Raw genomic sequence first — 70881 nt, forward strand, 5'->3', positions numbered from 1 at the left:
GAACTTATACTCATCGCAATTTATAATGGACGGAAAGTTCATGTGTTGCGAGCCGGCGAGCCCGCCATCTTCCACTCCTTTTGAAGTCGTCTGGGAGAGCAGCTTCTAGACGGGGAATTAAGCGGAACAGCGTTGGAGTTAGTCCATAGGCCCCATTTGATGAGGAGTTTCATCCCGTCTTCTGGTTCGTTGATTGCATATGTTTTTCCTTGTCGCCAAATCAAAACTTTTGTGGGGTAACCCCATCTGTAAGAGACTTTGTTGTTGCGTAGTGTCTTTGTGACGGTTAGGAATTCCTTCCTTCGTGCCATGGTAGTGGCCGATAAATCAGCATACAAGGATATTTGTTGGTAGGGGTCCGGGAGCTGATCAGCTTTCCTGGCCGCATTCAGCAGAGCGTCTTTGTGTGTGAAATAATGAAATTTCACTATGACGTCCTTCGGTACATCACTAGACATGCGGGCCGGTCGTGGTAGCCTGTGCATGTGGTCAAAGGTCCATGCAGAGTCTGGCAGTTCCGGGACCAAGGATTTACATACAGCTGGTATGAATGCTGGTAAAGCGTCGTGGGACACATCGTCCGGTATGCCCCTGAACCGAACATTTTGTCTTCTCGACCTATCTTCTAGGTCAGCTAATTTAAATTTGAGCGTGGTATTTTCTTCCGAGATTTTCTGTAACTTATCAGCCATTTCGTTGTGGGCTGAGCAAATCTCATCGGATCTATGTTCAAGTTGGCTCGTTCTGTCACCCAGGGCCGAAATTTCTTTCCTTAGCTCCCGGTCAATCTTCAGGAAGTCTTGACGTATAGTCGATCGGAGTTCCTGGAGCATTTTGTGCAGGCTACGGTCCGTGACCGCGATATCAGAGTGTTTTGAGGAGGTCGATTCGCAGTCAGAGTTGGCTTCCGATAAGGTAGCTCTGTCGCCGCCATCTTGGATTTCTCGTCTGCGATCTTTTTTCTTTTTATTTCTTGCCATATCGGGCAGTTTCAGTTGCTTGGGAGGAGACATTAGTGAGGGATGCTCCTTGGGGATATAATTAGTTGAAATTTAGCAGTTAATGCTGATATTGTCGCTCGTTAGGTTTGCAGGTCGACGGAGCTCTCAGTCCATGCGACTGCACTCGCCGGAAGTCGGACACGCCCCTCTATCACTACTTCTAACTCCTCTTTAGTTGTGGGAGAGTCAAGTCTTTGTTGTACGTTGGGTGGGATTGTCTTGGCGATCCTTTGTTTGAGGAAGGCTCTTATGTCAGTAACATCTGGGGGGAGAGTCCCTCAAGTTGTAAAGTTTGTGGTAAAACTCCTGGAAGGCTAGCATGATGTCCGCCATCAGATTTGACTTGGTCCCTTGTGGAGTCTGTATGGATGAGATAAATGTGGTTTGTCTTTGTGTTTTTAGAGCTTGCGCTGATAGTCGTCCCCCTTTGCCCCCTTGGGTATAGTACCGGTGTCTGGTAAGAAGAAGACTTTTCTTGATTTGTGTTCCATTAAGGGTGGCTAGCTCTGAGCGTTTATCCAAAAGTGTTTTATATGTGGTGAGGTCTAGGTTGGTTTTGTCTGTGGATTCAAGTGTTTCAACAAACAACCGGGCACCTATTTTAACTAGCAAATTGTCCGGCAGAGCTGCAGAGGCATATCGAGCAGTATCAGAATCGGAAATGCATCTATACGAGAAGGTCAAGGAGAAATGAATGGTTCAATACAATTTAACCCCGGAAACCTACCGGAAAAACAAACAAACAAGAGGATTACGTTAAGGGCACAAAGACTACTATACCAAATGGGCATTTTGAAGCTCAGCCATGATATTCCCCTTGCAGGGCAATTAGGCATTTGGAAAGCGAATCATCGGATCGTACAGGGATATAGCCAAACCTTTGATATGTGTCAGCGAGTAGAGAAAAAAGGTGAATACCCGAAAGCTAAATAAAAATCCGTACCCAGGGGGCGGAGCCTGACCGACAAGCAGTACAGACGTGGGCACCACGAGCTCTCGCCTGACGGGCCAAATTTGGGTCAAACTCAACGGCTACACTGACCGCAGACTCACCGGGTTGTGCTACCCATGCTGGGAATGCACTGCGGAACCGAAGGACACCCCTCTGAAAACCGTTGAGGCAGGGAAACCGAAACGCCGAGTGCGGCCTACTAAAGTTGGAGCCGGGGAGAGACGGCCGCTCACCCCGACGCCAGACACACCAAGTGTCTCTACAGGTCTCCTACCCCCCCCCCTCTGGACCGGTGGGGGTTATCCCGGTCCCCACTGGGGGAACAGACTGTGGCATCAATCACCACCCCAGCTATCTGAACGCAGCAGGCGACACGACGCACTCCAACCTCACGGTGGTAGAGGTTGAACGGTGGTAGAGTGCCTGAGGGAGAGACGGGGTGACACAGTAAGGGAGCGGGTTGCACAGTGGTGTGAAAGTGAGGGAGGGGATTGCAACTGGTGGCCCCTGGTGTCTTTGATCCCTGGTGCTCCAGTAAGCTCTCTCTACAATTTGCCCTGAGAGACTGCACAGTCTGCAACTCCACCAGGTGTGAGCTGCAGATTGTGCAGTGCCTCACAATATCCAGAAGTCAGAGCATTGAAGTGGTATCCCGCGGCGACGGTCTGATTGGCCAGAGATCGCGAGACACTGCATAGTCAGCGGAGCTGCAGACTGTGCTGGCTTTCTGCTTCTCAGGACAGAGTGGAGGGACCTCGCAACCAGCAGCATACCGGGCAAGGTGTGGGGTCCTTGTACCTGACACAGTATGCCTGCCCGATGGCGAGTTAGGCCTTAGGCAGCCGCCTAAATCGCTGCTCAGTGCCGACTGCGGTCTCTCTCCCTCCAGTGCAGCATTTTCTATTTGAAGCTGGGAGGTAATGATAGTCAGTCACTTCCCAGCATCTCATGCTACAGGGATTCCGTTGGGCAATTAAACAGTGCTTACCGAGTCCCTCTGCAGCAATGCCCATCAGGTTTCTTTAAGTGTATGGGCTACCCAATGGGCAAATCACTACAGAACTCCAGTTTTGTTCTCGCTGGACCATAGGTTCCTGCAGAAAACCAATTGGAAAACGCTGTTTGAGTGTATACAGGCACATCTGGTGAGAAAGTGTATAATGTGTTGGCGCAATAAACAGGACAAAAAGGCAAGTTACAAAAAAAAAAAAAAATGCTTATGTCTTTAAGATCAAAACAGGCTTATCAGATTGTCTTTAATAAGCTCAACATGTCTGCAGACACTGAAATCATCATGCTGATATTTAGATGAAGCCTCAATGGTCTAAATTGTTCTTTACTGGCAAACACCAAATCAAAAAAAAAAAAAAAAAAAAGGAGGATTTCCATGTATCCAAAAAGTAATGAACAATCGTATGTGGACTAATGTAGATACTTTCTAAGGACAGGTATCTAATTCAGTCGGGGGTTGGCTGAACAAATGGATACAACTAAACCTTTAATAAGAATAAAGCTAAAGGGGTGGGATACCCCAAAAGAAGTCACCAATATCAAGACTTACACAAAATAAAGACAATTACAAAAATAAATCCGTACATATCCAATGTGCAATAAAGGGAAAAGCCTGCTAAATGTTCCAAAGTAAGCCTGCGCACATTCCCCATAACTAGTGGAAATGATAGAAAATAGGGTAGGTAGGCTAGATATTGCACACTAGCTGTTTTGAGGTATATATGTCAAAAAGACCTTTTAAAGTCTAGTAAAATACTAGCGTGAGCAAAAAGACGCTAGAACCACATACTAGGCTTCCATGAGTTGCAACATAGTAATAGACAGTATCAGGATGAAGTGAAACATTGTTTCAATAGGCTATAACAAAAGAGAGAAAGAAACGGATACACTTATCGAGTGAAATCCCTGGCCATGTAGCCATTTGGTAAAGGATTAGGTATAAGATCTCCTACAGTAGCAGCTTTTATAATATCCCTAATGTGACTTCAAGCGCTACCCTGAATAAGAAGCCTGTCCCTAATCTACAGTTACTAGATATACAGCCGCCCAACGAATATCTGCTAAGATCAAGTCCGGTATCTAGGTAGACTTGAAAGTAATAGAGCGGAGCAAACTGAGCATTAGGTGGCTAAATCAGCATGTGAGTGATACAAGTGTCTAAAATGTGCAAACACGAGCAGCTCGAGATCTTCAGAGTTACAGGACAGCATGGAAAGGGTTAAGTGAAAGGAAAGCTACACGTTTGCGTGAGCTTGTGGTGGGCAGCAAGTAAGCTGTAGAGTTGATGCATGGGTGTGATGCCAGCTCTGAGAGAGACAGTGTGGGTGGCTCTTAAAAGAGCCTTTGTGTTAGCGGGTGGTCAGGGAGGCGGACATTTACTTGGCGCTGGTGTACTTTGTGACAGCCTTGGTGCCCTCAGACACGGCGTGCTTTGCCAGCTCTCCGGGTAGTAGCAGGCGCACGGCAGTCTGGATCTCCCGGGAGGTGATGGTTGAGCGCTTGTTGTAGTGAGCCAGGCGAGAAGCTTCTCCTGCGATGCGCTCAAAGATATCATTGACAAAGGAGTTCATGATCCCCATTGCCTTGGAGGAGATGCCGGTGTCGGGATGGACCTGCTTCAGCACCTTGTACACGTAGATGGCATAGCTCTCCTTCCTGCTCTTTCTACGCTTCTTGCCATCTTTCTTCTGAGTCTTGGTGACGGCTTTTTTGGAGCCTTTCTTGGGGGCTGGTGCGGACTTTGCTGGATCAGGCATGATTAACGCTGTTAGCTCGCGAGCGAATAGCAAGCTGCTTGCTCCGGCGGTTCTATTTATAGGCGGACAATGTAAATGAGGCCCTTCCGCTTCCCTTCCTGCGATTGGTTGCTAAAGTCAGATGACGTAAGGAAGCGGCTGTTTAACACTAGCTCCAGCAATAGATTGGTTCCCTGTATAACGTGTCTCTAATTGGTGCTTGTAAAGTCATCCAATCACAGAGCAGAGTGTGTTTATAAATAGCCTGTGGTAGGGGAGGAGTTTTCATCTTCTTGCATTCAATCAAGAACAAACATGTCTGGCCGCGGAAAGCAAGGTGGAAAGACCCGTGCAAAGGCGAAGACTCGCTCATCCCGAGCGGGACTTCAGTTCCCAGTCGGCAGAGTCCACCGTTTGCTGAGGAAGGGCAATTATGCAGAGCGTGTGGGAGCCGGTGCCCCCGTCTATCTGGCTGCAGTGCTGGAGTACCTGACCGCTGAGATTCTGGAGCTGGCAGGGAATGCCGCTAGAGACAACAAAAAGACCCGCATCATTCCCCGCCATCTCCAGCTCGCTGTCCGTAACGATGAAGAGCTCAACAAACTGCTGGGAGGAGTGACTATCGCCCAGGGAGGTGTCCTGCCTAACATCCAGGCTGTGCTGCTGCCCAAGAAGACCGAGAGCCACAAGCCCAAGAGCAAGTAAAGCGGACAGCTGCTGCACCTGCCTCCCTCACCTACCAAACACAAAGGCTCTTTTAAGAGCCACCCACGTTCTCCACAAAGAGCCGATTAATTGTTCTGCTGCGCGCAAACCGTTCCCTGTATCTACACACACACACACACACCACGCTGGCAGCTCATAAGCAAGCTAAAATATTAGGGCGCTTCTGTCACAGCACTGACTGAGTCCCATTTGCAGTCCATATCCTGTCCAACATTCCAGCTATAGAACTAGTTAAAATCAATGGCTGCCATGCATGTCTATGATAAACGCAGCAGCAAATTAATACCAATTGGGGCAAGTGTATATAGTGTACAGGTCCTCTTTTGTTAAGCGGGGCATCTCTACATGTCGCTCACTCTCAGGATTCCCCCCTCTCCCGCTGTCTGGAGGACATGCCGGGTGAAACCTACTATGAGCGTTCAAATCCTAGCGGCGCTACAGCTCTGTTGTCTGTGCTGCTGGATGAGTTAACGCAGCCTTAATAGCCTGGCCTCTCGGCTGAAAACATTGTTTCAATAAGTGGATGCTTTGTAACATTTCCTGCTGCTCTGTCTCCTGGAGCTCATTTGTATGGCTACTGAGCGTCCTGTGAGTGAAAGTCCTTTATCAGACGTGGCTTCTATCCCATCGAAAGAAGCGGCCTTTCTGCATGTGTAAGAGGTCAATGTCCCATGCACCCCTCCCCCTCGATAAAGCCTATACAGCTATTAATAAGTATGTTGGGAGGAATACGTCCATTACTGCCCACTGCCATTCCTTTCAACTAGTAGCGTCTATAATAAATGCTGTCAGGACAGGAAGGGTCACTAAAGGCTTAGATCCCTTCTTTGGGCGCGTGTGCTCAATAGATGGAGGAGGGGGGAGGGGATGAAGCAGTTGATTTGAGCGGGCATTTTGAATGTGGGGGAGGGGATGAGAAGCAGTTGATTTGAGCGGGTATTTTGAAATGGTTTACTATTTGTTTTCAGCCAATCAGAACATACCACCCACTTGATGAACCAATGAAAACGCCGTATCGGCTATAAAGCCCAGGCTACAGCGAGCAGCGTTCATTCCCTTTCGTTTTGCTACAATGGCCAGAACTAAGCAGACAGCCCGTAAGTCGACCGGAGGCAAGGCTCCCCGCAAGCAGCTAGCCACCAAAGCTGCTAGAAAGAGCGCCCCAGCTACCGGGGGAGTGAAAAAGCCTCACCGTTACCGTCCAGGAACTGTGGCTCTCAGGGAGATCCGCCGTTATCAGAAGTCCACCGAGCTGCTCATCCGCAAGCTGCCCTTCCAGCGCCTTGTCCGTGAGATCGCTCAGGATTTCAAGACTGATCTGCGCTTCCAGAGCTCTGCTGTCATGGCTCTGCAAGAGGCTAGCGAGGCTTACCTGGTTGGTCTTTTTGAGGATACCAACTTGTGCGCCATCCACGCTAAGAGGGTCACAATCATGCCCAAAGACATCCAGCTGGCTCGTAGGATCCGAGGAGAACGTGCTTAAGTTGAAACCTGCTAACAAACACAAAGGCTCTTTTAAGAGCCACCAAATCTGCACTCGAACGAGCTCCAACACATTCATAAAAACGTGTCTTTTAGCCTGTGACTTTGAGCGGGCTAGCTAAGGAGCCCTCACACTACAATGCTCAAATGTCCCCACATATCCCATTTTCACGTCAGGCAACGATGTAGCCATCATCTCTGCTGGTCTATTTCACTGGCAATTTTACAATAACTTCACTATTTAGAATCCATCGTGTGGAGAGGCAGCAGGAAAAAGACTACTTTTTCGCTTAGAGGAGAATACATAGTTAACACAGGAGTGCATATGCAAAGCTAGTAACAATGTTTCTATTTAAGTGGCTGCAAGCATGTATTAAATGTAGGCAACAGTAACAATACACCAAAACCAGACCTTTCTTGACAGTGTGTGTACGTACTTGCTCATAATCTAAATGCACCTCACTATATCATAATTGTTTACATCCCCTACCATTAACAGAAGGCGGCTCCAAACCCTCCGATGGTTCAAACATGCGGTCTACAAATACAGTGTTTAGCAACCTTTCCCGTCTAGATGTTTGGGAGCAGCCTCTACTACTATCTCCTTCTCGGTGTATCTATGTAGATAGCAGGCAATTTATCAGGTGTGGAAGGGGTTAAAGTGATTAGGTTCAGTCTTTTAGTGAAAAAGTGGGTGGCCCTGAAAAGGGCCTTTGGGTTAATGGGGTGTGCGGTAAAGTCAAGCCCGAGTTTTAACCTCCGAAGCCATAGAGAGTGCGGCCCTGGCGCTTAAGAGCATAAACTACGTCCATGGCGGTGACAGTCTTCCTCTTGGCATGCTCGGTGTAAGTGACGGCGTCCCGGATGACGTTCTCCAGGAATACCTTCAGCACCCCGCGAGTCTCCTCATAGATGAGGCCGGAAATACGCTTCACGCCTCCCCTGCGAGCAAGGCGACGAATTGCAGGCTTGGTAATGCCCTGGATGTTGTCACGAAGAACCTTCCTGTGACGCTTAGCGCCACCTTTTCCGAGACCCTTTCCTCCTTTGCCTCTGCCAGACATGGTTCTGCTCTTCTTTCTGCACGAACGATATGAGATGCTGTGCAAAGCTCTTCCTTATATACTCCTCGGACAGACCGTATGGGGACCTGCAGCAAAGGAGGCGGGCGTTTTAAACACGCCCCTTCACTTTTTTTTTTCCTCTCAATAATATGCTTAACCCTCTCCTTCCATGCTCGAAATGGTTCTGGCTTTTAAAACCAAAGCTGTTTATGCTTCAAAAGATTTCACAATCGTGAAGTCTTTTGAAGTATAATCATTTTATCATGTCTTTAGTGTTTCTTTGATAGTCGGCTTAGCTACTGCACAAGGTATCATTTCTTGGGCTTTATCACTCTTTGAATATCGAAATAAGCGCCCGTTTCACACGTGGAGAGAGGACGAGGACAGTCCCTTTTATTATCACCATGTACAAAATCGCAATCCCTAAAATATGTTCTGCTTTATTATCTTACTGAAAAAGGCAATAACATTAAATCTAGTCTGGAAGGACACTGTGATATTCTATATATTATATGCGTTTCTCACTAAAACTGGCCTTTCGCAATTTAATGAAGAAACACCCTCAGTATCTTAGAACGGAGGGAATTTCTAAGCCAAAAAAAATAAAAAATCAACGCTCAAGTGTAGCACTGGTATACGGGGACTTAGCCACACCGACAAGATACATTCCTGTGTAATCTTTTCGAGCACTAGATGCTGGGATTACAGGATTCATTAGGTTATTCCTGACTTTAGAATGAGGGATGGAGGGGGAACGGTATGTGTGACATGACACCAAAACAAACATGTTGCCATCACTGATATATAGCTCTGAAATGAGAATGTGGTGGCTCTTACAAGAGCCTTTGGGGTTTGGAAAATAAAATTAAATGCGAGCAAGGCTTATTTCTTTTTGGGAGCTGCCTTTTTAGCCTTTGCAGGACTCTTTGCGGCTTTGGGTTTGGCTGCCTTTTTGGCAGGGCTCTTCACGGTCTTCTTAGCCGGGCTTTTCACTACCTTCTTGGGCTTGGCGGCTTTGACTTTCTTCGGGCTTTTGGTGGCCTTTTTAGCGGAGGCGGCCGGCTTTTTGGCCTTTTTCGGGCTCTTTGCAGCTACCTTCTTAGGTTTGGCTGGAGACTTGGTGGCTTTCTTCGGGGCAGGCTTCTTGACTTTAGCCGGTGCCTTTTTCTTGGTAGCCTTGTCCTTGCTCTCCGATTGCTTTTTGTTGAGCTTGAAGGAGCCGGAAGCTCCGCTTCCTTTGACCTGGACGAGAGTGCTTTTAGTCACCAAGCCCTTGAGAGCCAGCTTGAGGCGGCTGTTATTCTTTTCCACATCATAACCAGAAGCAGCCAAAGCCTTCTTCAGAGCTGCCAGGGACACCCCGCTGCGCTCTTTAGAAGCGGACACAGCTTTGACAATGAGCTCGGACACGCTAGGACCGGAGGGCTTAGCGGCTTTCTTGACACCGGCTGCTTTCTTGGGCTGCTTCTTCTTGGAGGCGCTTTCTACCGCAGGTGCGGCGGCGGGAGCTGGGGCGGCTTCAGACATGGTCACTATTCTCTATGAAGATCAAGCAATAATACGCGCCCGCAGCAGCCTCCAAATTATACATCTCCAGCTAGCATCTTATTGGCTGATCTAACCACGCTCTGATTGGATACAGTCTTATGACACACCCTCCACTGTCCCTACTCCATCTTTTCACACTCTGCTCTCACACTGTGTTTCCGAATGGATAAAACGAATACATTTAGGTAAAATAAGAGGACGGAGGTCGATGCCATCTATCGTGGAATGTACTAAACTATCTAACCAAGAATTCATTAGCAGCTCCATGGGTCCCGAGGGTTGTCACGATCTAGCAGAGCCGGTGAAAGCTGACACATCTCCTTTGGGATGAGCCTGATGTTCTCCACAAACATTACTGTGATAACTATTAAAAGAATATATTCCAAGGTTTTCTTTCTCACTCTTATGCAAGAAAGGGAAGGGGCCCGTGTTATCAAGGTGGGTTGAAGCTCGTGTCGTAAAGAAACAGAGAAAAGGGATTTTGATCCTCGTTTGTTCAGACAGGTAGCTCAGGTAGGATGTAGTAAGATCATAGCAGAAGAGCTCTTAGTCGTGGCAATTTTTAAATTACATAATTACATAATTGTATGTTATATATCTATGTTTACCCTCTAACAACAACTAAGACCAGTTATATTAAAACACACACACTGTGTTCTCCAGGAAATCCTTTATGAAGCCTGGTGTAGGTCTGGCACAGTAAACAACAGCAATGAGTTCCGCACTCTAGGGACTTTTTTCCAAAACATCAAAAACATTTCAATGCTATTTCAAATCATGATAAAAACATGACAGCAAAAATTGTCCTGATTTTAGCACCAAATTAGGAGCTAACATGTTGATCTGTGTGGCGGACCACCAGGGTATCACCTTCATGGATTCCCTTTCCCGTTGTATTAGCTAGTACAGCTTTCCACAAATACATTTGTCTAAACGTAATGCTGGGAGTCAGTGGCGTACACACGACCCATGGGGCCCCGGTGCTAAAATTGATCCGTGCCCTTCCCCCCGCACTTACTCTGCGCGGGCCGGGGTCGCAACAGATGGCGGCAGGCTCCGGGTTGCAGGGCTGCGACCCCTGTGACCGCGGTATGTACGCAAGTGTATGCAGATACACATACACTTAAAGGACCACTTTAGACACCCAGATCACTTCAGCTCAATGAAGTGGTCTGGGTTCCAGGGCCCTCTAGTTTAACCCTGCAGCTGAATACATAGCAGTTTCAGAGAAACTGCTATGTTTCACTGATGGTTAATCCAGCCTCTAGTGGCTGTGTCACTGACAGCGGCTAGAGGCGCTTCCGCGATTCTCCCTGTGAAAATCACAGTGAGAAGACGCTCGACGTCCATAGGAAAGCATTGAGTAATGCTTTTCTATGGGCGGTTTGAATGCGCGCGCGGCTCTTGCCACGCATACGCATTGGGAGCTGAGAGGCAGGTCGGGGCGGAGGGATCCCCAGCGCCAAGGGAGTCCGGCGCTGGAGAAAGGTAAGTGCTTAAGGGGTTTAAAACACACACACACTCTCACGAACAGACGCATACACACTAGCTAACAGACACACAAATTTACTGCCAAAGACACACTCAGTGACAGACAGAGACACATACACACTCACTTATAAAACACACACTCTCACTGACAAACACACACTCACTAAGACACCTAAGACTCACTAGACTCACTAACCTAAGACTCACTAGACTCACTAACAGACTCACTAACAGACACACACAAACTAGCACACTCAGTAACAGACACACACACTCACTCACACACAGACACACACACTGACACTCACTAACAGACACACACTCAATAACAGACACACACAACTAACACACAGTAACACACGCAAACAAAAACTAACACACTCACTGACACTCACTAGCAGACACAGTAACACACACACTGGCACAAAAATGTGCACTAACACACACACACACACACACTGTAGCACTAACACACATACACACGTTTTTTGTGTGTTTTTTTTTTCAGATTTAATCCCGCAGCCTCCCTTTCCAGTCCAGTCCAGGGGCTGCCCGGCGGCCGGTCCTGCTGGCTCGTGAGGGAGCACTGTCCCCTGAGCGCTCTCTGCCCAGCTCCCTCGCACATTTTTACTGATGCCGGAGCCAGAATATAACTTCATATTCCGGCTGCAGCATAAGTGCGGGGCACGCAAGGGAGCTGATCAGAGAGCGCTCAGGGGAGAGTGCTCCCTCGCGCGCGCGCCCGGTAACACCAGGGCCGGCCTCGGGGGCCCTGATGTGGCCAGCTCCTTGTCCCCCCAGTAGAAGAGTCTGCCCACACTGGCGTACATACCGAGTCGCTAGGTGGCCGGGCCCCCTGGTGGGCCGGGCCCGGTCGCAGCTGCAACCCCTGCGACCGCGGTATGTACGCCAGTGCTGGGAGTAGATCTGGTTTATTCAGGCAAGGCACACAGAATTTATACACAGACCCCCAGCATGGGGTCTCCATTCGTGGACACACAATCCTGGACACACTTTGATGGACTGCATGGTACCCTGACTGGGCACCTCTGCCAAGCTTGCTTCCTAGCTATCACTGGGACACCAGTAGTGCTATAGCCCCTACCCGCTGCAGCTTGGCTGGGGTCTATCCAAACTTTCCTAACCTGTAACAGGGTCCTAGTGATTAAGCTCTCTTGCACAGAGTATAGCTGTCTCACCCAAACATGAGCCCAGCAAGAGTGCGGCTTGGAGTGGGCAAAGATGGCCGCCAACACGTGACCAAGTGTGTCCCAGACTCCAGGGATCCCATTGCCCTGGCATTTGAACGCTTTTGGGAGCAATACTGGGAACAAGCTAAACAGAGCCAAACAAGACCCACGGCTGCAACAAGCCCTCCACAGAACGGGGACAAACCACCACAGCCAGGGCGGAAAGCTGGTGCTACACAAGCGGGGAAGCGGAGGAGGAAGCCGCACAAAGCGTCCCGACACAGAGCTGACAAGCGGGTGCACTCATCTCCGTACCCCTTACATGCCTACCAAACAGCGGGGACCGCCAACAGCCTCTAAAGCGGCTCCTACATCGGAGAAATCGGAGACGCAGCGGGCCCACCCGAAGGTAGTCACCCATCATGCACTGCCCAACACCCGATATGACCAGCACCTTGGCACAGACCTGCTGCACTCTCCCAGACGGGGAACAGGCTGAGGGTCGGACTGGCCCTGGGACAGCATGACTGTTGAGAGACGTACTCACAAACTGCTACTACACCCTGGACATTAACTGTCCCTCTTGGCGAACACGAGTACTAGCCCTTATGCATACTGCTGGCCTGTGAGGGTGACTTTATCCCAACACGAGCTTGTTATAGATAGAAGCAGCATTATCTATTTGTTTTTTTTTTTTTCGTTTTATTACTCCATGGCACAGATACATCTATGCCGGCTAATTGCATGTCATTACTTAACTTAGCCTGATTACAGCCAGGCTACCAACATGCTTACTAATGTAGAAAGGTACTGCTGGGGATATCTCACCTCTATTAACGTGCTTACCAGGTGGTTTTATAGCTCACCGGTTTAACATTGTAGTCTAACCTGTTTTCAATGTTGTAAATTCTCTGATATATAGCTGATAACAATCTAACCTGGATAACCTAGTTTAACGCTGTTATTGATAATATTATTAGATATAACTCTTTGTCATGCGATAATAATCCATAAAACTGTGCTATGTTTTAATGCCTAACCAATGTAAATCTATGTATGACGCTCTGCATGCTCTAGCTGTTGTGGCATTGTGTGCTTTATGTGATTTTTCATGCACAAATAAAATAAAGAATTTAAAAAAAAACACGAGCCAAGACTTAGTAAAGGGTGAAGTAGAACTGTGTTATCCAGTGTGTGGTGGCCACTCGGGTAGGGGCAGAAGTCTCCCAGCTACTCTGTGTCCCAGATACCGCACTTCAGCCATACCAATGTGACACTTGTCTGGCTTCAGAGTTAAGCCAGCTGCTCTAATTCGGCCGATAACCTTCCCTACATGGGAAATCTTCCTCCTATGAGTCACAATTGATAGCTATGCTGTCCAGGTACGCACGTGCAAATTCCTGGAAGCCATTGAGGAACCTATCCACCATACGTTGAAAGGTGGCTGGGACATTCTTCATCTAGAACGGCATGACCTGATATTGGAATAGGCCAAGCGGGGTGACGAATGCCGACTTGGGGATAGCCTCCTCGGCCAGGTGAATCTGCTAGTAGCCCTTGCATAGGTCTGTTGTGGCGAGATACTGTCCCCATGCTATATGATGAAATAGTTCCTCCAGGGCATGGGATAAGAGTTGGTAAGAGTCCGATCGTTCAGTCGCCTGTAGTCCACGCAGAAGAGTGTTGTTCCGTCCCGCTTCGGTACTAGGACTACAAGCCAAGTCTGAAGCCTCAATCACTCCTAGTCACAGCATTTACTGTATATCCTTCCGTATCTCTTACCGGACTGCCTCGAGAATGTGGTAGGGGTGGTTGCCTCATAGGTGCTTGTCCTGGGATTTCCACGTTGTGTACAGCCAGGGTGATGTACCCAGGGTCTTGGGAGAAGGTCTTTCGTTTAGCTTTCAATAATTTGTGGGCCTGAACTATTTCTTTATCAGTCAGTTTGTCTCCTAGTTTGACTTGAGCGATAAGGTCAACTTGGGAGTCTCCCTCTAGCAAGTCAGGTAATGCGAGGCTGTCTAGATCCTCAGAAGCTGGGGCGCACACTGCAGTTACATCGTCCTTCCTTTTTTTGTACTCTTTAAGCATATTAACGTGGAAGGAGCAGTTTACTCTCTCATCTGCACAGCTGGCTACCACATAGGTGGTATTGCAGATATGCTCCACCACCTTGTAGGGACCCTGCCATGCCGCCTGTAATTAATCATGTCAGACCGGTTTAATCTTTTGTCCAACACGGAAACTACGCAGTCGGGTACCCCGGTCATACCATACTTTCTGTCACCCCTTGTCAGCTTGGAGGTTCTCTTTTACCAACTTAGCCAACTGTTCCATGTGGTCACAGAGTTTTAGCACATTCCCCCATCCCAATGCACTGTGATGAGGTCCTCGTAATCTTCTCCCATATAATAGTCCAAAGCAGTTCCTGCGGTACCTCCCAATATGCACATAAGAAGTGCGGTAGGAGTCGCTCCCAGTCTCGGCAAGCAGTGTTCTGTTGAACCGCTCGCAGATATATATATATATATATATTTTTTTTTTTTTCTGCCGGTTATAAGGAGAACTCAGAATGGATTTTACTGAGACTACCTAGAAATCCCAAAGCTGACCTAAAACGGATCAAGCAGTGTCTGTTCGGCTTTTTTTCCTTTTTCCTTTTTTTTTTTAGAAATTGTTTATTTTAAAATTCTTGCAAATGTAACAATTGATACTTCAAAAATGTGTATAACATTGCTGCTTTAGTCATAATGTCTAGTACAAAGTTCACATTCAGTAACAGAAATACTTGTAGTCGACATAGAGGGGAAGTGAAGACCAAAAATAATAAGGGCGTTGATATTCAAATAGATTCGCTGGTAGTTCAAGGTCTCATATTATCTCCAGCTGGGTGTCACTATCGGTCTGTTTGACTGGTGTTCATGAAGTTACACTAGGGTTCCCAGGAGGTCATGTATATGTGGTATTTGCCGGTTAGTGAGAAGCTAATTTCCTCCATTGTTCTAATGCTTTCTACTCTCCGTACCCAGTCCCTAATGGTAGGTGGGGCTGTTTTTTTTTTTTTCCAGTGGAGGGTGATAAGCAGATTTGCTGCTTTGAGCAGATGTATGTCTAGGGTCCTAGTGTCCCTTGGTATGGAGGGAGGCAATATAAGATATAGGAGTGTTTAAGGTGGGTAGGGTATGGTGGTTCCCGTTATGAGGTGTATGAGACTGGAGATCCGTGACCAGAACTTTTGGTTCACCGTGCATGACCACCAGATGTGAGCCCTGTCCCCAATGGCCTCTAGTCATCTACAGCAGTTATTGGACGTGCCTGGGAATGCCCGTTTGAGTTTGGATGGGGTGTAGTGCCATCTAGCTATCTTCTTATAGTTACTTTCTTGTGTCGCTAAGCTGGTGGATGATTTTTGTGTCAGGAGGAATATTTGCTTCCAGTCATTATCTGCGAAAGATAAGTGCAGTTCTTGTTCCCAGTGTTTTTTGTAGAGTAGGTTGATTGGTTGGCTAGTGTCCTGTAGTAGGCATATGTGGTTTTGACCTGTTTCTTTTTGAGTGTGCATTGGGTGCACGTAAGTTCGAATTTGGTCAGTGCTCGGTGACCTTGTTGGGGGTATTTGTTGGTCCGCAAAAAGTGAATGAGTTAATCGTAGAGAAATTTTTGAAGGGTCGTGGGAGTTCCCTGCGGGTGTAGGGACGACAGGGGCCTAACTCCCTCATTGTCAAGGAGGTCTCGTGAAGGTAGGTATGCTGTGGTATGATATTCTCTGTATGCCGCTCCCGATTCACCAGGCTTGAAGAGCGGATTGTGAGTCAGTTTATATAGCGGTGATGGGTATGGTGATATGTCCGCCGCCAATGACTCATGTGTGACCACATTCTCAGTGTCGGAGTAATGGTCGGGTGTTGTTTGTGCATAAGGAAGGATTGGCCAGAGTTGTGCCATGGTATTGTGTGTATGGGGACACGGAAGATGTTATTCTCTACATCTACCCATTGTTTGGTCGTGTTCTTGCCTGTCCAGTCATAAATCCTGGCCAATAGTACTGCACTGTGGTATCGTTCCACATCTGGCAGCCCCAGACCCCCCTCCGTCTTTGATCTTGTGAGCAGCTGATAGGCTAGCCTGGGGCGTTTGTGGGACCAAATAAATGTCGTAAATAGTTTTTGTATGGCAGCAAAGAAGGTTGTGGGTAGAGTGATCGGGAGAACTTGCAGCAAGTATAATATTCTTGGGAGAATACTAATTTTCAGGATATTTATCCTGCAAAACCAGCTGAACTGCGAAGTGTGCCATTTAGTAAGATCTTTGGTTCTAGCTTGGATTAGCAGGGGGGTGGGGGGTGGTTTCATATAGTCGTGAGATAACGGATGGTAGTGCTACCCCCAGATATGTTATATGCTCTGTTCCCCAGGAGAATGGGAAGTTTGATTGTAGATGTGTTTTGGTCGAGTTTAGTACTTTCAGTGGGAGGAGTTCACATTTACCTAGAGTGGCATGAAAGGTGAACACTTTGCTATAGAGAGACATCTCCTCCAGTATATGAGGGAGTGAGGAGCTGGGTTCGGAGACCGTGAATAGCATGTCATCTGCAAATGCTGATATTTTGTGTTCTGCCCCTCCAAATTTGAAACCCTTGATGTTAGGATTTTCTCTAACTCCCTGGAGGAATGGCTCCAGGACCAGGACGAAACAAAGAGGGGTGCTATTGGAGATGGGTACTGGGAGTGAGAGTTGGCCGTTCACGAGTAGCCTAGCCGTTGGTCTGGAGTATATAGCTCCCATCCACCTTAGCCAGTTTGGGCCAAAGCCCATCTGTTCCAGGGTGGCAAGCATCAGGGACCAGTCCACCCTGTTGAAAGCCTTTCCGGCATCTCTGGAGAGTAACAGTGTCTGGGTGTTTGTGTGTTCAGAGTGATGCATGAGATTAATGAGTTTGGTGATATTATTTTTTAGCTTCTCGGCCTTGTATAAATCCAGCCTGGTCTGGGTGAATTAGCTCTGGGAGCTTGAGGCGTAGGCGGTTAGCTAGTGTTTTAGTGAACATTTTTTAAATCAATATTTTTAAGTGAGATAGGCGAATAACTCCCACATTGGGTCAAATCTTTACCTGGTTTGGGTAGAGTGCAATAGTGGCTTCCGATGCCTGTGGGGGTATGGAATTGTCTTTAAGTAGGGAGTTGAGTGCGTCTAGGAGTGGGGGTATGAGATGGATGGAAAAGCTCTTGTAGTATTTGGCCGTGAAGACATCTGGGCCCGGGCTCTTTCCTAGTGGGAGGGAGTGTATCACTACTTCTAACTCCTCTTTAGTTGTGGGAGAGTCAAGTCTTTGTTGTACGTTGGGTGGGATTGTCTTGGCGATCCTTTGTTTGAGGAAGGCTCTTATGTCAGTAACATCTGGGGGGAGAGTCCCTCAAGTTGTAAAGTTTGTGGTAAAACTCCTGGAAGGCTAGCATGATGTCCGCCATCAGATTTGACTTGGTCCCTTGTGGAGTCTGTATGGATGAGATAAATGTGGTTTGTCTTTGTGTTTTTAGAGCTTGCGCTGATAGTCGTCCCCCTTTGCCCCCTTGGGTATAGTACCGGTGTCTGGTAAGAAGAAGACTTTTCTTGATTTGTGTTCCATTAAGGGTGGCTAGCTCTGAGCGTTTATCCAAAAGTGTTTTATATGTGGTGAGGTCTAGGTTGGTTTTGTCTGTGGATTCAAGTGTTTCAACAAACAACCGGGCACCTATTTTAACTAGCAAATTGTCCGGCAGAGGCATATCGAGCAGTATCAGAATCGGAAATGCATCTATACGAGAAGGTCAAGGAGAAATGAATGGTTCAATACAATATAACCCCGGAAACCTACCGGACAAACAAACAAACTAGAGGATTACGTTAAGGGCACAAAGACTACTATACCAAATGGGCATTTTGAAGCTCAGCCATGATATTCCCCTTGCAGGGCAATTAGGCATTTGGAAAGCAAATCATCGGATCATACAGGGATATAGCCAAACCTTTGATATGTGTCAGCGAGTAGAGAAAAAAGGTGAATACCCGAAAGCTAAATAAAAATCCGTACCCAGGGGGCGGAGCCTGACCGCCAAGCAGTACAGACGTGGGCACCACGAGCTCTCGCCTGACGGGCCAAATTTGGGTCAAACTCAACGGCTACACTGACCGCAGACTCACCGGGTTGTGCTACCCATGCTGGGAATGCACTGCGGAACCGAAGGACACCCCTCTGAAACCCGTCGAGGCAGGGAAACCGAAACGCCGAGTGCGGCCTACTAAAGTTGGAGCCGGGGAGAGACGGCCGCTCACCCCGACGCCAGACACACCAAGCGTCTCTACAGGTCTCCTACCCCCCCCCCTCTGGACCGGTGGGGGTTATCCCGGTCCCCACTGGGGGAACAGACTGTGGCATCAATCACCACCCCAGCTATCTGAACGCAGCAGGCGACACGAGGCACTCCAACCTCACAAAATGGCGGAGGCCATACCGCAGTCACGGCACACTCCCGCACAGGCATGTGAGCTGTTCCCAGACACTCTTGAAGCCAGGCTGGACACCCTATTCCAGGCATTTTGGGACAAACTGCAGACCCGAGTCACTGCTGACCAACCCAGCCGGTGTACAGAGCGGGAAGCGGGTGATTCCCCTCCGGGCTTCACACTCCGCATAACGCCTCATCGCACCAGTGACCGCCCGCCCGGGCTGATAGCCAACAGAGGCCTGGCCTCGAGACATCGACCACACAGGGAGAAGAACGCTCGCCGCAGGCGGCGGATGTCACCGCGATTCTCCACCTGCCCCTTAAGGGGCCTGGACCGGGCCGCATTCAGGTATCGAGTCCGTGGACAGAAGGTGTCGGCTACCACAACAGCCTGGGGCTGGAGCACAGTCCCCCGCACCCGTTGCCGGTGTACCCGATGACCGCTATCTGCAGCTCACGACCCGCCAAACTGCCCACTCTCCCAAGCTGATAACGACCCGAAGCACAGTCTCTCTGCAACAGCCAAGCAAGCGGAATGCCGCCCGCCATGACCGCGGTCCCCTACAACCCCTCATGTACACCAGGGACGAAAGAGCAACGACATTTCCTCATCTGCAGATCCGGAGCTGGAAGGGAGCCATTAAACGGCACACTGCGGTAGATAATCGATGGGACTCACCTACACTTGTACCGCCCCTGCCGCTATTGGGGATCGGATGACCGGGCACCTGAGACCTCACCCGGAGCTCCTGGTGCCTCACTGAAGACACCGAGAGAAGGGACATGCCAGATAAGAGACTCCCCATTTTTTTTTTTTTTTTGAGGACTTACTAGCTTAGCTCTGTTCAGTTTGTAACCTATAATTTTTAACCCTACAGGTCCCGCAATTTGCTGTGCCTGGGCCTATACCCAATGGCATATTGTTTCCACTGCCTATGTGACTTCATGTTTAGCTAGCCTGCCTACACACAGCCACAAATGTCTAGCACCTCTCAGCCTGATGTCAATAGCCCACATAGCCTCCCGAAAAGTCTTCGGATTATACCCAGTGGCTTTAATACGTGAATCTAGCATATTTTGGATAAGCAACCTGTTTACATCACACGTATACTATCACTAGTTCATGCAACCGCACTAGCCTGTTTTTGTTTATAGCATGTTATGACTCAATTTTGCACGCAGCTAATCGCGTACTGTGGTAGCGTGTTACTACTATTTGAATTTGTTTTACTCGCCCATGTGTCACCAGACGCCTGACTAACAGGACTTAGCGAGTTACCAATCCGGATCCTTTGATCCTTAGCTTGTATTTTCAAACTGAAGTTTCACTACAATACATAAAAAACAAAAAATGAGGCATAGAAGATCTGGAAATGTAATCTACTTTTGCATATTGATGTACCAACCCTATACTGTAAATCACTTAAACGTTTCCTCCAATTTCTCTTCTGTATCCCATACTATATGCCTTTAATAAAAGAAAGATTGACAATACAAAAAAAAAAAAAATCCCTACCCATAGTAGATGAACCCTTTCACCGAGTAGCAGTGGATCTCATATGGCCCCTAAGTAAGTCTAGCCCATCGGGGAAGAAATTTGTCATAGCGGTGGTAGATTACGCAAGCATATACGCGGAAGCTATTGCCCTCCCAATATAAAAGCTGAACTGGTTGCAGACGTCTTGGTTAGTATATTAACCACGGTTGGGTTTCCCAGAGAAATACAATCTGACCAAGAAACCCAGTTTACAGCAACTCTGACTCAACAGATGTGGCAAAGTTGCAGAGCAGAGCCTAATATCACATCCCCATATCACCCCCAAACCAATGGATTATGTGAGTGCTTTAACGGTACCCTTAAGCAGATGCTTAAGAATTTTACCGCCACCCACATGGACTGGGAAAGGTTCTTACCCAACTTACTGCTCGCATAAAGAGAATTCCCATAAGATTCCACTGGGTTCTAACCTTCTAACCCTTGGAATTGTTGTATGGTAGAAGAGTAAAGGGATTGTTAGACCTAGTAAGAGAGCACTGTGGAGGTGTGGGGGGGGGGGGGGGGGAGACATGGGAGAAGAGGGAACCTCCACATTGTGCCATATGATCTGGAACTCTGGGACCAGCTGCAGGCTCTTACTGAATCAGTTCGGGAGAGCTTGAAAATGGCCCAGGAGAGACAGAAGAAACAGAAACAAAAGGTTCTGGTGCTTAAATCTACAAAACAGGATCAACTAAGGGAGGGGTTAGGTGGCAGAGAGATGTAGGGAGGAGGTGGAAGATTGAGGGAGGTGGTGAACGGTGGTAGAGTGCCTGAGGGAGAGACGGGGTGACACAGTAAGGGAGCGGGTTGCACAGTGGTGTGAAAGTGAGGGAGGGGATTGCAACTGGTGGCCCCTGGTGTCTTTGATCCCTGGTGCTCCAGTAAGCTCTCTCTACAATTTGCCCTGAGAGACTGCACAGTCTGCAACTCCACCAGGTGTGAGCTGCAGATTGTGCAGTGCCTCACAATATCCAGAAGTCAGAGCATTGAAGTGGTATCCCGCGGCGACGGTCTGATTGGCCAGAGATCGCGAGACACTGCATAGTCAGCGGAGCTGTAGACTGTGCTGGCTTTCTGCTTCTCAGGACAGAGTGGAGGGACCTCGCAACCAGCAGCATACCGGGCAAGGTGTGGGGTCCTTGTACCTGACACAGTATGCCTGCCCGATGGCGAGTTAGGCCTTAGGCAGCCGCCTAAATCGCTGCTCAGTGCCGACTGCGGTCTCTCTCCCTCCAGTGCAGCATTTTCTATTTGAAGCTGGGAGGTAATGATAGTCACTTCCCAGCATCTCATGCTACAGGGATCCCGTTGGGCAATTAAACAGTGCTTACCGAGTCCCTCTGCAGCAATGCCCATCAGGTATCTTTAAGTGTATGGGCTACCCAATGGGCAAATCACTACAGAACTCCAGTTTTGTTCTCGCTGGACCATAGGTTCCTGCAGAAAACCAATTGGAAAACGCTGTTTGAGTGTATACAGGCACATCTGGTGAGAAAGTGTATAATGTGTTGGCGCAATAAACAGGAAAAAAAGGCAAGTTACAAAAAAAATAAAATGCTTATGTCTTTAAGATCAAAACAGGCTTATCAGATTGTCTTTAATAAGCTCAACATGTCTGCAGACACTGAAATCATCATGCTGATATTTAGATGAAGCCTCAATGGTCTAAATTGTTCTTTACTGGCAAACACCAAATCAAAAAAAAAAAAAAAAAAAAGGAGGATTTCCATGTATCCAAAAAGTAATGAACAATCGTATGTGGACTAATGTAGATACTTTCTAAGGACAGGTATCTAATTCAGTCGGGGGTTGGCTGAACAAATGGATACAACTAAACCTTTAATAAGAATAAAGCTAAAGGGGTGGGATACCCCAAAATAAGTCACCAATATCAAGACTTACACAAAATAAAGACAATTACAAAAATAAATCCGTACATATCCAATGTGCAATAAAGGGAAAAGACTGCTAAATGTTCCAAAGTAAGCCTGCGCACATTCCCCATAACTAGTGGAAATGATAGAAAATAGGGTAGGTAGGCTAGATATTGCACACTAGCTGTTTTGAGGTATATATGTCAAAAAGACCTTTTAAAGTCTAGTAAAATACTAGCGTGAGCAAAAAGACGCTAGAACCACATACTAGGCTTCCATGAGTTGCAACATAGTAATAGACAGTATCAGGATGAAGTGAAACATTGTTTCAATAGGCTATAACAAAAGAGAAAGAAACGGATACACTTATCGAGTGAAATCCCTGGCCATGTAGCCATTTGGTAAAGTATTAGGTATAAGATCTCCTACAGTAGCAGCTTTTATAATATCCCTAATGTGACTTCAAGCGCTACCCTGAATAAGAAGCCTGTCCCTAATCTACAGTTACTAGATATACAGCCGCCCAACGAATATCTTCTAAGATCAAGTCCGGTATCTAGGTAGACTTGAAAGTAATAGAGCGGAGCAAACTGAGCATTAGGTGGCTAAATCAGCATGTGCGTGACACAAGTGTCTAAAATGTGCAAACACGAGCAGCTCGAGATCTTCAGAGTTACAGGACAGCATGGAAAGGGTTAAGTGAAAGGAAAGCTACACGTTTGCGTGAGCTTGTGGTGGGCAGCAAGTAAGCTGTAGAGTTGATGCATGGGTGTGATGCCAGCTCTGAGAGAGACAGTGTGGGTGGCTCTTAAAAGAGCCTTTGTGTTAGCGGGTGGTCAGGGAGGCGGACATTTACTTGGCGCTGGTGTACTTTGTGACAGCCTTGGTGCCCTCAGACACGGCGTGCTTTGCCAGCTCTCCGGGTAGTAGCAGGCGCACGGCAGTCTGGATCTCCCGGGAGGTGATGGTGGAGCGCTTGTTGTAGTGAGCCAGGCGAGAAGCTTCTCCTGCGATGCGCTCAAAGATATCATTGACAAAGGAGTTCATGATCCCCATTGCCTTGGAGGAGATGCCGGTGTCGGGATGGACCTGCTTCAGCACCTTGTACACGTAGATGGCATAGCTCTCCTTCCTGCTCTTTCTACGCTTCTTGCCATCTTTCTTCTGAGTCTTGGTGACGGCTTTTTTGGAGCCTTTCTTGGGGGCTGGTGCGGACTTTGCTGGATCAGGCATGATTAACGCTGTTAGCTCGCGAGCGAATAGCAAGCTGCTTGCTCCGGCGGTTCTATTTATAGGCGGACCATGTAAATGAGGCCCTTCCGCTTCCCTTCCTGCGATTGGTTGCTAAAGTCAGATGACGTAAGGAAGCGGCTGTTTAACACTAGCTCCAGCAATAGATTGGTTCCCTGTATAACGTGTCTCTAATTGGCTGCTTGTAAAGTCATCCAATCACAGAGCACAGTGTGTTTATAAATAGCCTGTGGTAGGGGAGGAGTTTTCATCTTCTTGCATTCAATCAAGAACAAACATGTCTGGCCGCGGAAAGCAAGGTGGAAAGACCCGTGCAAAGGCGAAGACTCGCTCATCCCGAGCGGGACTTCAGTTCCCAGTCGGCAGAGTCCACCGTTTGCTGAGGAAGGGCAATTATGCAGAGCGTGTGGGAGCCGGTGCCCCCGTCTATCTGGCTGCAGTGCTGGAGTACCTGACCGCTGAGATTCTGGAGCTGGCAGGGAATGCCGCTAGAGACAACAAAAAGACCCGCATCATTCCCCGCCATCTCCAGCTCGCTGTCCGTAACGATGAAGAGCTCAACAAACTGCTGGGAGGAGTGACTATCGCCCAGGGAGGTGTCCTGCCTAACATCCAGGCTGTGCTGCTGCCCAAGAAGACCGAGAGCCACAAGCCCAAGAGCAAGTAAAGCGGACAGCTGCTGCACCTGCCTCCCTCACCTACCAAACACAAAGGCTCTTTTAAGAGCCACCCACGTTCTCCACAAAGAGCCGATTAATTGTTCTGCTGCGCGCAAACCGTTCCCTGTATCTACACACACACACACCACGCTGGCAGCTCATAAGCAAGCTAAAATATTAGGGCGCTTCTGTCACAGCACTGACTGAGTCCCATTTGCAGTCCATATCCTGTCCAACATTCCAGCTATAGAACTAGTTAAAATCAATGGCTGCCATGCATGTCTATGATAAACGCAGCAGCAAATTAATACCAATTGGGGCAAGTGTATATAGTGTACAGGTCCTCTTTTGTTAAGCGGGGCATCTCTACATGTCGCTCACTCTCAGGATTCCCCCCTCTCCCGCTGTCTGGAGGACATGCCGGGTGAAACCTACTATGAGCGTTCAAATCCTAGCGGCGCTACAGCTCTGTTGTCTGTGCTGCTGGATGAGTTAACGCAGCCTTAATAGCCTGGCCTCTCGGCTGAAAACATTGTTTCAATAAGTGGATGCTTTGTAACATTTCCTGCTGCTCTGTCTCCTGGAGCTCATTTGTATGGCTACTGAGCGTCCTGTGAGTGAAAGTCCTTTATCAGACGTGGCTTCTATCCCATCGAAAGAAGCGGCCTTTCTGCATGTGTAAGAGGTCAATGTCCCATGCACCCCTCCCCCTCGATAAAGCCTATACAGCTATTAATAAGTATGTTGGGAGGAATACGTCCATTACTGCCCACTGCCATTCCTTTCAACTAGTAGCGTCTATAATAAATGCTGTCAGGACAGGAAGGGTCACTAAAGGCTTAGATCCCTTCTTTGGGCGCGTGTGCTCAATAGATGGAGGAGGGGGGAGGGGATGAAGCAGTTGATTTGAGCGGGCATTTTGAATGTGGGGGAGGGGATGAGAAGCAGTTGATTTGAGCGGGTATTTTGAAATGGTTTACTATTTGTTTTCAGCCAATCAGAACATACCACCCACTTGATGAACCAATGAAAACGCCGTATCGGCTATAAAGCCCAGGCTACAGCGAGCAGCGTTCATTCCCTTTCGTTTTGCTACAATGGCCAGAACTAAGCAGACAGCCCGTAAGTCGACCGGAGGCAAGGCTCCCCGCAAGCAGCTAGCCACCAAAGCTGCTAGAAAGAGCGCCCCAGCTACCGGGGGAGTGAAAAAGCCTCACCGTTACCGTCCAGGAACTGTGGCTCTCAGGGAGATCCGCCGTTATCAGAAGTCCACCGAGCTGCTCATCCGCAAGCTGCCCTTCCAGCGCCTTGTCCGTGAGATCGCTCAGGATTTCAAGACTGATCTGCGCTTCCAGAGCTCTGCTGTCATGGCTCTGCAAGAGGCTAGCGAGGCTTACCTGGTTGGTCTTTTTGAGGATACCAACTTGTGCGCCATCCACGCTAAGAGGGTCACAATCATGCCCAAAGACATCCAGCTGGCTCGTAGGATCCGAGGAGAACGTGCTTAAGTTGAAACCTGCTAACAAACACAAAGGCTCTTTTAAGAGCCACCAAATCTGCACTCGAACGAGCTCCAACACATTCATAAAAACGTGTCTTTTAGCCTGTGACTTTGAGCGGGCTAGCTAAGGAGCCCTCACACTACAATGCTCAAATGTCCCCACATATCCCATTTTCACGTCAGGCAACGATGTAGCCATCATCTCTGCTGGTCTATTTCACTGGCAATTTTACAATAACTTCACTATTTAGAATCCATCGTGTGGAGAGGCAGCAGGAAAAAGACTACTTTTTCGCTTAGAGGAGAATACATAGTTAACACAGGAGTGCATATGCAAAGCTAGTAACAATGTTTCTATTTAAGTGGCTGCAAGCATGTATTAAATGTAGGCAACAGTAACAATACACCAAAACCAGAGCTTTCTTGACAGTGTGTGTGTACGTACTTGCTCATATTTTTTTACATCCCCTACCATTAACAGAAGGCGGCTCCAAATCCTCCGATGGTTCAAAAATGCGGTCTACAAATACAGTGTTTAGCAACCTTTCCCGTCTAGATGTTTGGGAGCAGCCTCTACTACTATCTCCTTCTCGGTGTATCTATGTAGATAGCAGGCAATTTATCAGGTGTGGAAGGGGTTAAAGTGATTAGGTTCAGTCTTTTAGTGAAAAAGTGGGTGGCCCTGAAAAGGGCCTTTGGGTTAATGGGGTGTGCGGTAAAGTCAAGCCCGAGTTTTAACCTCCGAAGCCATAGAGAGTGCGGCCCTGGCGCTTAAGAGCATAAACTACGTCCATGGCGGTGACAGTCTTCCTCTTGGCATGCTCGGTGTAAGTGACGGCGTCCCGGATGACGTTCTCCAGGAATACCTTCAGCACCCCGCGAGTCTCCTCATAGATGAGGCCGGAAATACGCTTCACGCCTCCCCTGCGAGCAAGGCGACGAATTGCAGGCTTGGTAATGCCCTGGATGTTGTCACGAAGAACCTTCCTGTGACGCTTAGCGCCACCTTTTCCGAGACCCTTTCCTCCTTTGCCTCTGCCAGACATGGTTCTGCACGAACGATATGAGATGCTGTGCAAAGCTCTTCCTTATATACTCCTCGGACGGACCGTATGGGGACCTGCAGCAAAGGAGGCGGGCGTTTTAAACACGCCCCTTCACTTTTTTTTTTCCTCTCAATAATATGCTTAACCCTCTCCTTCCGTGCTCGAAATGGTTCTGGCTTTTAAAACCAAAGCTGTTTATGCTTCAAAAGATTTCACAATCGTGAAGTCTTTTGAAGTATAATCATTTTATCATGTCTTTAGTGTTTCTTTGATAGTCGGCTTAGCTACTGCACAAGGTATCATTTCTTGGGCTTTATCACTCTTTGAATATCGAAATAAGCGCCCGTTTCACACGTGGAGAGAGGACGAGGACAGTCCCTTTTATTATCACCATGTACAAAATCGCAATCCCTAAAATATGTTCTGCTTTATTATCTTACTGAAAAAGGCAATAACATTAAATCTAGTCTGGAAGGACACTGTGTGATATTCTATATATTATATGCGTTTCTCACTAAAACTGGCCTTTCGCAATTTAATGAAGAAACACCCTCAGTATCTTAGAACGGAGGGAATTTCTAAGCCAAAAAAAATAAAAAAAATCAACGCTCAAGTGTAGCACTGGTATACGGGGACTTAGCCACACCGACAAGATACATTCCTGTGTAATCTTTTCGAGCACTAGATGCTGGGATTACAGGATTCATTAGGTTATTCCTGACTTTAGAATGAGGGATGGAGGGGGAACGATATGTGTGACATGACACCAAAACAAACACGTTGCCATCACTGATATATAGCTCTGAAATGAGAATGTGGTGGCTCTTACAAGAGCCTTTGGGGTTTGGAAAATAAAATTAAATGCGAGCAAGGCTTATTTCTTTTTGGGAGCTGCCTTTTTAGCCTTTGCAGGACTCTTTGCGGCTTTGGGTTTGGCTGCCTTTTTGGCAGGGCTCTTCACGGTCTTCTTAGCCGGGCTTTTCACTACCTTCTTGGGCTTGGCGGCTTTGACTTTCTTCGGACTTTTGGTGGCCTTTTTAGCGGAGGCGGCCGGCTTTTTGGCCTTTTTCGGGCTCTTTGCAGCTACCTTCTTAGGTTTGGCTGGAGACTTGGTGGCTTTCTTCGGGGCAGGCTTCTTGACTTTAGCCGGTGCCTTTTTCTTGGTAGCCTTGTCCTTGCTCTCCGCCTGCTTTTTGTTGAGCTTGAAGGAGCCGGAAGCTCCGCTTCCTTTGACCTGGACGAGAGTGCTTTTAGTCACCAAGCCCTTGAGAGCCAGCTTGAGGCGGCTGTTATTCTTTTCCACATCATAACCAGAAGCAGCCAAAGCCTTCTTCAGAGCTGCCAGGGACACCCCGCTGCGCTCTTTAGAAGCGGACACAGCTTTGACAATGAGCTCGGACACGCTAGGACCGGAGGGCTTAGCGGCTTTCTTGACACCGGCTGCTTTCTTGGGCTGCTTCTTCTTGGAGGCGCTTTCTACCGCAGGTGCGGCGGCGGGAGCTGGGGCGGCTTCAGACATGGTCACTATTCTCTATGAAGATCAAGCAATAATACGCGCCCGCAGCAGCCTCCAAATTATACATCTCCAGCTAGCATCTTATTGGCTGATCTAACCACGCTCTGATTGGATACAGTCTTATGACACACCCTCCACTGTCCCTACTCCATCTTTTCACACTCTGCTCTCACGCTGTGTTTCCGAATGGATAAAACGAATACATTTAGGTAAAATAAGAGGACGGAGGTCGATGCCATCTATCGTGGAATGTACTAAACTATCTAACCAAGAATTCATTAGCAGCTCCATGGGTCCCGAGGGTTGTCACGATCTAGCAGAGCCGGTGAAAGCTGACACATCTCCTTTGGGATGAGCCTGATGTTCGCCACAAACATTACTGTGATAACTATTAAAAGAATATATTCCAAGGTTTTCTTTCTCACTCTTATGCAAGAAAGGGAAGGGGCCCGTGTTATCAAGGTGGGTTGAAGCTCGTGTCGTAAAGAAACAGAGAAAAGGGATTTTGATCCTCGTTTGTTCAGACAGGTAGCTCAGGTAGGATGTAGTAAGATCATAGCAGAAGAGCTCTTAGTCGTGGCAATTTTTAAATTACATAATTACATAATTGTATGTTATATATCTATGTTTACCCTCTAACAACAACTAAGACCAGTTATATTAAAACACACACACTGTGTTCTCCAGGAAATCCTTTATGAAGCCTGGTGTAGGTCTGGCACAGTAAACAACAGCAATGAGTTCCGCACTCTAGGGACTTTTTTCCAAAACATCAAAAACATTTCAATGCTATTTCAAATCATGATAAAAACATGACAGCAAAAATTGTCCTGATTTTAGCACCAAATTAGGAGCTAACATGTTGATCTGTGTGGCGGACCACCAGGGTATCACCTTCATGGATTCCCTTTCCCGTTGTATTAGCTAGTACAGCTTTCCACAAATACATTTGTCTAAACGTAATGCTGGGAGTCAGTGGCGTACACACGACCCATGGGGCCCCGGTGCTAAAATTGATCCGTGCCCTTCCCCCCGCACTTACTCTGCGCGGGCCGGGGTCGCAACAGATGGCGGCAGGCTCCGGGTTGCAGGGCTGCGACCCCTGTGACCGCGGTATGTACGCAAGTGTATGCAGATACACATACACTTAAAGGACCACTTTAGACACCCAGATCACTTCAGCTCAATGAAGTGGTCTGGGTTCCAGGGCCCTCTAGTTTAACCCTGCAGCTGAATACATAGCAGTTTCAGAGAAACTGCTATGTTTCACTGATGGTTAATCCAGCCTCTAGTGGCTGTGTCACTGACAGCGGCTAGAGGCGCTTCCGCGATTCTCCCTGTGAAAATCACAGTGAGAAGACGCTCGACGTCCATAGGAAAGCATTGAGTAATGCTTTTCTATGGGCGGTTTGAATGCGCGCGCGGCTCTTGCCACGCATGCGCATTGGGAGCTGAGAGGCAGGTCGGGGCGGAGGGATCCCCAGCGCCAAGGGAGTCCGGCGCTGGAGAAAGGTAAGTGCTTAAGGGGTTTAAAACACACACACACTCTCACGAACAGACGCATACACACTAGCTAACAGACACACAAATTTACTGCCAAAGACACACTCAGTGACAGACAGAGACACATACACACTCACTTATAAAACACACACTCTCACTGACAAACACACACTCACTAAGACACCTAAGACTCACTAGACTCACTAACCTAAGACTCACTAGACTCACTAACAGACTCACTAACAGACACACACAAACTAGCACACTCAGTAACAGACACACACACTCACTCACACACAGACACACACACTGACACTCACTAACAGACACACACTCAATAACAGACACACACAACTAACACACAGTAACACACGCAAACAAAAACTAACACACTCACTGACACTCACTAGCAGACACAGTAACACACACACTGGCACAAAAATGTGCACTAACACACACACACACACACACTGTAGCACTAACACACATACACACGTTTTTTGTGTGTTTTTTTTTTCAGATTTAATCCCGCAGCCTCCCTTTCCAGTCCAGTCCAGGGGCTGCCCGGCGGCCGGTCCTGCTGGCTCGTGAGGGAGCACTGTCCCCTGAGCGCTCTCTGCCCAGCTCCCTCGCACATTTTTACTGATGCCGGAGCCAGAATATAACTTCATATTCCGGCTGCAGCATAAGTGCGGGGCGCGCAAGGGAGCTGATCAGAGAGCGCTCAGGGGAGAGTGCTCCCTCGCGCGCGCGCCCGGTAACACCAGGGCCGGCCTCGGGGGCCCTGATGTGGCCAGCTCCTTGTCCCCCCAGTAGAAGAGTCTGCCCACACTGGCGTACATACCGAGTCGCTAGGTGGCCGGGCCCCCTGGTGGGCCGGGCCCGGTCGCAGCTGCAACCCCTGCGACCGCGGTACAAACCACCGGTACAAACCACCACAGCCAGGGCGGAAAGCTGGCGCTACACAAGCGGGGAAGCGGAGGAGGAAGCCGCACAAAGCGTCCCGACACAGAGCTGACAAGCGGGTGCACTCATCTCCGTACCCCTTACATGCCTACCAAACAGCGGGGACCGCCAACAGCCTCTAAAGCGGCTCCTACATCGGAGAAATCGGAGACGCAGTGGGCCCACCCGAAGGTAGTCACCCATCATGCACTGCCCAACACCCGATATGACCAGCACCTTGGCACAGACCTGCTGCACTCTCCCAGACGGGGAACAGGCTGAGGGTCGGACTGGCCCTGGGACAGCATGACTGTTGAGAGACGTACTCACAAACTGCTACTACACCCTGGACATTAACTGTCCCTCTTGGCGAACACGAGTACTAGCCCTTATGCATACTGCTGGCCTGTGAGGGTGACTTTATCCCAACACGAGCTTGTTATAGATAGAAGCAGCATTATCTATTTGTTTTTTTTTTTTTCGTTTTATTACTCCATGGCACAGATACATCTATGCCGGCTAATTGCATGTCATTACTTAACTTAGCCTGATTACAGCCAGGCTACCAACATGCTTACTAATGTAGAAAGGTACTGCTGGGGATATCTCACCTCTATTAACGTGCTTACCAGGTGGTTTTATAGCTCACCGGTTTAACATTGTAGTCTAACCTGTTTTCAATGTTGTAAATTCTCTGATATATAGCTGATAACAATCTAACCTGGATAACCTAGTTTAACGCTGTTATTGATAATATTATTAGATATAACTCTTTGTCATGCGATAATAATCCATAAAACTGTGCTATGTTTTAATGCCTAACCAATGTAAATCTATGTATGACGCTCTGCATGCTCTAGCTGTTGTGGCATTGTGTGCTTTATGTGATTTTTCATGCACAAATAAAATAAAGAATTTAAAAAAAAACACGAGCCAAGACTTAGTAAAGGGTGAAGTAGAACTGTGTTATCCAGTGTGTGGTGGCCACTCGGGTAGGGGCAGAAGTCTCCCAGCTACTCTGTGTCCCAGATACCGCACTTCAGCCATACCAATGTGACACTTGTCTGGCTTCAGAGTTAAGCCAGCTGCTCTAATTCGGCCGATAACCTTCCCTACATGGGAAATCTTCCTCCTATGAGTCACAATTGATAGCTATGCTGTCCAGGTACGCACGTGCAAATTCCTGGAAGCCATTGAGGAACCTATCCACCATACGTTGAAAGGTGGCTGGGACATTCTTCATCTAGAACGGCATGACCTGATATTGGAATAGGCCAAGCGGGGTGACGAATGCCGACTTGGGGATAGCCTCCTCGGCCAGGTGAATCTGCTAGTAGCCCTTGCATAGGTCTGTTGTGGCGAGATACTGTCCCCATGCTATATGATGAAATAGTTCCTCCAGGGCATGGGATAAGAGTTGGTAAGAGTCCGATCGTTCAGTCGCCTGTAGTCCACGCAGAAGAGTGTTGTTCCGTCCCGCTTCGGTACTAGGACTACAAGCCAAGTCTGAAGCCTCAATCACTCCTAGTCACAGCATTTACTGTATATCCTTCCGTATCTCTTACCGGACTGCCTCGAGAATGTGGTAGGGGTGGTTGCCTCATAGGTGCTTGTCCTGGGATTTCCACGTTGTGTACAGCCAGGGTGATGTACCCAGGGTCTTGGGAGAAGGTCTTTCGTTTAGCTTTCAATAATTTGTGGGCCTGAACTATTTCTTTATCAGTCAGTTTGTCTCCTAGTTTGACTTGAGCGATAAGGTCAACTTGGGAGTCTCCCTCTAGCAAGTCAGGTAATGCGAGGCTGTCTAGATCCTCAGAAGCTGGGGCGCACACTGCAGTTACATCGTCCTTCCTTTTTTTGTACTCTTTAAGCATATTAACGTGGAAGGAGCAGTTTACTCTCTCATCTGCACAGCTGGCTACCACATAGGTGGTATTGCAGATATGCTCCACCACCTTGTAGGGACCCTGCCATGCCGCCTGTAATTAATCATGTCAGACCGGTTTAATCTTTTGTCCAACACGGAAACTACGCAGTCGGGTACCCCGGTCATACCATACTTTCTGTCACCCCTTGTCAGCTTGGAGGTTCTCTTTTACCAACTTAGCCAACTGTTCCATGTGGTCACAGAGTTTTAGCACATTCCCCCATCCCAATGCACTGTGATGAGGTCCTCGTAATCTTCTCCCATATAATAGTCCAAAGCAGTTCCTGCGGTACCTCCCAATATGCACATAAGAAGTGCGGTAGGAGTCGCTCCCAGTCTCGGCAAGCAGTGTTCTGTTGAACCGCTCGCAGATATATATATATATATATATATATTTTTATTTTTTTTTTTTCTGCCGGTTATAAGGAGAACTCAGAATGGATTTTACTGAGACTACCTAGAAATCCCAAAGCTGACCTAAAACGGATCAAGCAGTGTCTGTTCGGCTTTTTTTCCTTTTTCCTTTTTTTTTTTAGAAATTGTTTATTTTAAAATTCTTGCAAATGTAACAATTGATACTTCAAAAATGTGTATAACATTGCTGCTTTAGTCATAATGTCTAGTACAAAGTTCACATTCAGTAACAGAAATACTTGTAGTCGACATAGAGGGGAAGTGAAGACCAAAAATAATAAGGGCGTTGATATTCAAATAGATTCGCTGGTAGTTCAAGGTCTCATATTATCTCCAGCTGGGTGTCACTATCGGTCTGTTTGACTGGTGTTCATGAAGTTACACTAGGGTTCCCAGGAGGTCATGTATATGTGGTATTTGCCGGTTAGTGAGAAGCTAATTTCCTCCATTGTTCTAATGCTTTCTACTCTCCGTACCCAGTCCCTAATGGTAGGTGGGGCTGTTTTTTTTTTTTTTTTTTTTTTTTTCCAGTGGAGGGTGATAAGCAGATTTGCTGCTTTGAGCAGATGTATGTCTAGGGTCCTAGTGTCCCTTGGTATGGAGGGAGGCAATATAAGATATAGGAGTGTTTAAGGTGGGTAGGGTATGGTGGTTCCCGTTATGAGGTGTATGAGACTGGAGATCCGTGACCAGAACTTTTGGTTCACCGTGCATGACCACCAGATGTGAGCCGTGTCCCCAATGGCCTCTAGTCATCTACAGCAGTTATTGGACGTGCCTGGGAATGCCCGTTTGAGTTTGGATGGGGTGTAGTGCCATCTAGCTATCTTCTTATAGTTACTTTCTTGTGTCGCTAAGCTGGTGGATGATTTTTGTGTCAGGAGGAATATTTGCTTCCAGTCATTATCTGCGAAAGATAAGTGCAGTTCTTGTTCCCAGTGTTTTTTGTAGAGTAGGTTGATTGGTTGGCTAGTGTCCTGTAGTAGGCATATGTGGTTTTGACCTGTTTCTTTTTGAGTGTGCATTGGGTGCACGTAAGTTCGAATTTGGTCAGTGCTCGGTGACCTTGTTGGGGGTATTTGTTGGTCCGCAAAAAGTGAATGAGTTAATCGTAGAGAAATTTTTGAAGGGTCGTGGGAGTTCCCTGCGGGTGTAGGGACGACAGGGGCCTAACTCCCTCATTGTCAAGGAGGTCTCGTGAAGGTAGGTATGCTGTGGTATGATATTCTCTGTATGCCGCTCCCGATTCACCAGGCTTGAAGAGCGGATTGTGAGTCAGTGGATATAGCGGTGATGGGTATGGTGATATGTCCGCCGCCAATGACTCATGTGTGACCACATTCTCAGTGTCGGAGTAATGGTCGGGTGTTGTTTGTGCATAAGGAAGGATTGGCCAGAGTTGTGCCATGGTATTGTGTGTATGGGGACACGGAAGATGTTATTCTCTAAATCTACCCATTGTTTGGTCGTGTTCTTGCCTGTCCAGTCATAAATCCTGGCCAATAGTACTGCACTGTGGTATCGTTCCACATCTGGCAGCCCCAGACCCCCCTCCGTCTTTGATCTTGTGAGCAGCTGATAGGCTAGCCTGGGGCGTTTGTGGGACCAAATAAATGTCGTAAATAGTTTTTGTATGGCAGCAAAGAAGGTTGTGGGTAGAGTGATCGGGAGAACTTGCAGCAAGTATAATATTCTTGGGAGAATACTAATTTTCAGGATATTTATCCTGCAAAACCAGCTGAACTGCGAAGTGTGCCATTTAGTAAGATCTTTGGTTCTAGCTTGGATTAGCAGGGGGGTGGGGGGTGGTTTCATATAGTCGTGAGATAACGGATGGTAGTGCTACCCCCAGATATGTTATATGCTCTGTTCCCCAGGAGAATGGGAAGTTTGATTGTAGATGTGTTTTGGTCGAGTTTAGTACTTTCAGTGGGAGGAGTTCACATTTACCTAGAGTGGCATGAAAGGTGAACACTTTGCTATAGAGAGACATCTCCTCCAGTATATGAGGGAGTGAGGAGCTGGGTTCGGAGACCGTGAATAGCATGTCATCTGCAAATGCTGATATTTTGTGTTCTGCCCCTCCAAATTTGAAACCCTTGATGTTAGGATTTTCTCTAACTCCCTGGAGGAATGGCTCCAGGACCAGGACGAAACAAAGAGGGGTGCTATTGGAGATGGGTACTGGGAGTGAGAGTTGGCCGTTCACGAGTAGCCTAGCCGTTGGTCTGGAGTATATAGCTCCCATCCACCTTAGCCAGTTTGGGCCAAAGCCCATCTGTTCCAGGGTGGCAAGCATCAGGGACCAGTCCACCCTGTTGAAAGCCTTTCCGGCATCTCTGGAGAGTAACAGTGTCTGGGTGTTTGTGTGTTCAGAGTGATGCATGAGATTAATGAGTTTGGTGATATTATTTTTTAGCTTCTCGGCCTTGTATAAATCCAGCCTGGTCTGGGTGAATTAGCTCTGGGAGCTTGAGGCGTAGGCGGTTAGCTAGTGTTTTAGTGAACATTTTTTAAATCAATATTTTTAAGTGAGATAGGCCAATAACTCCCACATTGGGTCAAATCTTTACCTGGTTTGGGTAGAGTGCAATAGTGGCTTCCGATGCCTGTGTGGGTATGGAATTGTCTTTAAGTAGGGAGTTGAGTGCGTCTAGGAGTGGGGGTATGAGATGGATGGAAAAGCTCTTGTAGTATTTGGCCGTGAAGACATCTGGGCCCGGGCTCTTTCCTAGTGGGAGGGAGTGTATCACTACTTCTTTTTTTTTTTTCAATGTTTGATTTTTATTAACATTTTCTTTGAAATAACATACAATGGGGTACAGAAAGGAAAAAGGGGAAGGGGTAAAGGTACGTTATGATATAATTGATGAGATCGGACACAGTCATATTACGCTTTTACAGGTTAGTTACAGGTGGGTATAAAAACATAGAGATTCTGTTACAACAGTGTGCATAGCATATAAACCGTCGCTTAATTATATTTGCAGATATAGGATTAAGCATCATTTACCGTCAGATAAGATTTCAACTATGCCATATAGGAGGTAATGGCAAACTGTACCACAGTGTGTTGGTTGCAAGGGCCATGTACCCAAAATTATGGTCATGCAAATGCATATAAACTTATACATATAAACAGAAACATATGTAATCATAAACACAGTCAAGATGTAATGTGTAGAAGCACAGCAAGATATAATATTGGTGTGTACATTTACGTCTTTGCCGAGACAAATAGTAGGGATAAATAGCAGGTAGAGGTAGAGGGTGCAATAACCTATTACATAGGGCCATTTAGTGTATCTCGTTTACAAAGAACTTCAATTAAATGCAAGTTTGCACACAGCTGCAAGGTTGCGTACGTCTTCACTTGTGAGAGGGATAGGAGGTAGGGGGTGTCAGTTGTGTAAAATAACAAGGCGTTATTGGGTGAAAAGAGGAGTAGGCTAGAGAGCCACACTAGTGTGATGCATAATTATGGAGTGTAGTTGGTGTAGTGAAGAGCATCAGATCAATTTGGTAAATTGGTTATAGATGGATTCCCAGTTCTCCCAGTGTTCGTTGAAATTGGTCAAGTCAACTCTCTTGGCCCATTCTCTCTCATGACAGTAAATAGTATTAACTTTGTTAAGTAATTCTTGCAGAGAGGGGGAGATGTTGCTTTTCCAATGAGTAGCAATACATGATTTAGCAGCTATTAAGATATTGATAATCGCTACTTTCATAGGGGTACATAGCAACTCAGGTAGCAAGTGGAGTAAGCAACCTGCTGGGTTTAAAGTTAATTGCATGCCATACAAAGAGTGTATAATTTTTTTTACAAAATACCAAAAGGTTTGAAGTTTCGGGCAGTCCCAAAAAATGTGTAGGAATGAGCCTGTACCTTTGTTGCATCTCCAGCACGTGGGTGTGGAGGTAGGGTAAATCTTGGTAAGTCTGTTAGGAACTAGGTACCATCTCATTAGCACTTTGAAGTACGCCTCCCATAGAGTTACGCATTTAGTGGATCTTTTAGTGGATGAAATAGCTGTGAGCCAATCTTGTGTGTGAAATTCTACGCCCAGCTCTCGTTCCCATTTGATCATATAGGGGAGTTTAACAGGGTTACGGGCCTCTGCTTGTGCTAGGTAGCATAGTTTAAGGAATTTCTGAGGGAAACGAGATTTGTCAGACATGTAGCAAGTGTGGCCTATCAGGCTTAATGATGATAAATCGAGGCGTGTGATATTAGCCGTGTGTATTATGTGTTTTATTCTTAAGTAAAGGAATATATCTCGATGTGGTAAGTTATGAGTGGACTGTAGGTCAGGAAAGGATCGAAGGCCTGTTGAGTCAAATAAGGAGTAAACATTGGTCAGACCGTGTGTTGGCCAGTGGTGTATGGGAAGATCTGGTGATAACGCAGTAAGAGCTCTTAGAGGAGCTAAGTAAAGTAGTTCTTCTTTGGGACATAACATTGTGCTCCATGAGTTCCAGGAGCATAGAAGAAATTTTGTGCTTGGCAATAAAGACGTGGAAGAATGGTTGCACTTGGACCACAGTACATTGGGTAGGGATGGGATGTTGCCACATGCTTGTTCCAATTTAAGCCAGACCGGGTTAGCTTTCTTGGTCATGATGTCCAAGCTCTGTGCTAAAGAAGAGGCCCTATAATATTTACTGACGTTGGGGATGCCTAACCCTCCTCGGTGGATGGGGCGCCATAATGAGTGGAGTGCGATTCTTGGGGGTTTTCTCCTCCAAATATGTGCATTTAGAACAGTTTGAAACTTGGTAAGGATAGAGTTCGGGACAGTGATGGGTAGTGTGCGGAATAGGTAGAGTATGTGAGGAAGTGCCATCATTTTGATCGAATTTATCCTGCCTTTCCAAGAGGTATTTAGTTTGTCCCATTGTTTCAATTGAGTTGAGATTTTGTGCAGAACCGCTTCGTGGTTCTCTTTTATAGTTTGTGATTTGGATTGGGTTAATTTAATGCCCAGGTAGGTGATGGAAGTCTTGCGCCAATCAAAGGGGAATTGTGATTTTAGAGTATCGATTGTTTGAGGATTTAAGTTCAATGGAAGTATCTGGGTTTTAGCGATGTTGTTTTTGTAGTACGAAACCGTACCATACATATTCAGAGTTTGTAGGAGGTAGGGAATAGAAGAAGTCGGGTGTTGCAAAAAAATAATAATATCATCCGCAAATGCAGCTAGCTTTTTTTCTCCTGCAGGGGTTTGAAGGCCTGGGAGTAAGGGATCGTTTTTAATTGTGCGAAGAAGAGGCTCTAAGCAGAGAATGAATATTAGAGGGGACAAAGGGCATCCCTGTCTGGTACCATTAGAGATATTAAAATTGATGGATGAGAAGCCCGTATTGAAAACTCTTGCTGAGGGCATGGAGTAAAGGGCCATGATGCTAGTGAGAAAGGAGTCAGAGAAACCATAGGCTTTAAGGGTGGCCGACATATAAGACCAGTTCAGGCGGTCGAAGGCCTTTTCTGCATCGAGGGCCATAAGAACCCCGGATTGGCGATGACGAGTGGCCCAATCTATCAAGTCTGTACAGAATCTGGTGTTATCTCCCACCTGTTTGCCTGGCACGAAACCCGCTTGTTCTTCAGAGACTAAGTTCGGTAATATCTGTTTTAATCTATTAGCTATCAGTTTAGCATATAGTTTCACGTCTGCGTTTAGCAGAGAAATCGGGCGTAAGTTACTACATGATGTGGGCGGTTTGTTGGGTTTGGGCAGGGTAATGATATATGCTTCCAACATTTCCTTCGGGAAGCTACCAATTTTTTGTATTGTGTTGAAGAGTTTCGTGATGTGTGGGGTGAGTTGAGGTTCCATTTTAATATAATAATAGTTGGGGAGTCCATCTGGACCAGGGGCTTTATGCTTTGGTAGGGACCTTATGGCTGTGGCTACCTCGTGCTCCGTAAATGGAGTGGTCAATTGATCATTTTGTTGTGGTGTAACCTGTGGAAGTGAAATACGTTGTAGAAACGTCGATATGTTCTGGGCGCTCGGGATGTAGGTATTCTTGTCTAAGTTATAAAGATCGTTGTAGAATGATGATAATTCATTGACTATGTCTATGGGGTTAAATAATTTTGTGTGCGATTTGGAAAGAATATAAGGGATTTTTGTCTGGAGGTATCTAGATTTAAGCTGATTAGCTAGAAGTTTGCCGGCTTTATTGCCTAAGGTGTAATATCTCTGCTGGAGTTTAGTCGCCTTATTGGTAAAATCCTCAATTCTCAGATTTAGTATTTGTTCACGAATTATTGCGATTTGTTTCGTGGTAGAATGAGAGGGTGAGATTTTGTTGGAGTTTTCCAATGTTTCAAGCTTTCTTTGAAGTGAAGTATTTAGGTTACTAGCTGTTCTTTTTTTGATTGATCCTAGTTTGATGAACGTTCCTCTTATTACACTTTTGTGCGCTAGCCATTGGGTTTCTGTAGATGTGTCTGTAGTGACATTGTTATTAAAGTAGTCCTGTATTTCCAAGGCAACTGTTTGTAAATTGTCAGGCGAGTCTAGGATGGATTCGTTTAAGCGCCAAGTGCCGCGGCCTTTTGTGGGATAGGGTACTGCTATGGTGACTATAATAGGTGCATGATCGGACCACGTCCGTTGTCCTATGGTTTGATCTAAGAGGTGGGGCAGGGTCGATTTATCGAGTAAACATAAGTCTATCCTTGTATAAGTCAAATGAACTGGAGAGAAAAAGGTATAATCTTTGGCTGTGGGGAATAGATTTCTCCAGGTGTCAAAGAGATCGTGTGTGAAAATAAGGTTCAAAAACAGTTTACTGTTATGCACAGTGAGTTTGTTAGGTTTTAGGTTGTTGACCCGTTGGACGTCTAGTAAGGGATCAAGTGTGCAGTTACAGTCACCACATATTATGACATGACCTTGTTTTAGGGTAGATATCTTTTTAATAGCCTTGTTGAGAAAGGAGAATTGAGCGTCATTGGGCGCATAGAGGGAAGAGATTGTAACTTGAATACCATTAAGTTCACCAACCAAAATAAGCAGTCTGCCCGTGGGGTCAGCGTATTGTCTAATGGGAGTGAATACCCAGTCCTTGTGAAATATAATTGCCACTCCTTTAGATTTATTTGGTGCGTATGCATGGTATTCTGTAGGGTATTTGGATGATCTTATGTGGGGTGGATTGTTTTTGCAGAAGTGAGTTTCTTGGAGGCAGACTATGGCAGCCTCAGAGTTATGCATATCTCTTAACACTTGACTTCTTTTGTAGGGGCTGTTTAGGCCTTTTGCATTGAGGGAAAGGATTTTTAATGTATTAGTCGTCATTTTAGGTAAGTATGGTGCACGAGTGGAAAGAATGGATACTCTAGAATGAATAGGAATGTCCTAAGCTTCCGTTGGATATTGCACGCAGTAAAGGGCCTCAGTAATGGGGCTTGAAGATAGGTAACGAAGGGTGCGTCGTGATCCCTAGGGGGTAAATTCTGGTACCTTGGAGGAGTGCAAGGGGGAAGTAGGGGAGGGGTAGTGGCAGTAACGGGATAACTATATACACAGACATTTCCTTGAAGTGGAAAACGTAGAGTGGCCATTTTTAGACACTAGGAGTGCCTCAAGTGATGGCCGGGGGAGGGAGGGAGGTGTGAGAGGTCCTGCAACCAGGTTATATTGATCATAAAATAAATAACTGCGGGAAAGCATTTATCTTATATTCTATATAGAGTAGAAAATTGCCAACAGTGGTGTGGCTAGGGCTTTGAATGACAGGAGTTTCGTGCAAGGATTTCCGAGTCGAAACAAGTGGAATGTAGGTATAGATTGGGGAGTATTTGCACGTTAGCAAATAGTTGCAGTGAGTGCAAATCAACTGAGTGATTGATATTAACTCTAAGTGTAGGGTGGTGCGATGAAGCCAATTATCGTGAGTTGAGGGTAGCAAATATCATGTATAATTGTCTAAACATATACGTAACATATTTCCCATGAACAATTACAAAGTTTTTTGCATATTAAAACATAATCAATAAAAATAGACAATATTAGAGATAACTGAAAAAAAATTTTCTGCTATATGTGCCCTCAGCAATTGAGCTTGAAGCAGGGACTGGATGTATAAATGGTCAGAGTTAGGGCCTCATGTGTGATTGGAGAGGGCTTGCAAAAAAATTGTTTAGAGCGTTGTGAACATTTACTTAGGTTTGGGGATGGTAAATATCGTACTTATCATCATTGTAGGACCCGTACACCTTAGTTATGAGCAAGCCTAGTTCTCGAAGTATTAAAACATAAATTATAAACATGAAAAAAAGGCAATAATAGAAACAGACCAATAAATGTTTGCTATACGTATGCTTATCCTTTGCACTTGAATTGCTGGCTGGAGGTGTGCATAGTCGTATATAGTCGAGATCGGGACGCTATATGTGAATTAGGGAGGACCTACAAAATAGGATAGCCATGCGGGTAGTGGGTGGCCCGGGGTAAGAACCTGTCGTCAGATGATTAAGGCCCGTGAAGCGTGCCTCCGGGATGCGGATATGAAACGCTTGGATCGGTGGTGTATTGTGACCATATACTGGACTGTAAGGAAAACAGTCAACGGATGTAATAGCCATGTGGCCTACATGGTGCGTTACCCTTAAGCATAGCATAGATCTCAAAATAATAAGTAAAAGCAACGATTTGGGATATAACAGTAAAACGTTACAACAAATACGATTCCGTATGCAGCAAGGAAAAGTGTTGTACATAAACAACAACTGGGCATATGTGTAATGATAGGAGGGAATTTATGATCGTGAAAGTGGTTCACGTCGGGTGTTGATTACATATCGCCGTGTAGGTACTGTATATGCGAAGTGTACTTATTGTGTAGGGAACCCACAAATCCAATTGTGTATATGTTGTAGTGTTAAAATCGAATGTGGCAGGATGGTTGTCGACCTGCAGGACAGAGATTGAGAAGCACGTGGACGTGCTCTAATAGTAGATTGTCGACCTGCCGCTATAAACCAAGTAATTAAGTTATACAGATTAGTGCCGAAGATGGTATAAATGATCGGTGTTAATTACTAAGAATGGATTGGGTTGTCAGTTATAAAATAAGATACACTTAAGTAGCACCACAATAAGAACTTATACTCATCGCAATTTATAATGGACGGAAAGTTCATGTGTTGCGAGCCGGCGAGCCCGCCATCTTCCACTCCTTTTGAAGTCGTCTGGGAGAGCAGCTTCTAGACGGGGAATTAAGCGGAACAGCGTTGGAGTTAGTCCATAGGCCCCATTTGATGAGGAGTTTCATCCCGTCTTCTGGTTCGTTGATTGCATATGTTTTTCCTTGTCGCCAAATCAAAACTTTTGTGGGGTAACCCCATCTGTAAGAGACTTTGTTGTTGCGTAGTGTCTTTGTGACGGTTAGGAATTCCTTCCTTCGTGCCATGGTAGTGGCCGATAAATCAGCATACAAGGATATTTGTTGGTAGGGGTCCGGGAGCTGATCAGCTTTCCTGGCCGCATTCAGCAGAGCGTCTTTGTGTGTGAAATAATGAAATTTCACTATGACGTCCTTCGGTACATCACTAGACATGCGGGCCGGTCGTGGTAGCCTGTGCATGTGGTCAAAGGTCCATGCAGAGTCTGGCAGTTCCGGGACCAAGGATTTACATACAGCTGGTATGAATGCTGGTAAAGCGTCGTGGGACACATCGTCCGGTATGCCCCTGAACCGAACATTTTGTCTTCTCGACCTATCTTCTAGGTCAGCTAATTTAAATTTGAGCGTGGTATTTTCTTCCGAGATTTTCTGTAACTTATCAGCCATTTCGTTGTGGGCTGAGCAAATCTCATCGGATCTATGTTCAAGTTGGCTCGTTCTGTCACCCAGGGCCGAAATTTCTTTCCTTAGCTCCCGGTCAATCTTCAGGAAGTCTTGACGTATAGTCGATCGGAGTTCCTGGAGCATTTTGTGCAGGCTACGGTCCGTGACCGCGATATCAGAGTGTTTTGAGGAGGTCGATTCGCAGTCAGAGTTGGCTTCCGATAAGGTAGCTCTGTCGCCGCCATCTTGGATTTCTCGTCTGCGATCTTTTTTCTTTTTATTTCTTGCCATATCGGGCAGTTTCAGTTGCTTGGGAGGAGACATTAGTGAGGGATGCTCCTTGGGGATATAATTAGTTGAAATTTAGCAGTTAATGCTGATATTGTCGCTCGTTAGGTTTGCAGGTCGACGGAGCTCTCAGTCCATGCGACTGCACTCGCCGGAAGTCGGACACGCCCCTCTATCACTACTTCTAACTCCTCTTTAGTTGTGGGAGAGTCAAGTCTTTGTTGTACGTTGGGTGGGATTGTCTTGGCGATCCTTTGTTTGAGGAAGGCTCTTATGTCAGTAACATCTGGGGGGAGAGTCCCTCAAGTTGTAAAGTTTGTGGTAAAACTCCTGGAAGGCTAGCATGATGTCCGCCATCAGATTTGACTTGGTCCCTTGTGGAGTCTGTATGGATGAGATAAATGTGGTTTGTCTTTGTGTTTTTAGAGCTTGCGCTGATAGTCGTCCCCCTTTGCCCCCTTGGGTATAGTACCGGTGTCTGGTAAGAAGAAGACTTTTCTTGATTTGTGTTCCATTAAGGGTGGCTAGCTCTGGGCGTTTATCCAAAAGTGTTTTATATGTGGTGAGGTCTAGGTTGGTTTTGTCTGTGGATTCAAGTGTTTCAACAAACAACCGGGCACCTATTTTAACTAGCAAATTGTCCGGCAGAGCTGCAGAGGCATATCGAGCAGTATCAGAATCGGAAATGCATCTATACGAGAAGGTCAAGGAGAAATGAATGGTTCAATACAATTTAACCCCGGAAACCTACCGGAAAAACAAACAAACAAGAGGATTACGTTAAGGGCACAAAGACTACTATACCAAATGGGCATTTTGAAGCTCAGCCATGATATTCCCCTTGCAGGGAAATTAGGCATTTGGAAAGCGAATCATCGGATCGTACAGGGATATAGCCAAACCTTTGATATGTGTCAGCGAGTAGAGAAAAAAGGTGAATACCCGAAAGCTAAATAAAAATCCGTACCCAGGGGGCGGAGCCTGACCGCCAAGCAGTACAGACGTGGGCACCACGAGCTCTCGCCTGACGGGCCAAATTTGGGTCAAACTCAACGGCTACACTGACCGCAGACTCACCGGGTTGTGCTACCCATGCTGGGAATGCACTGCGGAACCGAAGGACACCCCTCTGAAAACCGTCGAGGCAGGGAAACCGAAACGCCGAGTGCGGCCTACTAAAGTTGGAACCGGGGAGAGACGGCCGCTCACCCCGACGCCAGACACACCAAGCGTCTCTACAGGTCTCCTACCCCCCCCCCCCCTCTGGACCGGTGGGGGTTATCCCGGTCCCCACTGGGGGAACAGACTGTGGCATCAATCACCACCCCAGCTATCTGAACGCAACAGGCGACACGAGGCACTCCAACCTCACGGTGGTAGAGGTTGAACGGTGGTAGAGTGCCTGAGGGAGAGACGGGGTGACACAGTAAGGGAGCGGGTTGCACAGTGGTGTGAAAGTGAGGGAGGGGATTGCAACTGGTGGCCCCTGGTGTCTTTGATCCCTGGTGCTCCAGTAAGCTCTCTCTACAATTTGCCCTGAGAGACTGCACAGTCTGCAACTCCACCAGGTGTGAGCTGCAGATTGTGCAGTGCCTCACAATATCCAGAAGTCAGAGCATTGAAGTGGTATCCCGCGGCGACGGTCTGATTGGCCAGAGATCGCGAGACACTGCATAGTCAGCGGAGCTGCAGACTGTGCTGGCTTTCTGCTTCTCAGGACAGAGTGGAGGGACCTCGCAACCAGCAGCATACCGGGCAAGGTGTGGGGTCCTTGTACCTGACACAGTATGCCTGCCCGATGGCGAGTTAGGCCTTAGGCAGCCGCCTAAATCGCTGCTCAGTGCCGACTGCGGTCTCTCTCCCTCCAGTGCAGCATTTTCTATTTGAAGCTGGGAGGTAATGATAGTCAGTCACTTCCCAGCATCTCATGCTACAGGGATTCCGTTGGGCAATTAAACAGTGCTTACCGAGTCCCTCTGCAGCAATGCCCATCAGGTTTCTTTAAGTGTATGGGCTACCCAATGGGCAAATCACTACAGAACTCTAGTTTTGTTCTCGCTGGACCATAGGTTCCTGCAGAAAACCAATTGGAAAACGCTGTTTGAGTGTATACAGGCACATCTGGTGAGAAAGTGTATAATGTGTTGGCGCAATAAACAGGAAAAAAGGCAAGTTACAAAAAAAATAAAATGCTTATGTCTTTAAGATCAAAACAGGCTTATCAGATTGTCTTTAATAAGCTCAACATGTCTGCAGACACTGAAATCATCATGCTGATATTTAGATGAAGCCTCAATGGTCTAAATGTTCTTTACTGGCAAACACCAAATCAAAAAAAAAAAAAAAAAAAAAGGAGGATTTCCATGTATCCAAAAAGTAATGAACAATCGTATGTGGACTAATGTAGATACTTTCTAAGGACAGGTATCTAATTCAGTCGGGGGTTGGCTGAACAAATGGATACAACTAAACCTTTAATAAGAATAAAGCTAAAGGGGTGGGATACCCCAAAAGAAGTCACCAATATCAAGACTTACACAAAATAAAGACAATTACAAAAATAAATCCGTACATATCCAATGTGCAATAAAGGGAAAAGCCTGCTAAATGTTCCAAAGTAAGCCTGCGCACATTCCCCATAACTAGTGGAAATGATAGAAAATAGGGTAGGTAGGCTAGATATTGCACACTAGCTGTTTTGAGGTATATATGTCAAAAAGACCTTTTAAAGTCTAGTAAAATACTAGCGTGAGCAAAAAGACGCTAGAACCACATACTAGGCTTCCATGAGTTGCAACATAGTAATAGACAGTATCAGGATGAAGTGAAACATTGTTTCAATAGGCTATAACAAAAGAGAAAGAAACGGATACACTTATCGAGTGAAATCCCTGGCCATGTAGCCATTTGGTAAAGTATTAGGTATAAGATCTCCTACAGTAGCAGCTTTTATAATATCCCTAATGTGACTTCAAGCGCTACCCTGAATAAGAAGCCTGTCCCTAATCTACAGTTACTAGATATACAGCCGCCCAACGAATATCTGCTAAGATCAAGTCCGGTATCTAGGTAGACTTGAAAGTAATAGAGCGGAGCAAACTGAGCATTAGGTGGCTAAATCAGCATGTGAGTGATACAAGTGTCTAAAATGTGCAAACACGAGCAGCTCGAGATCTTCAGAGTTACAGGACAGCATGGAAAGGGTTAAGTGAAAGGAAAGCTACACGTTTGCGTGAGCTTGTGGTGGGCAGCAAGTAAGCTGTAGAGTTGATGCATGGGTGTGATGCCAGCTCTGAGAGAGACAGTGTGGGTGGCTCTTAAAAGAGCCTTTGTGTTAGCGGGTGGTCAGGGAGGCGGACATTTACTTGGCGCTGGTGTACTTTGTGACAGCCTTGGTGCCCTCAGACACGGCGTGCTTTGCCAGCTCTCCGGGTAGTAGCAGGCGCACGGCAGTCTGGATCTCCCGGGAGGTGATGGTGGAGCGCTTGTTGTAGTGAGCCAGGCGAGAAGCTTCTCCTGCGATGCGCTCAAAGATATCATTGACAAAGGAGTTCATGATCCCCATTGCCTTGGAGGAGATGCCGGTGTCGGGATGGACCTGCTTCAGCACCTTGTACACGTAGATGGCATAGCTCTCCTTCCTGCTCTTTCTACGCTTCTTGCCATCTTTCTTCTGAGTCTTGGTGACGGCTTTTTTGGAGCCTTTCTTGGGGGCTGGTGCGGACTTTGCTGGATCAGGCATGATTAACGCTGTTAGCTCACGAGCGAATAGCAAGCTGCTTGCTCCGGCGGTTCTATTTATAGGCGGACCATGTAAATGAGGCCCTTCCGCTTCCCTTCCTGCGATTGGTTGCTAAAGTCAGATGACGTAAGGAAGCGGCTGTTTAACACTAGCTCCAGCAATAGATTGGTTCCCTGTATAACGTGTCTCTAATTGGCTGCTTGTAAAGTCATCCAATCACAGAGCAGAGTGTGTTTATAAATAGCCTGTGGTAGGGGAGGAGTTTTCATCTTCTTGCATTCAATCAAGAACAAACATGTCTGGCCGCGGAAAGCAAGGTGGAAAGACCCGTGCAAAGGCGAAGACTCGCTCATCCCGAGCGGGACTTCAGTTCCCAGTCGGCAGAGTCCACCGTTTGCTGAGGAAGGGCAATTATGCAGAGCGTGTGGGAGCCGGTGCCCCCGTCTATCTGGCTGCAGTGCTGGAGTACCTGACCGCTGAGATTCTGGAGCTGGCAGGGAATGCCGCTAGAGACAACAAAAAGACCCGCATCATTCCCCGCCATCTCCAGCTCGCTGTCCGTAACGATGAAGAGCTCAACAAACTGCTGGGAGGAGTGACTATCGCCCAGGGAGGTGTCCTGCCTAACATCCAGGCTGTGCTGCTGCCCAAGAAGACCGAGAGCCACAAGCCCAAGAGCAAGTAAAGCGGACAGCTGCTGCACCTGCCTCCCTCACCTACCAAACCCAAAGGCTCTTTTAAGAGCCACCCACGTTCTCCACAAAGAGCCGATTAATTGTTCTGCTGCGCGCAAACCGTTCCCTGTATCTACACACACACACACACCACGCTGGCAGCTCATAAGCAAGCTAAAATATTAGTCAGTGCTGTGACAGAAGCGCCCTGAGTCCCATTTGCAGTCCATATCCTGTCCAACATTCCAGCTATAGAACTAGTTAAAATCAATGGCTGCCATGCATGTCTATGATAAACGCAGCAGCAAATTAATACCAATTGGGGCAAGTGTATATAGTGTACAGGTCCTCTTTTGTTAAGCGGGGCATCTCTACATGTCGCTCACTCTCAGGATTCCCCCCTCTCCCGCTGTCTGGAGGACATGCCGGGTGAAACCTACTATGAGCGTTCAAATCCTAGCGGCGCTACAGCTCTGTTGTCTGTGCTGCTGGATGAGTTAACGCAGCCTTAATAGCCTGGCCTCTCGGCTGAAAACATTGTTTCAATAAGTGGATGCTTTGTAACATTTCCTGCTGCTCTGTCTCCTGGAGCTCATTTGTATGGCTACTGAGCGTCCTGTGAGTGAAAGTCCTTTATCAGACGTGGCTTCTATCCCATCGAAAGAAGCGGCCTTTCTGCATGTGTAAGAGGTCAATGTCCCATGCACCCCTCCCCCTCGATAAAGCCTATACAGCTATTAATAAGTATGTTGGGAGGAATACGTCCATTACTGCCCACTGCCATTCCTTTCAACTAGTAGCGTCTATAATAAATGCTGTCAGGACAGGAAGGGTCACTAAAGGCTTAGATCCCTTCTTTGGGCGCGTGTGCTCAATAGATGGAGGAGGGGGGAGGGGATGAAGCAGTTGATTTGAGCGGGCATTTTGAATGTGGGGGAGGGGATGAGAAGCAGTTGATTTGAGCGGGTATTTTGAAATGGTTTACTATTTGTTTTCAGCCAATCAGAACATACCACCCACTTGATGAACCAATGAAAACGCCGTATCGGCTATAAAGCCCAGGCTACAGCGAGCAGCGTTCATTCCCTTTCGTTTTGCTACAATGGCCAGAACTAAGCAGACAGCCCGTAAGTCGACCGGAGGCAAGGCTCCCCGCAAGCAGCTAGCCACCAAAGCTGCTAGAAAGAGCGCCCCAGCTACCGGGGGAGTGAAAAAGCCTCACCGTTACCGTCCAGGAACTGTGGCTCTCAGGGAGATCCGCCGTTATCAGAAGTCCACCGAGCTGCTCATCCGCAAGCTGCCCTTCCAGCGCCTTGTCCGTGAGATCGCTCAGGATTTCAAGACTGATCTGCGCTTCCAGAGCTCTGCTGTCATGGCTCTGCAAGAGGCTAGCGAGGCTTACCTGGTTGGTCTTTTTGAGGATACCAACTTGTGCGCCATCCACGCTAAGAGGGTCACAATCATGCCCAAAGACATCCAGCTGGCTCGTAGGATCCGAGGAGAACGTGCTTAAGTTGAAACCTGCTAACAAACACAAAGGCTCTTTTAAGAGCCACCAAATCTGCACTCGAACGAGCTCCAACACATTCATAAAAACGTGTCTTTTAGCCTGTGACTTTGAGCGGGCTAGCTAAGGAGCCCTCACACTACAATGCTCAAATGTCCCCACATATCCCATTTTCACGTCAGGCAACGATGTAGCCATCATCTCTGCTGGTCTATTTCACTGGCAATTTTACAATAACTTCACTATTTAGAATCCATCGTGTGGAGAGGCAGCAGGAAAAAGACTACTTTTTCGCTTAGAGGAGAATACATAGTTAACACAGGAGTGCATATGCAAAGCTAGTAACAATGTTTCTATTTAAGTGGCTGCAAGCATGTATTAAATGTAGGCAACAGTAACAATACACCAAAACCAGACCTTTCTTGACAGTGTGTGTACGTACTTGCTCATAATCTAAATGCACCTCACTATATCATAATTGTTTACATCCCCTACCATTAACAGAAGGCGGCTCCAAACCCTCCGATGGTTCAAACATGCGGTCTACAAATACAGTGTTTAGCAACCTTTCCCGTCTAGATGTTTGGGAGCAGCCTCTACTACTATCTCCTTCTCGGTGTATCTATGTAGATAGCAGGCAATTTATCAGGTGTGGAAGGGGTTAAAGTGATTAGGTTCAGTCTTTTAGTGAAAAAGTGGGTGGCCCTGAAAAGGGCCTTTGGGTTAATGGGGTGTGCGGTAAAGTCAAGCCCGAGTTTTAACCTCCGAAGCCATAGAGAGTGCGGCCCTGGCGCTTAAGAGCATAAACTACGTCCATGGCGGTGACAGTCTTCCTCTTGGCATGCTCGGTGTAAGTGACGGCGTCCCGGATGACGTTCTCCAGGAATACCTTCAGCACCCCGCGAGTCTCCTCATAGATGAGGCCGGAAATACGCTTCACGCCTCCCCTGCGAGCAAGGCGACGAATTGCAGGCTTAGTAATGCCCTGGATGTTGTCACGAAGAACCTTCCTGTGACGCTTAGCGCCACCTTTTCCGAGACCCTTTCCTCCTTTGCCTCTGCCAGACATGGTTCTGCTCTTCTTTCTGCACGAACGATATGAGATGCTGTGCAAAGCTCTTCCTTATATACTCCTCGGACAGACCGTATGGGGACCTGCAGCAAAGGAGGCGGGCGTTTTAAACACGCCCCTTCACTTTTTTTTTTCCTCTCAATAATATGCTTAACCCTCTCCTTCCGTGCTCGAAATGGTTCTGGCTTTTAAAACCAAAGCTGTTTATGCTTCAAAAGATTTCACAATCGTGAAGTCTTTTGCAGTATAATCATTTTATCATGTCTTTAGTGTTTCTTTGATAGTCGGCTTAGCTACTGCACAAGGTATCATTTCTTGGGCTTTATCACTCTTTGAATATCGAAATAAGCGCCCGTTTCACACGTGGAGAGAGGACGAGGACAGTCCCTTTTATTTTCACCATGTACAAAATCGCAATCCCTAAAATATGTTCTGCTTTATTATCTTACTGAAAAAGGCAATAACATTAAATCTAGTCTGGAAGGACACTGTGTGATATTCTATATATTATATGCGTTTCTCACTAAAACTGGCCTTTCGCAATTTAATGAAGAAACACCCTCAGTATCTTAGAACGGAGGGAATTTCTAAGCCAAAAAAAATAAAAAATCAACGCTCAAGTGTAGCACTGGTATACGGGGACTTAGCCACACCGACAAGATACATTCCTGTGTAATCTTTTCGAGCACTAGATGCTGGGATTACAGGATTCATTAGGTTATTCCTGACTTTAGAATGAGGGATGGAGGGGGAACGGTATGTGTGACATGACACCAAAACAAACACGTTGCCATCACTGATATATAGCTCTGAAATGAGAATGTGGTGGCTCTTACAAGAGCCTTTGGGGTTTGGAAAATAAAATTAAATGCGAGCAAGGCTTATTTCTTTTTGGGAGCTGCCTTTTTAGCCTTTGCAGGACTCTTTGCGGCTTTGGGTTTGGCTGCCTTTTTGGCAGGGCTCTTCACGGTCTTCTTAGCCGGGCTTTTCACTACCTTCTTGGGCTTGGCGGCTTTGACTTTCTTCGGACTTTTGGTGGCCTTTTTAGCGGAGGCGGCCGGCTTTTTGGCCTTTTTCGGGCTCTTTGCAGCTACCTTCTTAGGTTTGGCTGGAGACTTGGTGGCTTTCTTCGGGGCAGGCTTCTTGACTTTAGCCGGTGCCTTTTTCTTGGTAGCCTTGTCCTTGCTCTCCGATTGCTTTTTGTTGAGCTTGAAGGAGCCGGAAGCTCCGCTTCCTTTGACCTGGACGAGAGTGCTTTTAGTCACCAAGCCCTTGAGAGCCAGCTTGAGGCGGCTGTTATTCTTTTCCACATCATAACCAGAAGCAGCCAAAGCCTTCTTCAGAGCTGCCAGGGACACCCCGCTGCGCTCTTTAGAAGCGGACACAGCTTTGACAATGAGCTCGGACACGCTAGGACCGGAGGGCTTAGCGGCTTTCTTGACACCGGCTGCTTTCTTGGGCTGCTTCTTCTTGTAGGCGCTTTCTACCGCAGGTGCGGCGGCGGGAGCTGGGGCGGCTTCAGACATGGTCACTATTCTCTATGAAGATCAAGCAATAATACGCGCCCGCAGCAGCCTCCAAATTATACATCTCCAGCTAGCATCTTATTGGCTGATCTAACCACGCTCTGATTGGATACAGTCTTATGACACACCCTCCACTGTCCCTACTCCATCTTTTCACACTCTGCTCTCACGCTGTGTTTCCGAATGGATAAAACGAATACATTTAGGTAAAATAAGAGGACGGAGGTCGATGCCATCTATCGTGGAATGTACTAAACTATCTAACCAAGAATTCATTAGCAGCTCCATGGGTCCCGAGGGTTGTCACGATCTAGCAGAGCCGGTGAAAGCTGACACATCTCCTTTGGGATGAGCCTGATGTTCTCCACAAACATTACTGTGATAACTATTAAAAGAATATATTCCTCTCTCAAAAGACACATATGCCAGCACTACAAACCAGCCATAAGTATACATTATTCGCCATGAAAAGAAAAAGAATGAGAATTTACATAAAAATAATAACAAACCAAAATAAAAGATAATAAACCAAAAAAGAACTATATACAAATGTCCCCAACCCCTAGATAGCCTCAGCCGAGACATCTAGGTACGACAGGGATCAAAACACTATAGCAGTGTGAGCACACCACACTGCAATGGCTCTCTTTAGTGAGCCTGATGGGGGTGTGGGTAGAAAAGTGAGTTAAAGTGTGCGGCAAAGCCGTCGCACTGAGCTCCGCCTATTACGGCCTTTTTGAGAGTTTCAACTGATTTATAAGAGTAAGGACACTCTCATAGTAACAAAATGTCAAAATGTTTTGTTTTGTTTTGTCTTGTCTTGTTTTTTTTTTTTTTTTTTCTTATTTTTTTTTTTTTTTTTTGTATAGTTTTTATTTTTTATTTTTTTTTTCTATATATTTTTTTTTTTTTTTTTTTTTTTGTGTTGAAAGAAAACTTTTTTTTTTTTTTTTTTTTGTAGTTTAGCCATTAGAATAGAAAATATGCATTTTTGCATTACAGTATTGGTTAGATAATACTACACCCAGTCCGTGGTTCCTGAAGAAGTGCCAAAGTGGCATGCGACCGTCCCATGGTGATTGTTCACTTAGCGGAGGCTACCTTTTGCCAGTCTCCTGTGATCCTAGTAGCTACCGGTTCCGTCTCCTTATCTGGGGTGACATCTGCCTGGAGTGGTATGTTCCATTGAGACAGTAACTTTCTTCCCTCTTCTGGCGTTGCAGCTGTCTTGTCTGAGCCGTTCTTGTGAATGATGAGGCGGGTAGGAAACCCCCATTTGTAAGGTATTTGCGCCTCTCTGAGTGCTTTAGTAATGGTACCAAATGATCTTCTTTTCGCTAGCGTTGCTGGGGAGAGATCAGCAAAAAGCTGAAGGCCCGCAAATTTTCCTGTCAAGCGTGCAGGATCTCTGGCCGCCTGCATCAGCCGTTCCTTAGTGGCAAAGAAGTGGACCCGGACTATAGCATCCCTGGGTACTGCCGCAGGCATATTTCGTGGTTTCATGAGCCTGTGAGCTCTGTCTAGCTCCAATTCTGGAGGTGAGGCATCTGGTAATAGGGCTTGAAATAATTGCATTAAATATGGTTTTAAATCTTGTGCCCTAATCTCCTCTGGAATACCACGCAGGCGGATGTTGTTTCTGCGGGCTCTATCCTCCATATCTGTAATTTTTGTATCTAGCGCTTGCAATTTAGTGGAGAATTTGTCATAGGCATCAGCTAAATTATTATGTGCCTCTATAATCTCCTCTGTCTTATCCTCTAGGTGGGCTGTTCGTTCCCCTATAGCCTGAACATCCCTCCTGATGTCTGCTGCCAATTTGTGAAAATCTGACCTGAGAGTTGTTTTCAGATCCTCAATCAGTTTAGGGACGCTTGTTTCTCCAGCTGGCAGCGCGGTGGTCCGTGATATCGATGTGAGATCGCTCCGGCCGGACTCACTGCGTTCTGATTCTGAAGCAGGCGAGCGCGGTCTTCCGGCGCCATCTTGGGCGTGCATGCTTGGCGGCGAGAAGGCCGCAATCTGCAGCGAAGGCGTTTTGCTTTTTGATTTGCGAGCATTTTTACTCGCCATTGCAACTCGGGGGTGCAGTCTGTATGTGAGTAGCCTTGAAAGCTTGTTATCTGTCGTTTATTGTGTGGAATCAGGCTAATCGGCCGTTATTACCGCGGAGCTCTGTCTCTATGCGTCCGTTCGCATTCCGGTCGTGGCCACGCCCCCCCAATGCTCATGGAACCATGGGTAAAGAGAGTCACTTTCTACCAGACAGAGGCCGCTTGGGCCCTAGTTTCAGCCCCCAGAACCCATCGTAAATATGGTGCTTAACATTTTTTCCCTTAATGCGAAGGGGTTAAATTCTCCACACAAGAGACGTATGGCATTGCAGGAAGCAAAACGGGCACACGCTCATGTAGCATTTTACCAGGAGACTCATTTTAAATGGGGCCACAGACCTAAATTCAATTCCCCGCAATTCCCGATAGATTTCCACTCCTGTTACACTAAAAAAAAAAGAGGAGTTTCCATCCTCATTAGCAGGGAAGTCGCCTTCACACTAGTGGCCAAACATGCGGATAAACATGGCAGATTCTTGATACTTCAATGTACAATCAATAACGCACAATTCACACTGGTTAATATATATGGACCTCATGCTGATCAGCCGGCCTTCTTAGATACACTCTTCCAGAAAATAGAAAAATGGAAGTTGGGAGACGTGATCATAGGAGGGGACACCAACTTTATTTTAGATGACCATTTAGATGTTATGTCCTCGGAAACAGCAGCTAGGAACACGGCTAGTAGCAGAGGCCCCATAACAAGAAAACTGAACCAAGCCCTCTTAACTCATGGATACATAGACCCATGGAGGGTGACGCATCCAATGGGAAGGGACTACTCGTTTCACTCACTTGCTCACAATTCCTACTCTCGTATTGATCGATTTCTTATACACAATTCGATGATACTGAGAGTGCAAGAGTCGGAAGTGGGCTTAATTTCATGGTCCGACCATGCGCCGGTAACGCTCCAACTGGGGGAACAATTCCCTAACAGTGGTAGAGGATCCTGGCGCATGAATGAGCACTTACTTACAAATCCACGAACCCTCGCAGATATTAGAGAGGAGCTAGATCTGTACTTTAGTACAAACCAGATACCGGGAACAAAGATAGATGTGCTCTGGCTAGCCCACAAAGCCTACATTAGAGGGGTGTTAATTAAGCACGCTAGCTATGCTAAGGCCCAACGACTTAAAACATATCTAGCTCTTACCAAACAACTGCTGGAAATAACCACGTCCAATAAAGCTAACCCATCTCCCCAACGAGCGAAAGAGATCAAACAGATACAGCGCCAACTAGAAGAGATAGAACTGGCTAAAACGAACTTCATATTACGTAGGTTTAAGCAACGCTTTTTTGAGCAAGGAAATAGAGCAGGAGCCCTTCTGGCCTCACGACTGAAAAAAAGGGCACTAGCTACTAAGATCGCATATATACACTCAGCAAACGGACATAAGATACTGAACCCAAACACGATCGTACAAGAATTCGCCAAATACTACAGCACATTGTATAATCTAGCAGATGACCCCTCGACACATGTCCCAACCCTAGTGGAGATAAATAAGTTTCTAGACAAGGCGCACCTGCCCAGGTTGCAGGAACTGGACACACAGCGACTCCTTAGACCTATCTCACTTGAGGAATTACAGACTCATATACAAGCCCTACCCAAAGCAAAAAGTCCAGGACCGGATGGCCTTACGGCCACCTATTACCAGACATTCCTTGACCAAATAGGTCCCTCCCTACTGGCCCTACTGAACGAAAGTTTTCAAAACGGCACACTTCCCAAAGAAATGCTTTTAGCCCATATAGTTACTCTTCCAAAACCAGGCAAAAAGCCAAATGTATGCCCGAATTTCAGGCCAATTTCGCTCCTTAACATAGATACAAAACTATATGCCAAAATCATAGCAAGTAGAATTAGCTCGATCCTGCCTAAACTCATACACTACAATCAATCAGGCTTCATCAAGGGAAGACAGGGGTCGGATAACTCCAGACACCTCCTGAATGTGATTCATCACATTAGCGAGACATCGAGCGAGGGCCTTCTCTTAGCGCTGGACGCGGAGAAGGCCTTCGATAGACTTAACTGGCTATACATGAGGGAGGTGATGGGGAGGTTCGGCCTCCCCCCGCCACTTATCACAGCCATAATGGCACTGTATACAAGCCCCACAGCAAGTGTTTCCAATGCGGGCTTCATCTCTCCTCCTTTTGCCATAACTAATGGAACCAGGCAGGGGTGCCCCTTGTCCCCCCTCCTGTTTATTTTATGTCTGGAGCCTCTGGCTCAAATCATAAGAGACTCCCAAAGCATTACAGGCATAGGGATCTGGGACCAGGCACATAAACTTTCGCTCTTCGCGGATGACATCATCCTCACACTTTCTCGCCCGGAAAAGTCACTTCCCCCACTAATGGAATTGTTAAACAGCTTTGGACGAGTGTCCTATTACAAACTCAATGCAGGCAAAACGCAAGCACTGCCGATTAATATACCAAAAGATAGAAGGGAGACCCTCGCTTTCCTCTTTAAATTCGACTGGAGAGAAGATTATATAACCTACTTAGGAATAAGAGTAACTAAATCAATAGCAACCTTGATGCAATACAACCACATTCCCATGTTGGCAACTTTAAGACAAGAGCTGGGGGGATGGAGAGACGTGCGAATCTCATGGCTGGGCCGCATAAATGCACTTAAAATGATATCTTTGCCAAAGTTATTGTACATCTTCAGAATGCTTCCCATACTGATTCCAAAGAACTATTGCACGAAAATACAAACCCTGTTCATGGATTTTATTTGGTTCAAGGGTAGGGCTAGGGTGGCGAGGGAGGTATTGCAAAGATCATTTCGGGAGGGTGGAATGGGGGTACCTCAGGTATGGGACTATAGCAAGGCAGCTTTATTGGCCCAAGCGATTAACCTCCACGCACCACAGGGACTACTAAATTGGGTTGATATGGAAAGAAAGCAAATGCCGGGAGACTCTCTGCTGGCACATATATGGACCCCCCCCCGCGTGAGGAACCAACAGCCTCACCTATACCCGACCACGAGAGCGTCGATTGATGCATGGTCTATCCTCCAAGCGAGACACTCACACTCTAAATATCATAGATTGGCACCCCTAGCAGCCCTACAAGCCATATCTCCGTGGTTATCAATTCGACAATGGGAAAACAAGGGTATCACTAAGCTGTCGCAGCTGGTTATAGGGGGAAAACTGCTCCCATTCGTGACCTTACAAGACACATTTCATTTGCCATCAAAATTTACATTCGCATACTTGCAACTTAAAAGCGTCATTCTAGACCATGTAGACTATGACACAAACAACTCCACCCCCGTTGACAGTACCACACGGCTGCTTCTAGGTTCATGTTGGACAGCACCGCTGCGGCCTAAACTTCTCTCGGGCTGCTATAGGGCCATTACTGCCCCGAGGGCCAGAAACCCCATGACGCTAGAGTCGCAATGGGAAAAAGAGACTGGGGAAGTAATTTCGCAAGAAAGATGGATAAAAAGATTAAATGCACTAAGGGGAGTTACCAAGTGTTACACACTGATAGAGGCTCACCGCAAGCTTATCTACCGCTGGTATCTTACACCTGACAAACTGAGCCGTATGTATAAAGGAGCATCAGCAATATGCTGGCGATGTGGCTTAGAAAGGGGCACCATGACCCACATTTGGTGGGCGTGTCATAAAATTAAACAACTGTGGGCAGGGGTGGCAGAACTAGTGGCGGCACTTCAGCTTAAATTACCTACAAAACCAGAAATATACCTTTGGCTGGAGTTCCCCCCTGGGGTGTCATTTCATGAGAGAGCCTTAGTATCTCACATAGCTCTTGCGGCTAGAGCACTGATAGCGCTCCACTGGAAATCCAGCATCTGCCCCACAAAGAGAGCGCTAGTAGACAGGATAAATCTCCATCACACATACGAACGTATGGCAGTCCTCTCACATACAGCTCATTGCACGACTTCTAAGATATGGAAACCATGGGAGGCTCTATACCCTCCATCCTAGGGGGTGGGGACCTGCAAACTGCGATAGTTCTGGTAACTCTTTCACAGGATGTGGTATTAGCAACCAGTCCCAACCTAACCTAAAATTCGCTATTTTACTTTTGTTTTGTTCTATTATGTTCTGGTGTATACTTCAAGGTAATGGGACTGCTGCCTGGTAGCATACTAAGGCAGCACGACCACCAATAAAGGTGTCACACACTCCACCTCCGAACCACCCTCCTGCCAGGCCCCAATACGACATAAACGGATAACCCATCAGGGCCAGGCACCAACACCTTGCACACGTACACAAATTAGGACGTACATGTGGACACACACTACTTCTCTCAAACCCAAAAGACGGACGAGGGGACGAGGGGAGGGGAAGGGACTGTTGAAAAGTGTTATACTTTGACTGTTTGTATAATTCACAAAATGAACCTGTACTATGTATGACAAGTGATGCGTGTGACAAACTGTAATTGTTTACATTGAAATGTACACTGAAATGAAACCAATAAACTTCAATTATAAAAAAAAAAAGAATATATTCCAAGGTTTTCTTTCTCACTCTTATGCAAGAAAGGGAAGGGGCCCGTGTTATCAAGGTGGGTTGAAGCTCGTGTCGTAAAGAAACAGAGAAAAGGGATTTTGATCCTCGTTTGTTCAGACAGGTAGCTCAGGTAGGATGTAGTAAGATCATAGCAGAAGAGCTCTTAGTCGTGGCAATTTTTAAATTACATAATTACATAATTGTATGTTATATATCTATGTTTACCCTCTAACAACAACTAAGACCAGTTATATTAAAACACACACACTGTGTTCTCCAGGAAATCCTTTATGAAGCCTGGTGTAGGTCTGGCACAGTAAACAACAGCAATGAGTTCCGCACTCTAGGGACTTTTTTCCAAAACATCAAAAACATTTCAATGCTATTTCAAATCATGATAAAAACATGACAGCAAAAATTGTCCTGATTTTAGCACCAAATTAGGAGCTAACATGTTGATCTGTGTGGCGGACCACCAGGGTATCACCTTCATGGATTCCCTTTCCCGTTGTATTAGCTAGTACAGCTTTCCACAAATACATTTGTCTAAACGTAATGCTGGGAGTCAGTGGCGTACACACGACCCATGGGGCCCCGGTGCTAAAATTGATCCGTGCCCTTCCCCCCGCACTTACTCTGCGCGGGCCGGGGTCGCAACAGATGGCGGCAGGCTCCGGGTTGCAGGGCTGCGACCCCTGTGACCGCGGTATGTACGCAAGTGTATGCAGATACACATACACTTAAAGGACCACTTTAGACACCCAGATCACTTCAGCTCAATGAAGTGGTCTGGGTTCCAGGGCCCTCTAGTTTAACCCTGCAGCTGAATACATAGCAGTTTCAGAGAAACTGCTATGTTTCACTGATGGTTAATCCAGCCTCTAGTGGCTGTGTCACTGACAGCGGCTAGAGGCGCTTCCGCGATTCTCCCTGTGAAAATCACAGTGAGAAGACGCTCGACGTCCATAGGAAAGCATTGAGTAATGCTTTTCTATGGGCGGTTTGAATGCGCGCGCGGCTCTTGCCACGCATGCGCATTGGGAGCTGAGAGGCAGGTCGGGGCGGAGGGATCCCCAGCGCCAAGGGAGTCCGGCGCTGGAGAAAGGTAAGTGCTTAAGGGGTTTAAAACACACACACACTCTCACGAACAGACGCATACACACTAGCTAACAGACACACAAATTTACTGCCAAAGACACACTCAGTGACAGACAGAGACACATACACACTCACTTATAAAACACACACTCTCACTGACAAACACACACTCACTAAGACACCTAAGACTCACTAGACTCACTAACCTAAGACTCACTAGACTCACTAACAGACTCACTAACAGACACACACAAACTAGCACACTCAGTAACAGACACACACACTCACTCACACACAGACACACACACTGACACTCACTAACAGACACACACTCAATAACAGACACACACAACTAACACACAGTAACACACGCAAACAAAAACTAACACACTCACTGACACTCACTAGCAGACACAGTAACACACACACTGGCACAAAAATGTGCACTAACACACACACACACACACACACTGTAGCACTAACACACATACACACGTTTTTTGTGTGTTTTTTTTTTCAGATTTAATCCCGCAGCCTCCCTTTCCAGTCCAGTCCAGGGGCTGCCCGGCGGCCGGTCCTGCTGGCTCGTGAGGGAGCACTGTCCCCTGAGCGCTCTCTGCCCAGCTCCCTCGCACATTTTTACTGATGCCGGAGCCAGAATATAACTTCATATTCCGGCTGCAGCATAAGTGCGGGGCGCGCAAGGGAGCTGATCAGAGAGCGCTCAGGGGAGAGTGCTCCCTCGCGCGCGCGCCCGGTAACACCAGGGCCGGCCTCGGGGGCCCTGATGTGGCCAGCTCCTTGTCCCCCCAGTAGAAGAGTCTGCCCACACTGGCGTACATACCGAGTCGCTAGGTGGCCAGGCCCCCTGGTGGGCCGGGCCCGGTCGCAGCTGCAACCCCTGCGACCGCGGTATGTACGCCAGTGCTGGGAGTAGATCTGGTTTATTCAGGCAAGGCACACAGAATTTATACACAGACCCCCAGCATGGGGTCTCCATTCATGGACACACAATCCTGGACACACTTTGATGGACTGCATGGTACCCTGACTGGGCACCTCTGCCAAGCTTGCTTCCTAGCTATCACTGGGACACCAGTAGTGCTATAGCCCCTACCCGCTGCAGCTTGGCTGGGGTCTATCCAAACTTTCCTAACCTGTAACAGGGTCCTAGTGATTAAGCTCTCTTGCACAGAGTATAGCTGTCTCACCCAAACATGAGCCCAGCAAGAGTGCGGCTTGGAGTGGGCAAAGATGGCCGCCAACACGTGACCAAGTGTGTCCCAGACTCCAGGGATCCCATTGCCCTGGCATTTGAACGCTTTTGGGAGCAATACTGGGAACAAGCTAAACAGAGCCAAACAAGACCCACGGCTGCAACAAGCCCTCCACAGAACGGGGACAAACCACCACAGCCAGGGCGGAAAGCTGGCGCTACACAAGCGGGGAAGCGGAGGAGGAAGCCGCACAAAGCGTCCCGACACAGAGCTGACAAGCGGGTGCACTCATCTCCGTACCCCTTACATGCCTACCAAACAGCGGGGACCGCCAACAGCCTCTAAAGCGGCTCCTACATCGGAGAAATCGGAGACGCAGTGGGCCCACCCGAAGGTAGTCACCCATCATGCACTGCCCAACACCCGATATGACCAGCACCTTGGCACAGACCTGCTGCACTCTCCCAGACGGGGAACAGGCTGAGGGTCGGACTGGCCCTGGGACAGCATGACTGTTGAGAGACGTACTCACAAACTGCTACTACACCCTGGACATTAACTGTCCCTCTTGGCGAACACGAGTACTAGCCCTTATGCATACTGCTGGCCTGTGAGGGTGACTTTATCCCAACACGAGCTTGTTATAGATAGAAGCAGCATTATCTATTTTTTTTTTTTTTTTTTTCGTTTTATTACTCCATGGCACAGATACATCTATGCCGGCTAATTGCATGTCATTACTTAACTTAGCCTGATTACAGCCAGGCTACCAACATGCTTACTAATGTAGAAAGGTACTGCTGGGGATATCTCACCTCTATTAACGTGCTTACCAGGTGGTTTTATAGCTCACCGGTTTAACATTGTAGTCTAACCTGTTTTCAATGTTGTAAATTCTCTGATATATAGCTGATAACAATCTAACCTGGATAACCTAGTTTAACGCTGTTATTGATAATATTATTAGATATAACTCTTTGTCATGCGATAATAATCCATAAAACTGTGCTATGTTTTAATGCCTAACCAATGTAAATCTATGTATGATGCTCTGCATGCTCTAGCTGTTGTGGCATTGTGTGCTTTATGTGATTTTTCATGCACAAATAAAATAAAGAATTTAAAAAAAAACACGAGCCAAGACTTAGTAAAGGGTGAAGTAGAACTGTGTTATCCAGTGTGTGGTGGCCACTCGGGTAGGGGCAGAAGTCTCCCAGCTACTCTGTGTCCCAGATACCGCACTTCAGCCATACCAATGTGACACTTGTCTGGCTTCAGAGTTAAGCCAGCTGCTCTAATTCGGCCGATAACCTTCCCTACATGGGAAATCTTCCTCCTATGAGTCACAATTGATAGCTATGCTGTCCAGGTACGCACGTGCAAATTCCTGGAAGCCATTGAGGAACCTATCCACCATACGTTGAAAGGTGGCTGGGACATTCTTCATCTAGAACGGCATGACCTGATATTGGAATAGGCCAAGCGGGGTGACGAATGCCGACTTGGGGATAGCCTCCTCGGCCAGGTGAATCTGCTAGTAGCCCTTGCATAGGTCTGTTGTGGCGAGATACTGTCCCCATGCTATATGATGAAATAGTTCCTCCAGGGCATGGGATAAGAGTTGGTAAGAGTCCGATCGTTCAGTCGCCTGTAGTCCACGCAGAAGAGTGTTGTTCCGTCCCGCTTCGGTACTAGGACTACAAGCCAAGTCTGAAGCCTCAATCACTCCTAGTCACAGCATTTACTGTATATCCTTCCGTATCTCTTACCGGACTGCCTCGAGAATGTGGTAGGGGTGGTTGCCTCATAGGTGCTTGTCCTGGGATTTCCACGTTGTGTACAGCCAGGGTGATGTACCCAGGGTCTTGGGAGAAGGTCTTTCGTTTAGCTTTCAATAATTTGTGGGCCTGAACTATTTCTTTATCAGTCAGTTTGTCTCCTAGTTTGACTTGAGCGATAAGGTCAACTTGGGAGTCTCCCTCTAGCAAGTCAGGTAATGCGAGGCTGTCTAGATCCTCAGAAGCTGGGGCGCACACTGCAGTTACATCGTCCTTCCTTTTTTTGTACTCTTTAAGCATATTAACGTGGAAGGAGCAGTTTACTCTCTCATCTGCACAGCTGGCTACCACATAGGTGGTATTGCAGATATGCTCCACCACCTTGTAGGGACCCTGCCATGCCGCCTGTAATTAATCATGTCAGACCGGTTTAATCTTTTGTCCAACACGGAAACTACGCAGTCGGGTACCCCGGTCATACCATACTTTCTGTCACCCCTTGTCAGCTTGGAGGTTCTCTTTTACCAACTTAGCCAACTGTTCCATGTGGTCACAGAGTTTTAGCACATTCCCCCATCCCAATGCACTGTGATGAGGTCCTCGTAATCTTCTCCCATATAATAGTCCAAAGCAGTTCCTGCGGTACCTCCCAATATGCACATAAGAAGTGCGGTAGGAGTCGCTCCCAGTCTCGGCAAGCAGTGTTCTGTTGAACCGCTCGCAGATATATATATATATATATTTTTTTTTTTTTTTCTGCCGGTTATAAGGAGAACTCAGAATGGATTTTACTGAGACTACCTAGAAATCCCAAAGCTGACCTAAAACGGATCAAGCAGTGTCTGTTCGGCTTTTTTTCCTTTTTCCTTTTTTTTTTAGAAATTGTTTATTTTAAAATTCTTGCAAATGTAACAATTGATACTTCAAAAATGTGTATAACATTGCTGCTTTAGTCATAATGTCTAGTACAAAGTTCACATTCAGTAACAGAAATACTTGTAGTCGACATAGAGGGGAAGTGAAGACCAAAAATAATAAGGGCGTTGATATTCAAATAGATTCGCTGGTAGTTCAAGGTCTCATATTATCTCCAGCTGGGTGTCACTATCGGTCTGTTTGACTGGTGTTCATGAAGTTACACTAGGGTTCCCAGGAGGTCATGTATATGTGGTATTTGCCGGTTAGTGAGAAGCTAATTTCCTCCATTGTTCTAATGCTTTCTACTCTCCGTACCCAGTCCCTAATGGTAGGTGGGGCTGTTTTTTTTTTTTTTTTTTTTTTTCCAGTGGAGGGTGATAAGCAGATTTGCTGCTTTGAGCAGATGTATGTCTAGGGTCCTAGTGTCCCTTGGTATGGAGGGAGGCAATATAAGATATAGGAGTGTTTAAGGTGGGTAGGGTATGGTGGTTCCCATTATGAGGTGTATGAGACTGGAGATCCGTGACCAGAACTTTTGGTTCACCGTGCATGACCACCAGATGTGAGCCGTGTCCCCAATGGCCTCTAGTCATCTACAGCAGTTATTGGACGTGCCTGGGAATGCCCGTTTGAGTTTGGATGGGGTGTAGTGCCATCTAGCTATCTTCTTATAGTTACTTTCTTGTGTCGCTAAGCTGGTGGATGATTTTTGTGTCAGGAGGAATATTTGCTTCCAGTCATTATCTGCGAAAGATAAGTGCAGTTCTTGTTCCCAGTGTTTTTTGTAGAGTAGGTTGATTGGTTGGCTAGTGTCCTGTAGTAGGCATATGTGGTTTTGACCTGTTTCTTTTTGAGTGTGCATTGGGTGCACGTAAGTTCGAATTTGGTCAGTGCTCGGTGACCTTGTTGGGGGTATTTGTTGGTCCGCAAAAAGTGAATGAGTTAATCGTAGAGAAATTTTTGAAGGGTCGTGGGAGTTCCCTGCGGGTGTAGGGACGACAGGGGCCTAACTCCCTCATTGTCAAGGAGGTCTCGTGAAGGTAGGTATGCTGTGGTATGATATTCTCTGTATGCCGCTCCCGATTCACCAGGCTTGAAGAGCGGATTGTGAGTCAGTGGATATAGCGGTGATGGGTATGGTGATATGTCCGCCGCCAATGACTCATGTGTGACCACATTCTCAGTGTCGGAGTAATGGTCGGGTGTTGTTTGTGCATAAGGAAGGATTGGCCAGAGTTGTGCCATGGTATTGTGTGTATGGGGACACGGAAGATGTTATTCTCTACATCTACCCATTGTTTGGTCGTGTTCTTGCCTGTCCAGTCATAAATCCTGGCCAATAGTACTGCACTGTGGTATCGTTCCACATCTGGCAGCCCCAGACCCCCCTCCGTCTTTGATCTTGTGAGCAGCTGATAGGCTAGCCTGGGGCGTTTGTGGGACCAAATAAATGTCGTAAATAGTTTTTGTATGGCAGCAAAGAAGGTTGTGGGTAGAGTGATCGGGAGAACTTGCAGCAAGTATAATATTCTTGGGAGAATACTAATTTTCAGGATATTTATCCTGCAAAACCAGCTGAACTGCGAAGTGTGCCATTTAGTAAGATCTTTGGTTCTAGCTTGGATTAGCAGGGGGGTGGGGGGTGGTTTCATATAGTTGTGAGATAACGGATGGTAGTGCTACCCCCAGATATGTTATATGCTCTGTTCCCCAGGAGAATGGGAAGTTTGATTGTAGATGTGTTTTGGTCGAGTTTAGTACTTTCAGTGGGAGGAGTTCACATTTACCTAGAGTGGCATGAAAGGTGAACACTTTGCTATAGAGAGACATCTCCTCCAGTATATGAGGGAGTGAGGAGCTGGGTTCGGAGACCGTGAATAGCATGTCATCTGCAAATGCTGATATTTTGTGTTCTGCCCCTCCAAATTTGAAACCCTTGATGTTAGGATTTTCTCTAACTCCCTGGAGGAATGGCTCCAGGACCAGGACGAAACAAAGAGGGGTGCTATTGGAGATGGGTACTGGGAGTGAGAGTTGGCCGTTCACGAGTAGCCTAGCCGTTGGTCTGGAGTATATAGCTCCCATCCACCTTAGCCAGTTTGGGCCAAAGCCCATCTGTTCCAGGGTGGCAAGCATCAGGGACCAGTCCACCCTGTTGAAAGCCTTTCCGGCATCTCTGGAGAGTAACAGTGTCTGGGTGTTTGTGTGTTCAGAGTGATGCATGAGATTAATGAGTTTGGTGATATTATTTTTTAGCTTCTCGGCCTTGTATAAATCCAGCCTGGTCTGGGTGAATTAGCTCTGGGAGCTTGAGGCGTAGGCGGTTAGCTAGTGTTTTAGTGAACATTTTTTAAATCAATATTTTTAAGTGAGATAGGCCAATAACTCCCACATTGGGTCAAATCTTTACCTGGTTTGGGTAGAGTGCAATAGTGGCTTCCGATGCCTGTGGGGGTATGGAATTGTCTTTAAGTAGGGAGTTGAGTGCGTCTAGGAGTGGGGGTATGAGCTGGATGGAAAAGCTCTTGTAGTATTTGGCCGTGAAGACATCTTGGCCCGGGCTCTTTCATGTGGGAGGGAGTGTATCACTACTTCTTTTTTTTTTTTTTCAATGTTTGATTTTTATTAACATTTTCTTCGAAATAACATACAATGGGGTACAGAAAGGAAAAAGGGGAAGGGGTAAAGGTACGTTATGATATAATTGATGAGATCGGACACAGTCATATTACGCTTTTACAGGTTAGTTACAGGTGGGTATAAAAACATAGAGATTCTGTTACAACAGTGTGCATAGCATATAAACCGTCGCTTAATTATATTTGCAGATATAGGATTAAGCATCATTTACCGTCAGATAAGATTTCAACTATGCCATATAGGAGGTAATGGCAAACTGTACCACAGTGTGTTGGTTGCAAGGGCCATGTACCCAAAATTATGGTTGTGCAAATGCATATAAACTTATACATATAAACAGAAACATATGTAATCATAAACACAGTCAAGATGTAATGTGTAGAAGCACAGCAAGATATAATATTGGTGTGTACATTTACGTCTTTGCCGAGACAAATAGTAGGGATAAATAGCAGGTAGAGGTAGAGGGTGCAATAACCTATTACATAGGGCCATTTAGTGTATCTCGTTTACAAAGAACTTCAATTAAATGCAAGTTTGCACACAGCTGCAAGGTTGCGTACGTCTTCACTTGTGAGAGGGATAGGAGGTAGGGGGTGTCAGTTGTGTAAAATAACAAGGCGTTATTGGGTGAAAAGAGGAGTAGGCTAGAGAGCCACACTAGTGTGATGCATAATTATGGAGTGTAGTTGGTGTAGTGAAGAGCATCAGATCAATTTGGTAAATTGGTTATAGATGGATTCCCAGTTCTCCCAGTGTTCGTTGAAATTGGTCAAGTCAACTCTCTTGGCCCATTCTCTCTCATGACAGTAAATAGTATTAACTTTGTTAAGTAATTCTTGCAGAGAGGGGGAGATGTTGCTTTTCCAATGAGTAGCAATACATGATTTAGCAGCTATTAAGATATTGATAATCGCTACTTTCATAGGGGTACATAGCAACTCAGGTAGCAAGTGGAGTAAGCAACCTGCTGGGTTTAAAGTTAATTGCATGCCATACAAAGAGTGTATAATTTTTTTTAGAAAAGATAGATATCAGGTGTATTGAATAAAAAAATATTAGGACTGGCGGCTACATACATACACAAGCGTCTAAAATTGAGTGGTAGCTCAAAAAAGTATACAGAAGTATGTGCGCTCAAGAATGAATATGTCACAAAATGACTATTGTATAAACTGTGACTTAACACTTATACAAAAAATAGATATATTTATTTAAAAAATCAAGCAAAACATTAAATAAATAAAAAATCACAATGTGTGCACGGCTCCACTTTAGTGAACAATGTATCAATCAACTCTCTTTGTAAAATATGTAACACCATACAAAGTATAATCTAGATATTAATCTGTCACCTAACTCTGTATAAAGAGTACAAAGTATCACATACGGTATCAGAAGCAGCTGCCAAAAAAATAAAAACCTATATATAAAAAATAAAAATTATAATGCATAAAAAGTACCTGCCTCGGTGTGGGCCCCCCACCGAGGTAATAGAGGAGGACAACCCCCAAAAAAGGAAAAGGGTGTAGAAGAGGGTTCTGTGCCGCCGGTATCCGACCCACTTCAAAGGGGGTCCGTCGAGGAACGGTGATATGCACCGCGGTCGGGATCTTCGAAAAAGACCGCGGTGAACGATGTAGCAGACTACTCACACAGGCACCTGGTGAGTCACTCACAATATATATAGATGCCGCGGTCGGTATCTTCTCAAAAGACCGCGGTGTAGTTGAAATGAAGCCGCCTTGAATGAGTAGTCGTCAGTCCTCGGCTTCACTATATCCGGAGGTATAGTAACCCTCACTTCACTTAACCATGATGGTAGGTGGCAAGTGAAAAAACGAAAAAACAGAGGACAAATAAATAAAACAAAACAAAAAATAAAAAATCTGAAAATCTAGAAAAATAAAAAATGATGATAAATTCTAAATAATGAATAATAAATAAAACAAAACAAATACAGGCAGCCGAAAAGGATCCGGTGGAACCAGCCACACATGCAGTCACGTCTACGCGTTTCGTCCCGCCCACGGGACTTTCTCAAGACTGAATAGCTGCAGGATAATTGGATTTAAATACCTCCAAAATGCTGGAGTAATTGAACAGTTGAGGGAGGGAGACACCCACCCCTAACACTCAGACAATTAATTCTAAATCAGTTAAAATTGATAACACAAAATACTATTAATAATTATGAATGAGAAATGAACATAAACATTGCTCAAACTTAAATTAATAAATAACAGTTAGACTAGAAACTCTATATATATAGAGTAACAAATGAATCTACAAAATAATGAACAAAACCCTACACGATATATATGTGTATATACCTATAGCACAAATAATCAGATCCATCCCTATTTAAAGGGGCAGATATAATTTCACAAGTTGTAATTTCAAACGGAGACCATTTTGTTTAGAATGTAAGTGTAGTCTGAGAACAGTACACTTAAGTTTAATAGAGGGGGAATAATTAACTAACTAGCTCTTCTAGATATGGATATAAATGTAGATCAGGCAAAGTGATATGCATAATCTTCATAGTATACAAAAAATAAAATAAATAATGAACCAAATAATTTTAAAAATGTAACAATCAGTAACCAAAAACATAATGGAACTAAGAAAGGCCCCAAACAGAACTCCATAGAACACACCAGCCTCTCCCGATACCAATATAGATCCCCCTTGGAAACATGAGAGAAACTTAGTAATCAACAACCGACACCGTCTATTTAAAGGGACAGACACAGTATCAGTGGATAATAAACTCAAACTAAGGCCAATATTACTAAAAAGGTATATGTATAATATAAGGTTGATACATTTGGGCTTTATAGATAGGCAAATGATTGAATATTCTAGACCTCAATAAAGGTATAGATCAAGCAGAATAGTATGCCTGATCTTCAAATTACAACGAAACTTCAAATTACCACGAAATAAAATAAAATCAATAATGGGTTAAATAATATCCAACAGACACTGTCAGTGGCACACCTATCTATATAGTGAAACGATGGATGAGGATATGGCAGGCCCCGAGCAGAGCTCAACATACCAAACCACCCTCAACCAGATCTCGCTACAGATACCTCTTAAGGCAAAAGAGAAGTATGAAAAACTGAATAAATCAGAAGAGTTCCAGCTCTTCATTTAGACCATTGGGTGTCATGGTATTAAGCTTAAAGATCCAGACTGACTCCGACTTAATCAGTTCTCTTCTTCTCCTTGCCTCATCTTGGTAAGGGGGGACATGGGCTATCCCCATAAGCTGTATTCCAGATGGATTCTTGTCATGAAAAATTGAAAAATGACGGGCTACTGCAGATCTGGTATCGTTACGGATGATGGCTGTTCTATGTTCCCGGAATCTACATTTGAGGGGTCTTGTGGTTTGACCCACATATTGCCGCCCACATGGGCAAGTTATTAAATACACTACAAATGAGGTGTTACAGGTGATTTCCGATAGAATTGGAAAAGTGACATCGGAGTTGTTGAATGGACTAAAGGTGGAACTCTGCACGCAGATAAAATTGCATGTAAGACATATATTGCGGCCACAACCTTTGTTCGGTATCCCTTCTTTGTGGGTTGTTATTTCTTTGCTCTTCTCATTCGAGTGATGTAATTTGGAGGGTGCCAGAATGTTCTTTAAATTTGGGGCTTTTCTAAAAGTGACCTTTGGGGTTTCTGAGATACAGAATGATAACCATGGGTCCTTGGTAAGAATGGGCCAATATGTGTAAAAAATATTGATGATCTCATCAAAGCCTTTATTGAACGTGGTGGTAAATATTGGTGTGGAACTTTTTCCAACCTCTTTAGTGCTGATGTTATATTTAGCTCTTTTTAATAATTTTTTTTACAAAATACCAAAAGGTTTGAAGTTTTGGGCAGTCCCAAAAAATGTGTAGGAATGAGCCTGTACCTTTGTTGCATCTCCAGCACGTGGGTGTGGAGGTAGGGTAAATCTTGGTAAGTCTGTTAGGAACTAGGTACCATCTCATTAGCACTTTGAAGTACGCCTCTCATAGAGTTACGCATTTAGTGGATCTTTTAGTGGATGAAATAGCTGTGAGCCAATCTTGTGTGTGAAATTCTACGCCCAGCTCTCGTTCCCATTTGATCATATAGGGGAGTTTAACAGGGTTACGGGCCTCTGCTTGTGCTAGGTAGCATAGTTTAAGGAATTTCTGAGGGAAACGAGATTTGTCAGACATGTAGCAAGTGTGGCCTATCAGGCTTAATGATGATAAATCGAGGCGTGTGATATTAGCCGTGTGTATTATGTGTTTTATTCTTAAGTAAAGGAATATATCTCGATGTGGTAAGTTATGAGTGGACTGTAGGTCAGGAAAGGATCGAAGGCCTGTTGAGTCAAATAAGGAGTAAACATTGGTCAGACCGTGTGTTGGCCAGTGGTGTATGGGAAGATCTGGTGATAACGCAGTAAGAGCTCTTAGAGGAGCTAAGTAAAGTAGTTCTTCTTTGGGACATAACATTGTGCTCCATGAGTTCCAGGAGCATAGAAGAAATTTTGTGCTTGGCAATAAAGACGTGGAAGAATGGTTGCACTTGGACCACAGTACATTGGGTAGGGATGGGATGTTGCCACATGCTTGTTCCAATTTAAGCCAGACCGGGTTAGCTTTCTTGGTCATGATGTCCAAGCTCTGTGCTAAAGAAGAGGCCCTATAATATTTACTGACGTTGGGGATGCCTAACCCTCCTCGGTGGATGGGGCGCCATAATGAGTGGAGTGCGATTCTTGGGGGTTTTCTCCTCCAAATATGTGCATTTAGAACAGTTTGAAACTTGGTAAGGATAGAGTTCGGGACAGTGATGGGTAGTGTGCGGAATAGGTAGAGTATGTGAGGAAGTGCCATCATTTTGATCGAATTTATCCTGCCTATCCAAGAGGTATTTAGTTTGTCCCATTGTTTCAATTGAGTTGAGATTTTGTGCAGAACCGCTTCGTGGTTCTCTTTTATAGTTTGTGATTTGGATTGGGTTAATTTAATGCCCAGGTAGGTGATGGAAGTCTTGCGCCAATCAAAGGGGAATTGTGATTTTAGAGTATCGATTGTTTGAGGATTT

The 70881-nt window shown here is 46.3% G+C and overlaps 7 protein-coding genes across 7 annotated transcripts; 2 read left to right on the plus strand and 5 right to left on the minus strand.

The window, feature by feature from the left end:
- The first annotated feature begins 6498 nt into the window (after positions 1-6498).
- Positions 6499-6909, plus strand: LOC134576803 (histone H3). The gene has a single exon (XM_063435501.1). It carries the CDS (start codon positions 6499-6501, stop codon positions 6907-6909), a length of 411 nt encoding a protein of 136 aa, XP_063291571.1.
- Positions 6910-7660: 751 nt separating this feature from the next.
- Positions 7661-7972, minus strand: LOC134576804 (histone H4). The gene has a single exon (XM_063435502.1). The coding sequence runs from the start codon at positions 7970-7972 to the stop codon at positions 7661-7663; it is 312 nt and encodes a 103-aa protein (XP_063291572.1).
- An 882-nt stretch (positions 7973-8854) lies between these two features.
- LOC134577169 (histone H1-like) lies at positions 8855-9499 on the minus strand. Its single transcript, XM_063435839.1, has one exon. It carries the CDS (start codon positions 9497-9499, stop codon positions 8855-8857), a length of 645 nt encoding a protein of 214 aa, XP_063291909.1.
- A 15608-nt stretch (positions 9500-25107) lies between these two features.
- LOC134576805 (histone H3) lies at positions 25108-25518 on the plus strand. Its single transcript, XM_063435503.1, has one exon. The coding sequence runs from the start codon at positions 25108-25110 to the stop codon at positions 25516-25518; it is 411 nt and encodes a 136-aa protein (XP_063291573.1).
- A 727-nt stretch (positions 25519-26245) lies between these two features.
- LOC134578122 (histone H4) lies at positions 26246-26557 on the minus strand. Its single transcript, XM_063437118.1, has one exon. The coding sequence runs from the start codon at positions 26555-26557 to the stop codon at positions 26246-26248; it is 312 nt and encodes a 103-aa protein (XP_063293188.1).
- Positions 26558-27431: 874 nt separating this feature from the next.
- On the minus strand, positions 27432-28076 carry LOC134576806 (histone H1B-like). Its single transcript, XM_063435504.1, has one exon. It carries the CDS (start codon positions 28074-28076, stop codon positions 27432-27434), a length of 645 nt encoding a protein of 214 aa, XP_063291574.1.
- Positions 28077-46315: 18239 nt separating this feature from the next.
- LOC134578010 (histone H1B-like) lies at positions 46316-51475 on the minus strand. The gene is made up of 2 exons (XM_063436969.1): positions 50872-51475; positions 46316-46620 (listed from the first exon to the last, which is right to left on the minus strand). Exons 1-2 carry the CDS (start codon positions 51473-51475, stop codon positions 46316-46318), a joined length of 909 nt encoding a protein of 302 aa, XP_063293039.1.
- Between the last annotated feature and the right edge of the window lie 19406 nt (positions 51476-70881).

This window comes from Pelobates fuscus, chromosome 11 (genome assembly GCF_036172605.1).
Source record: "Pelobates fuscus isolate aPelFus1 chromosome 11, aPelFus1.pri, whole genome shotgun sequence".
Lineage (NCBI taxonomy): Eukaryota > Metazoa > Chordata > Amphibia > Anura > Pelobatidae > Pelobates > Pelobates fuscus.

What these genes read in the sequence shown, in the direction of transcription:
- LOC134576803 (XM_063435501.1), top strand. Translation starts at nt 6,499, where the DNA reads ATGGCCAGAACTAAGCAGACAGCCCGTAAGTCGACCGGAGGCAAGGCT.
- LOC134576804 (XM_063435502.1), bottom strand. Translation starts at nt 7,972, where the DNA reads ATGTCTGGCAGAGGCAAAGGAGGAAAGGGTCTCGGAAAAGGTGGCGCT.
- LOC134577169 (XM_063435839.1), bottom strand. Translation starts at nt 9,499, where the DNA reads ATGTCTGAAGCCGCCCCAGCTCCCGCCGCCGCACCTGCGGTAGAAAGC.
- LOC134576805 (XM_063435503.1), top strand. Translation starts at nt 25,108, where the DNA reads ATGGCCAGAACTAAGCAGACAGCCCGTAAGTCGACCGGAGGCAAGGCT.
- LOC134578122 (XM_063437118.1), bottom strand. Translation starts at nt 26,557, where the DNA reads ATGTCTGGCAGAGGCAAAGGAGGAAAGGGTCTCGGAAAAGGTGGCGCT.
- LOC134576806 (XM_063435504.1), bottom strand. Translation starts at nt 28,076, where the DNA reads ATGTCTGAAGCCGCCCCAGCTCCCGCCGCCGCACCTGCGGTAGAAAGC.
- LOC134578010 (XM_063436969.1), bottom strand. Translation starts at nt 51,475, where the DNA reads ATGTCTGAAGCCGCCCCAGCTCCCGCCGCCGCACCTGCGGTAGAAAGC. An exon ending in CAAACCCAAAGCCGCAAAGA is followed by an intron (nt 46,621 to 50,871) that starts GTCCTGCAAAGG and finishes CTCAGAAGAAAG; the next exon opens with ATGGCAAGAAGCGTAGAAAG.